Source organism: Centropristis striata, chromosome 16 (assembly GCF_030273125.1).
Source record: "Centropristis striata isolate RG_2023a ecotype Rhode Island chromosome 16, C.striata_1.0, whole genome shotgun sequence".
NCBI classification, from domain to species: Eukaryota; Metazoa; Chordata; class Actinopteri; order Perciformes; family Serranidae; genus Centropristis; species Centropristis striata.
The window spans coordinates 5,238,254-5,310,342 of NC_081532.1; the positions used below are offsets into that span (position 1 = coordinate 5,238,254).

The window sequence follows — 72,089 nt, forward strand, 5'->3', positions numbered from 1 at the left end:
TTGTTTGCAACTCAGGACTTCAGGAAGCTCACTCAAATTACATCTGTTAATGACATTCATCAGACTTTTACGCAGCTGCCTCTGCAGCCGCAAAAGGCTTTATTCAATTTTTTCACAAATGCATTAGTACTCCCCAAGACCCACTTACAAAAACAGAGTTCATCGCAACAACATCACGCAATCAGACAATCATATACGTATATGAAGCAAATGACGTGACAGTTTGTTTTTCTCAGTGTTATTGGAGTCTTTGCTTTCAAATGAATATCAAATGTGTGTTTTGGATGTTTTTCTTTCCACTGGTCTCAAAGAAGACATTCCCTGGACCAAAACTGACCAGTGCATAAAAACAGTCGTTTTGTCCTGTAGTTTCACGCTTTTTTATAGACAGAACTCTTAACTTCATGATCAAAACTTTGCAGTGCTTATAAAAAAACTCATTACAAGAGGCTTTTTCATTTGTCAGTCTATTCAATAAACTATATAAAGCCTTTGCATTCATGCCATTCCAGGTGTTACATTAAATTAATGATGCAACTTGTTTGACAATTGATACACAGAGGTTGTTTCATCAACAGACACGCTTGTTAACACAGTTAAAGAAATACCAACATGACCACGAGAGTCATGACTCAGACTTTGAATAGTAAATTCACTACAATGCAACAGGTTGTACAGGCATGCAAATGTATGCACAGTGTGTAGGAGGCGAGTCAGTTTCTGATATAGAAGGGAGAACATGTGGTTATAAAGTAAGGCAGGGTTTATTTCAGGCTGATTGACATTAAAATATTACAAAACATTGACAGCTACAGGGGGGGGGGGGGTCCTGGTGGCACATCTGGCAGGTGGCAGCCTGGGCTCGAATCCAACTCTGAGCATCCCCCTCCCCCCCAATAATAATAGCAACACCATATCCACAGAAACACAATCCACAAATGTGCACACAGATGGATGTGGAACATCTCACCATTAAAGTGTCAAATTAACACTTTAAACTGTTGCTATTACACAGAAACACAAAGTCTATTTCCATCTATTTTGCAAATTACTTCCATTAGCTTAGTCTGCACCCATCACTTCTGCGAAAAAATAACACAATGTGGTTATGCTGATTAATTATGTCATTGTGTCATTGTTGCCTGAAAGCATTTCTGATCAGACAGTTGATGTATGTCTAAGAATGGCATACAGGAAATTGTGTCTATTATACAACTAGAGTCACTTGCATTAAAAATGTCCACCCATTCCCTCTGGCCTGTTGTCTTGTCTTGTTGTCAACAACAGAAAGTTGATGCATGGCTGTATTTGGTCATTTTTGATGTCTCCATCCCCCACTTTGGCATTGATGTGATTCCCTTGACAAAAATATCACTGGGACATTTCCTGTTAACTGTCATTGCAGAAAATAAGCTTTGTAGCAAACAAATGTTGATGATAGTCAAACTTTCAAACTACACCATGTTGCATGACTTCAGCAACTCAAATTACCTGGGGGCCGCTGGAGGCAGTATGAAAATGACCAAAAAAAGACACAAAATGACAGAAAAAACCCCCAAATTACTTAAAAAAGACACAAAATGACCAAAAAAGACACAGAATTACCAAAAAGGACACACATTTATTTTAAAAAGACACAAAATGCCCCAAAAAAGACACAAATGACCCCAAAAAGACACAAAATGACCCAAAAAGACACAAAATTACCAAAAAAAAGTAATTAAAGGGACCTTCCACACACACAACATGGTAAAGTGCCATTCATATAAAACTCACATTAAATTTTCATATCAAGGTGGGGGCCACAAAATATCGTCACAAGGGACGGAATTGAGTTTGAGACCCATGTTATAAAGCTTTGAAAATTCCCAGATGAGGTACTGTGAACTCTTTAGTTAAACTGAAAGCCTTTAGCTGGTTATTCTGCAGATAAAACACAGCCATGTAGTAGACTGCTGTACTTAATAAACAAATGGTAGGAGGGTTGGATCAGATACGTCAAGCCAATGTAAGAAATTTGGCTCTCACAATTTTGCAAATCAGCTTGATACAGTTTCAGTTTTAATACTTAACAGTCTTGAGCGTGTGGAGTTGGTGTCGAGGCAACACTCTACTGAATACTCAATCCAATACTTTTTTGTTAAGGTGATAGCCTGTAGGGGTATCTGGTTGCAGATACAAATTGCCTCCAGCAGGGGCACCAAAATATTTACAGGTAAAAGCTAATTTATGTCAATTTTGCTATCAGAAATTGACTAAATTAATATTTAACACTTTAAAGTCAACAAATTATCAATTTGGAACATTATAATTATATTCATAATTAATAATCAATCAAATTACCTTATTAATATTTAGTAATGGTTGAAGGAATTTTGGAGTTCTTTTCATAGCAGAGGTTTAGCAAATCACTCATTCATGTGCAACATTAAAGGAGAAGCATATTGATCCAAAAAGATATTTATTCTAAAACAAAGTAAAACAAGCAAAACACACAATAACTAATCTAAAAGACTATTTACAATGTGGGGAAAGATTATGTGTAACAAAATAGCCGACCAAGGGCGGTCATTTAAGTAAATCAAAATGGCGGAAGCCCTTTTGTTCTTGAAGAACAATAGACCATGCGGCCTTGAAAGTCTATGTGTTGTAGGAAGCCAAATTAAAAGTATATTTTATGTGGATTAGTGTGTGAGCAGGTCAAAGGTTAGTTATCGTTAATTTACATGTACAACTTAAAGTCTGTAGAGTAAGATTAATCGTACAACTTCAAATTATCTGGCTACACAAAATATCACAAACATATTTAAACACACAACAGATCAACACCATTGATTAAAGCTTAACAAACTTGTTTTTGCTTGTACTAACTGCCCAGTACTATACCACTGAGTTCAGAGTTGAAAGGGGGAAGCAGAAATCCTTTTGAAGAAGAATCCGGTCCCTTTTGGGTTTGGTGTTTCCAAAGTCATTTGCTGTTGTTGGCTCCAAAAGCTTGGTGAAGGTCTCTGTGATTATAGAGTATAGACCACAGGCAGGAAACTTAAAGCGTGGTGGTGGGCCCAAGCTTGGTTTGGGGCCTAGCAGGCCTTCCCTTAGAGCTGGAGAGAGAGGGAGATTCTCTGGTCTACCATCTGGAGTGCAGACCAGGACAGCAGACGTGCTGACCCTCTGAGGGGCCGAGGAGAAGAGAGTGAAGAGCTGGATGCAGGAGACTTTTCTGTCTCTACCTGGGAGTTATACTTCCTGTTAGAATTAGCCAATGAGACGCCTTTAGGTATATGCAGATGGCTGTGGCCATGGTCATGGTGGGGGTGGGGGTTGTTTGTCTTTGTTTGGAGGGGAACAAAGAGAGACCTCCATCTTGGAAGCATGAAAAGAAATTGTTGACACAATTCTCACTGCATTCAGTCCATAAATCCAAATGAAACTTGTGGAATAGCTGTGACCCCTACAACGATGTATAAATGAATTACTCAAACCTCGCCGGGAGTTTAAAGGGCCGCTACTCTGCTGACAGCACCACTGATTTCCTTCCTTTTCACTTTTTATGCTGCCAAACAAAACCAGGTTGTTGTGGTGCAGCTGTTGGATGTCAGCGTTTCACTTTCTGACTGAGAAATTCCTCTCCTTTTTGTACATTGTTTACCTCCTTCAACCAAAAAGCTGTGGAAACTTGTCCGTTCTCCAAATGTAAAATATTCACTGAACTTGTTTGAGTTTATAACTACAAGTACTTTTATTTCATAAACCTCTGTCGCTGCGTATTTCTATAATATGTCTATATTGTTATTTTTAATGGTGCACTTTGCTAATAAAGTTGACTTTAGGGGGGTAAAAAAAACTCTTTTTGGCCGTATTGCGTCCTTCGGTGTCGCAAACTCTGAAGGCGAGTCATTGGGTATATATTAGGGCGTGACATTTAAATGACGCTCGTTTTGAGCCGCCACATTTATCAACAGCCGAGCATTCTTAAGCTGTGATTGGAGAGATACGAATGTTTGATAAATCCCACTTGAACCCTGTCGTAAGACGAAATATACACTCAGATCTGCGCTTGTTTCTACGCTCGTTTGATAAATAAGGGCCCATGAGTTTTAACACCTATCATCAGTCTTGAGCGTGTGGAGTTGGTGTTGAAGCTCGTTGTCGTGTGAATCCTTGATTTGTTGAAAACTTCCCTAACTTTTGCCCGGAAGTTCTTCCCTACGATGACGTAGAGGATGGGGTTAAGAACACTGTTGAAGAAGGCAAAGTACACGAAGATTTGCTTGCACAATGGCACGATGGTCCTGATGCTACAACCTCTCAGGACATCAAATACTATTAACCATCTTAGTATCTTTACCAGGTAAAACGGCACCCAGCAGATCATGAATGCCAGGAGGACCGCCAGCATCAGAGTGGTGGCCTTCTGCTCCTTCTTCAGGCTTTGAGGTAACCGGTTTTTCAGAGCTTGAATAATCTTGAGAGTGCAGTAGGAAATAATGGAAATGGGGATGATGAAGCCAAACGTTAACAGCATCACATCAAACAGAAGAAATGTTTCATTATTTGGGTAATTAAGAAGGCATCTAGTAACATTTTGGTCAGGTATATATTTTGCTTCCCTGTAGACGAGAGTGGGAACACTCAGGAGTAAACTGAAGCCCCACACCAGAGCACAGCAAAGTTTGGCATATTTTGGCCTTCGCATTCTCTTGTTGGACATCGGGAGTACCAGTGCCACATAACGATCGATGCTAATCAGAACCAGGAAGTAGATGCTGCTGTAGGTGTTCACGTTGATGGAAAGGGGGACCAGTTTGCACAGGGAATGAGGTAAAGTCCAGTTGTATTTATTGGCTGGGTTCACAGCCCAGAAGGGCAAAAAAGCCATGAGGATAAAGTCAGCAGCAGCCATGTTGCTCAAGTAGATCTCAGCCACGGTGCAGGCCTTCTTATGAAGGCAGAAAACCATCAGGACAAACGCATTCAACAAGAATCCCAGCACACTGACCATCAGGATGTACACTGGGATAACAGTGGCTTCCAATTCATTGTCATAAGGAGCACATGTGGAGCCATTCGTGTTGTTTTGGTCTCCATATGTACCTGCAGTGCTGTTGATTGCAGGGATGCTACAGAGAGTCAGAGGAACAAGAAAAACATTAAAACAAAATGTCAGTCTGCTTCAAATTGTTCTTCATATTTAAAGTTAAAATATTGAATATTGAGAAACGATAAACACTAAAAGTCAGTGGTATCTGCTGTGAAATGTGTAGGATTGTGGATCAAGAGCAGACCCGGGCATTGGGCGGCCCACGTGAGGTTACCCAGAAATTAGAAATCATACAACCGCAGTGCTTTTATTTTGAAGGTGGTTTACGTATATCTGCCTGCATGCATACCCACCTGTGAAGAAACGCTTTCCACAAAATACACTGAGTTACCTTGGTACCTTGTCAAAAACACGTATTGTTCTTTGCATACATTTAACAAATTATTGGTTTACTGCATAACATACATGCTCTATATTGTTTTTGTGGTTTGAATGTATGTTTAGTAGCATTCCTGGCTGAATGACGGTCGACTCTTTAACTGATATTTTTATTTTCATGGAGCTACGATTTTAAATAAATGTAGTGAACTAAGATTTTCCTTGGTCACCTTGTGAATCCACAGTAAGAGAAATAACAAACATTAGCATTAGCACTTGAGCAAACAAGCACTTTTACTATAGTTAACAAATATAGCCACTAATATATAGGGCACAAGGTTTGTTAAAGTTTATTTTCTGTCAGCCAGCCACTATAGAAGCCTTTTTCATACTTTATATCAACTTTATATGAATAACGACGCACTCGTTATTGGTTATTATTTACCGTTCGTTTTTCATTTTACCGTTACACACGTTATTTCCTGTCACTACCTTTCAAAATTAAAGCACCCGTTTCAGGATGGCACCTTTTCAAAATAAAAGCATCACAACATTGTAAAACACCTAGAAAACAGGAAAAAAAAGCTGTATAATACAAAAACATCAATAGGAACCTTGCTAAAGGTCATTTACAGTTGTGTTTTTTAATAAATGGGAAAGTGATATAGTGATTGGAGTATTTCCTCATTTTTACTGCTATATTTGATTTACTCCACATTAACAGTCTTGGCATAACATGTATTCTTATCAGTAGTAGCTCAAAAACAGATAATTTACTGTATTTTATGAAGCGATTAAATTAATATTGAGAATTTAGTTCAGAGTTTTGGTCCGACCCCCGCAACCTTCGTGGTATTGGTCATGTGGCCCTTTGGGAAAATCAATTGCCCACCCCTGATCAAAAGGCAACATTCAGGCTCAATACGAATCAGTTTTACAATGGTGTTATCTGGTACACTTCTCTTCAAATAAGACACTAAGTTTATCATCAACACTGAAGACTAAAAAAATGCTGTATTTCAGCAACTATTTAACTCTTTTCTATTTCTTTAAAGATTTTTTTTGTAAAGGTACATTTTTACATTTTTAAAGAGTCTGCATACTGTAATTAACAAACAGTGTTATAAAGCACAACAGTACTGCCTTTGAACACTGTTGGGTTGTTAATATTCTAACTACAGTGACAAATGGTAAAGCGTAGAAAAGTAATATAGAAATCAAATAAATCTTTTTCCATACCCGGGAGATGGAAGACTCATTGTTCCCTGAGGAAGTCAGATGTCCAGATACACGATACTGTTGCAGTCCTCCTTCTACTGCGCTCTGTCTGTCTGGCTCACTCTCTTAAAGGAGGAACCAATCTGGTATTAGTGATGTCAGAATGTGGTGTACAAAACTGGCGACGCTTCAGCTTCAGTTGTCTGCGTCCATCGTAGTGGCAAAAATCGTTATATAAGATCACTGAGTCGTTGGAGTATAAGCAAAAAAGGTTTATTCTGATTGCAACCAGGAGAGCACAAGGTACAGTCAAAAAGTCTGCACAGAGTGAATCTGCAGACAAAGGGAGCCAACAGTTTTTATAGAGTTACAATACATGTGTGTGTGTTGGGAAGGAGGCACAGTCTTACGACCTTGAGGACTTGAGATAGCAGGCACCCTGCACAAAAACGAGAAGAAGCAGCTGTGACCTGTTATCTTACAGGATGAAAAGGGCGGATTGTGTTCACATGAAAATTATATAAAGTTATGTGAAAATGTTCAGAAAGTTATGTGAAAATGCATACGCATGGCACTTTGTCATAACACCATTCTTTGCATTCTGAGGTGAACGTTGAGGATTAAGTTAGATGTTCAGAATAGAAATTATAAGAGTATGTATATAAAAAATTACATTTTGTTTTTACACAATGCACAATGATATTATTTCTGATTCTAAACTAGTTAGGAGCACAGACGTTCTAGTTATTTATTGCTCATATAGTTTCTTGTAAGAGTCTTTTGTATGTCTGTGCCCATTGTCTTATAGTCCATCTTTGCATTACCTTAAAATCAGTCATTAAAAGGCATCAGAATAAAACACAGAATCACAAATAATGTCTTACATTTGATTTTCAATTATTGGTCTCTAAATGAATAATTATGCTTTTAGGAAACTGAATTCCTTTAGAGCCTTCTGTCCATTTCCACCTCACAAAAAGTCCCCGACGCTTCTCTTGAGCTTTCCTAATCTCTCTCACTGATTAAACAGTATATTATAGAATCCAGAGTACTGTTTATGTTCTAGTATGGGTATTCGCTCCTCACACAGGGCTCTGGAGGAGCAAGCTTGCAGCGCCCCCGTGTGGTCAAGCAGCATGACATGGATGGCAAAACCCACAATAAAAAACAGAGGATAAACAGCTGGATACATGAGCTTTTCCACTGAAACGATGACTAACCCTGGATGTGTATGGAAGCTGAGGGCTCTGTGTTGTGTGAGCGATAAGCTCCACAATGCAAATAGGATATGGTTATCATTTCTAGCATGCTATATGCTTTCATTGTTGCTGTCAACACAAGATCACCCTCAAGATTAGACGAGTGAAAGAGCCAACATTGTGTAATGATTTATTCTAATAAACTTTCAGATACCTAGAGAAACTTCCCCTCTAAACCTCTCAGATGTTTTCCTCTTCCTACTATAATAACAAGGGAGAATTATGCAATATTTCATTTAAAAAAACCTTAACTTTATTGAAAATGAGATGACAAATGTCATATTTCATTTTCTTTTCTTGCATGTCACATTAATCATCTCTCAATCTGGCAAATTTGAGCTGAAATTGAGTGAAATGCTGTTTATGTAATTAAACAATCCAATGGTATAATGCAAAATAATAAAATTACTCATGGGGGACATTTTTTCTGCAAAATTACTATATTATTACTTGTTATTATGAGTAAAAAATCTTGCATTCAATCCTATTCAAGTAAATAACAGATATATTAACAGCAAAATACACTTAAATAACAAGGTATTTTTACATTCTGACATTGGTACTTTATACATTGGGCTTTCTATCCTGTATCAGTGTGAATGTGTTGCAGTGGAGGATTCTGTTAGTTCAATTGTGTTAAAATGTGAATTTTGGCAAAGCATTGTGCTCCTGTGGCAAGGCGCAAGGCAGGTTCAGACAGCTCGCCAAGCAGAACCAAAACAAGTCTGGTTTCGGTTTACATTGGAACGAGAATGTGTTGACACTAAGCAACCTTTCAAAAAAAGAGACAAAGACACTTTTGTTTACACTGTGGTGCTTTCAGTCCATTTCAGTGTAACGATTAGGGATCATAGCTCATCAAATACAGCAAATCCTTGTTAAAGGCACTGGAGTTCCAATGTAAAAAGAAAAAAAAACATAACACTGAAATCAGGATGTACATTGTATTTATTATTATCATATCTGGAAATACTGCTGGCCAGTTTTCCTCAAGCTTGGTGAAAGGCTGAGGAAGAATTGTTTAAACTTTAGAGCAGATCTAAATCCCAGGGTGGGTAAACAAATAGTTTTGAATTTTCCTTAACATTGTGAAATAGTGCAGTCCAGGTAGGAACAAGTCTGGGCCTGAACTGTGAAGCCAATGCAGAAGTGCCTTAACCCATTAAGGCCTAAAGTGCCTGGAAAAAAATGCCTGGAAAACCTATGGGCGATTTTCAAATGACCCCCTAAAACCTGAAGTTTTTCTGGAAATTCAACACCTACTAAATAATAGATTTTTCAGCCTCTGTAGCAGATAAAAATGAAATTCAAAAAGTATTTGAGAGCTTATACCCGTGGCTTTCATACAAAGTTGAGTTTATTTGTCCAAACCTTCAATAAAGTTTTTTTTTAAAAATCAACAAACTCAGCAAATGTTACATTTGACTGAATAAAAAATCCTATGCATAATACTAATACATGCCCATTAGCAAGATGCAAACATGATATGACCATTGGAAGAACAAGACATAGTTCTCATTAGCCTACTGTAATGAAAAATAATAATTATCATAATAATAATTATAAAAAATAATAATAATACATTTTATTTATTGCACTTTTCAGGGTACTCAACGACGCATAAAGTAATATAAGACATAAACAGTCATGATTTCTTATATCATCATCACAATCAATTATTATTAATATTAATATATTATTAATAATGTTATTATTATTATCTCCAGATGGCCACAAATCTGTCTGTTCTTGGGTGAAAATATGTCGTCTAAAAACATATTCCTCATCCATAAATGCCGGTCGATTGGTTCCGAGGGTTCAAAGTCCGGATCAGCAATTAAATCATCGGCACTGTTTTCATCAGTCACTTACTGCTGAGCTCCTCCGCTATAGTCGTCTTCCTCCATGATTTAAAGTTCTGGAAAAGTCCGATGTTGCATTGCGACACTCCCACATGTATTCTGAACATGATTCTGATGCATTTCATCGGCCAAGAGACCGAAAATAGGTGGAAAAAAACACAAATACTACAAAATGACATATCGCTGTCCCGGCCTTAATGCTAGAGTGACGCAACAGCGCTCCCGGTCTTAATGGTAGAAATGCGGTAATGCTTTCCCGGCGTCAATGGGTTAAACGTGCATTCTTTCTAATGACCAGAAGGGGGCGACTCCACTGGTTGCAAAAAGAAGTCGAATAGAATTTAGAAGTCAATGAAAAATGATCCCACTTTTCACTTGATTTAACACCTCAAACATTTTCTGATGAGTTTATGGTCTTGCTTCAAGTCTTTCAATACAGCATGATGTTTATTTTGTAATTCATGGCACTTCATGAAAGCTACTTCAGTTGCTTAAAAATGTTGTACTAAAAGACACTTTTGGCAGTTGGTTGTTAATTTTGAATTACGAATGCACCTTGCTTACCAAACTACTGCAAATAACAAAGATGACCACTGCAAAAAAACTTGAAATTTCAAACCATAGTCCACCAACCAATAGATTGGCATCATAATATCTACATCAACTTCTGTTATACAATCCATCTATGTTTATATATTACATACTTCCCCCCACAATGCAACTCAGGACTTCAGGAAGCTCACTCAAATTACGTCTCTTAATTACATTTATCAGACTTTACGGAGCTGCCTCTGCAGCCGGAATAGGCTTCATGCATGTTTTTCACAAATGCATTAGTACTCCCCAAGACCCAGAGTGTTATTGTAGTCTTTGCTCTCCCACTTATCAGCAATCACTGTGAGATGACTGTAAGAGAAAATCAGTAGAAAAAGTATCGCGAACTCTTCATTGGTAATGGTCCATTATAGTTTACAGACTATTGTCCTTTGATCTACTGTACCTGCCATTGTTGTGTGTGCATACAAGTTTCCTGAGCAACAGGGGATTATTGGCAACATTTTCTAGACTTCTATTCTGAAAAAGACAGAACTCTTAACTTCATGGTCAAAACTTTGCTAGGCTTATAAAAAAAACTAAGAGCCTCTTTATACAGTCACATATGTGTAAGTTTATTGAAGTGGTTGACAAAGGATAAAGTCTTTGCATTCATGCCATTCCAGGTGTTACACTACATTGATGCAAATAGTTTGACAATTGAAACACAGAGATTGTTTCAGGATAGGGTTAGGGTTAGAGACTTTTTTGCACACTGTAAAGAAATACCAACATGACCTGAGAGGTTGTTTCAGCAACAGAAACAATCATTCACACTGAGAGAGTCATGACTCTGACTCTCAATAGCACATTTACTACAAAGCAACAGGTTGTACAGACATGCAAATGTAGGAGGCCAAACTCTTATGTTAGCCTTCTGGAGTCAGGGAAAGGATACACAAGATACAGTTTCAGATATAGAAGGAAGAGTATGTGGTTAGATACTGCAGGCTGTTTAACATTAACATTTTCCAAGAGAGTAAGAGCAACACCATGTAACAGTACACGGACACATATCTACAAACCTGCACACAGACAGACATAGAACATCTGACCATTATAGTGTCATATTAACACTTTAAACAGTTGCTATTACGCAGAGACACAAAGCTTAGCTTAGCCAGAGCAGAGTCAAGCACTCTGTCTTAGCCATTAGCTTAGTTTGCACCCATCACTTCTGCGATATAAAGCACAATGTGGTAAAGCTGTTTAATTATGTAGCATTTCCGATCAAACAGTTAGGGTGTAAGTGTTAGACACAATATGAATAGATAATGGATAGAAATATGAAGGACCCACAAGCGATGAGCGTTCAGGAGAGAAGAAGGTCTGACAAGTTTTGAACAGTGTTGCCAACTTAGTGACTTAGTCGCTAGGGGGGGTCTGAAAAGTTGCTAAATTTAACAACAATTTTTCAAAAAAGCGACTACCGACAAATCTAGCGACTTTTTCTGGTATTATTGGAGACTAGTTCTTACTCTTCTTAACGAGTCGTGGGACCACAGTCCTCCTGCAGCAGTCTCTCCCAGCTGCAGTAACAGAGCCGGAGGGGATGTTAACCCCTTAGCGTCCAGTCTGCAAATTGCACATGCACAAAGTTGCCGCAGGCTGGTTTACAGTGTCTCTTTTGGTTGTGAGAGAAGACAGTGGAATTACAGTTCTAAACATATTTAGGGTGTTTTTTACTCACTTTTTGTCTTTCCCACAATGTTATACCTCTCGCCTACAGCGTCAGTTACAAGTACATACACATGGTAAATTATGCAAATTAGGCCATGACGTCATTTAGCGACTTCTAGGACACAATAGTTACATTCCTTACTGAGGAGTTGGCAACACTGGCTTTGAGCTCTGAGCAACATGGTGAAACGGTGAGCATGCAGGATTTGTAAATCAGATACCAGTTACCCTCAGAGTTTAGCAGGTGGAGTTGTTTTTTCCCCTTTTCCAAAACCCAAAAATCAAGAGGAGCTTTTCCGGCTGTGGATTAAATAGCGTGGGAGACCCCCACTCCAACTCAACATCTCGAAAATCAAAAGACAAACACGTCTGCTCCAAGGTAAGCTGCTAGCTAGCAAACATGAGCTTACTTACGATTGTCTAGCTCTTAAATCCTGTCTGTGTTATCTCATCTCAACAGTTGTGGTTCCTGTCAACTAGTATTCTTACCACTACTAGGGCAGAACTAGTCCAACAAAATTATGTTAATGACACAGTCTGTAAAATTAGCAAGCTAAACTAACTAGCAATGTTGCTAGGAGCCTAACATACAGGGCTGTACAGTGCTAATAGCTAGCGTCACTGAACCCCACATCGGCCGGCTATTGGCATTTTTTTTAATCAAAATTTCACATTAACTACTAATATAAATGGTCATGTTATGTTTCATTAGCCTCGGGTTTACCAGCGTCTAAAGGACGCTAACGCTGGAGAATTAGCCTAGCGCTATCGTTTTCATGGATCGCTCACTTTCATCTCCTCGCTGTAAAACTATGGGGGCTGCTGATTTTTTCGGGGGAACTGGATGTTTCTGGGTAAGCCAAATAAATAACGTTATCAACCATCGTTTTCAACACACCTGGTCCGGTTCCGTATTTATTCAGTCCTTCACAATAAGTCACAGTACAGTAAAAATACAGATGTAGCCTAAAGCACATGCTACATCAGTCTGTGCTATGGATGATTTACCACCTGGGCACTAGTGACATCTTATTTTACATGTATACTAGAGTGTAGGCTACAGATGAGGTGTTTGTAACTATCAACTTCTGTAGCACTGTAGTGCTATGAGCAAAATAAGTTAATGTACAGTCCTGTAATGTATATATCAATGTTGAACATAACGTCCCAACAGGCCATTATGAGCCTGATTTATTTTAATCTTTTGTAGCATTTTGTGAATGGGCAACATACCTCTCGGAGGTATTACTCCAAAAACACTTGCAATGTCCAGCAAGCTTCCAGGACTGTCAGCAGCCATGGAGCGGACCGGGTTATATGACTTATTTCTGCAACACTCTACTGAATACTCAATCCAATACTTTTTTGTTAAGCTGAAAGCCTATGGCTGGTTATTCTGCAGATAAAACACAGCCATATAGTGGCAGTGGGTCAGATTCGCCAAGCCAATGAAAGAAATTTGGATTTCACCATTCTGCAAGTCAGCTCAATACATCATGAGTTTTAACACTTATCATCAGTCTTGAGCGTGCGGAGTTGGTGTTGAGGGTCGTTGTCGTGTGAATCCTTGATTTGTTGAAAACTTCCCTAACTTTTGCCCGGAAGTTCTTCCCTACAATGACGTAGAGGATGGGGTTAAGAACACTGTTGAAGAAGGCCAAGTTCATGAAAATTTGCCTGCACAATGGCACGATGGTCCCGATGCTACACCCTCTCAGGACATCAAAATCCATTAACAATGCTAGCATCTTTACCAGATAAAATGGCACCCAGCAGATCATGAATGCCAGGAGGACCGCCAGCACCAGAGTGGTGGCCTTCTGCTCCTTCTTCAGGCTGTGTAATCCTTCAGTTATCCGGTTTTTCAGAGCTTGAATAATCTTGAGAGTGCAGTAGGAAATAATACAAATGGGGATGATGAAGCCCAACATCATCAGTAGCACATCAAACACAAGCCGTGTTTCATTTGTGTAATCCAGAAAGCATACAGTAGTATTACTCTCAAGTTTATATTCTGCTTTCCTGTAGACGAGAGTGGGAACACTCAGGAGTAAACCGAAGCCCCACACCAGAGCACAGCAAAGTTTGGCATATTTTGGCCTGCGCATTCTCTTGTTGGACATCGGGAGTACCAGTGCCACATAACGATCGATGCTAATCAGAACCAGGAAGTAGATGCTGCTGTAGGCATTTATGTTGATGGAAAGGGGGACCAGTGTACACAGGGAATGAGGTAAAGTCCAGTTGAATTTATTGGCTGCGTTCAAAGCCCAGAAGGGCAAAAAAGCCATGAGGATAAAGTCAGCAGCAGCCATGTTGCTCAAGTAGATCTCAGCCACGGTGCAGGCCTTCTTATGAAGGCAGAAAACCATCAGGACAAACGCATTCAACACGAGTCCCAGCACACTGACCATCAGGATGTACACTGGGATAACAGTGAATTGCCATTCATTGTCATAATGGGCACACGTGGAGCCATTCGTGTTGTTTTGGTCTCCATATGTAGCTGCAGTGCTGTTGATTGCAGGGATGCTAAAGAGAGTCAGAGGAGGCAAGAAAAAACAAAACAACAATTTAAAATTTGACTTTGACATTTTCTTTAAATTAATATAAAAATATTGAAGAAAACTGATAGTCACTACTGGTGACTGCTGTGAAATGTTATGCTGAGTGACAGGGCACACTGTACATTGATTCTGTTATAGTTAAGTTATGCAGTTTAATGCAGTGAGCAGAGAAGTGGATTGTGGATGAAGATAGGCAAAATTAAGGCATGAACAGCATCAACATGAATCAGTGTGTTATGTGAAGAGAAGTGTGCCAGATAACACTATTGCAAAACTAAGTTTCAGTTCTCATAAAACTGCAGGTACTAGCCACTAGACACTAGCATGGCTGTTTGTGGTCTGGCCAGGTACCTCCAGGGTATGACAGGGTTGCCGCTGGGTTTTAAAAGGTAGTAAATGAGGCTACGTTTACATGATGACGGTCTGAACAGAAGATGCAAAAGTGGCGTTGCGTCTTCACTTTTTATTCCGCACTTAGACGAGCGTCAGGAGGAAATCTGCTGCATACGGTGACGCAAAAGTGTGTGAATTGGATTGGGTATCATGCCAGGCGGCATCACTTTAAGCAATAAGAGCATCTTTGGGCATGTGGAAGTTTTCACACCACGCATTTTCATCAGCTACTCCTTCCACAAAGTTATCCACCATCGACTAGATCTCCCAAATCTCGCCTCTGACTAATTGGTGTAGCCATAGTGTGATAGAGGTAATTACAGATCCTTCTCTGTTCACTAATACCAACTGTACATGTCCTGTACATTTGGTGGACTCCTGCAAGTTCATTAGAGCTGCCAGAGCAGCTTGAAGGTCCTACGCATGGAAATAATCCCACGTTTGTTTATTTCCCTGTACTGGCACATGTATGTGACGTAAACTCGTACACGTCGTGAGCAGATCTGAGCAGAGTTTTGCGCCTTGGCAGTGTAGACGGACATTCTACGGCGGATTCAACTTTTCCAATTTGGAGGGTGGTTTCAGATTTTTGCAGTTTTTAAGCCCCAAAAACGCTGTCACCGTCTAAACGAAAGGCACTTCCGATAAAATATTTGTCGTTTTTACCCGCAAGTGTCCTCATGTAAACGGGGCCTGAAAGTAGCCAAAAATAAGGCCATTAAAAATTAATAAACGTCATCTGGGATGGTATTAAATTCTTAAACCATCCGCCGCTAAATGCCAGCAGCAGCACCGTCCAAAAGGCCGCAACAGGAGCCACAGACAGCAATCTCTTTGCGTATTAACACTGCGAGCTGAGGTTCCAGAGTTTCCGCTATACTCATTTAGTAGCGGCGCCCCGCCGCCGCTATATTATGCCCGCCACTACTTCAGAATAGGGGATTGTTTTATTTATTTTTAACTCTGTAACAGAGAAGAGACTTCCGCTCTCTCATCGTGGGGACAAATGACTGGAACAGTGCCAGGACGTCAAACACTTGAGATGTCATAACATCCGCAACAGCGCCAGCACTCTGTTAGCATAACTCCAGTTTCTGAGTGATGTTAGACTGCCTGTTAGAGCGAATGGCAGCTAACGCTACTGGAAGACAACAAAGAACACTGCAGACAGTCAGCCTCCACTTGTTTTCCTGGTGCATGTATTTACTAAGCGTTACTGTAAGAATGTGTTAGACCAGCCTTCAAAATAAAGCAAACACATGTAGCTTTCAAAATAAGAGCATGTGGATGTGTGAGCAGAGTTCACCACATAATTTAAAAGAAGACTGTCAAACTATGATGCCTTAAACAAAAAAAAAGAACCCTTATTCTCCTTTTCAATAATTAATTAAAACATGCAATGATTAAGATGGAATAGTGGCATTAGAATAAGCGCAAGATGCCAAATTTAGGCCTTTAGGGCTAAAAATTTCTCCAGGAGATCATGCCCCCGGACCCCCCTATTTTGTTCAGGTACCCCCATCATAGTCTCAGAAAATCCTGTCGGAAGCACTGGTACTAAAGCTCCTCTTGCAGTAGAGTGTCATTATTTATACCTTATAAATTGCTGATTGATGTTTACAACAAGTCCTTTCATTAAACCTTTCTGTTTTTAACTTTTTTAAACCTTTGTCATTTTGTGCCCCTTTATTGAGAAAGAATGAGAGTTTAGCGGTGGACAAGTGGTGTGTGCTCTGCCTACACATTACAATGAAATAACATTTTGTCTTGGGTTAGGGATAAATTGCAAATAATTGTGTATATGTCAGTGCTGCTATTAAAGCAAAATAAATAAATAAATATTAAATTAATCTTAAGTATTTCTGTATATACCCTGTATGACCATGAAAATGTGCAGTATTGCCAATTAATAAGCTGATTTTATTACATGAAAATAACTTATGAACTACTTGTTTAATTTTTTGGAATGCACAAAAAGAAAAAGATTCATGAAAATGAATAAAAATGTAGGTACATCGTTGATTAAATGTTGCAGCTGGTTAATGTAGTTCATTATAACTACTTTATTTACTGGGCAGTAGATAATTTCCTTCCAGGGATCATTAAAGTTTTATCTTTAATTCTCCGTCATGATTTTTTTGTTGACTAGATTTTGTATTATAGTATAGAAGTTTAAATTGGTAAAAAAAAAAAAAAAAAAAAGGAATACCTCAAGCACAATTTTCTGGTACTTGTATTTTAGTAGTAAATGTGCTTTGTTAAATTCCACTACTAATTATTATTCATGCATTTTAATTTAAAACATTTGTTTTAAAGGGGGATTTTCTCCCACTCGTCTTTTTATATTTCTGTTTCTGTCGACTGTCAAACAGTTTTAAATACTTGTCATACCAATCTCACTAAGCATCAAGGCTATCTCATCAACATCGAACAATGAACATGTTGAAGCAAATACAGTGAGAACTGGAAAACCGAGTTGATGCGGTCATGTTAGAACAACTTACATTTTCTGTATTTATAACCTTTCAACCCCATATGTTTTAACCCCTTTCTATTAGTACTCACCTTTTACAGAAAAAGTGTCTCCATACTGCCAACAGTGCTATAAAACACACTATTGAGTTGTTCATATTCTAACTACAGTGACAAATGCTAAAGTGTAGGAAAATGATATAGAAACCAAATATAGCTCATGCATACCTTGTAGTTGGAAGAACCATTTCTCCTGAGGAAGTCCAGATCTTCCTGTCAGGACACACAATGCTGTTGCAGTACTCCCTCAACTGTGCTCTGTGTGTCTCTGGCTCACTCTCTTAAAGGAGAAACCGAGCTGGCTTTAATGATGTCAGAATCATTCCATGGAAACATCAGCTGGGGCCGTTCTTCCTTCTTCCTTCACTTTTAGCTTTTTGTGGAAAAGTTTGTTTTTGTGTCTGCATGACGTAAATTCTTTATGACCTAGATGAGGAAGACTCAGAAGTGAAGTGTTATTATATGTATCATCTCTTTCTCTAAATATGCTGATGTAATGTTAGAGGGTGCCACTGACAGTTATTACAGCAGGTCTTTCAGGTTGACTAATTGTAAAAAACAAACAAACAAAAAAACAGGCAGCGCCTATCGGCCGTTAATCAATCAGTCACGCCACATACAGAAAATAAGAAAGAAGAAGAAATGCATGGGAGCTCTTCATGCAGATGCTGCCAGATGCTGTTCAGCAGCAGCTGGACCTTCAGCACATGGCAGCACTGGCTGTGGCCGAAAGTCACCTAACTAAAATAAACTTGAGACAGTTGGCTTTTCATTTTGAATTACCAGTGCACCTTGCTTTCACTCAGTACATGGGTGTGGCATCTCCAGGCGGTGATCAGACAGAATGAGCAGACACTCCAGGGTTCGTACACTCTTTCAGTGGTCAAATTCAATCAAGTTTCAAGGACTTTCAAGGTCCATTTTCAAGCTTTTCCAGTACATTTCAACGGTTGTAAATGGCATGTTTTAGATGAGTACTTCGATCCTAAAAGGGGTAATTTCACTTAACCATACCACCAGCAATGGTATTACACTTCTAACAACTAAAAGTAGTTTGCTAATCTCATAAAACATACTGGTATGGGAATCTAGGGGCTAGGAGCAAAAGTAAGCTCACAAAAATCATCAACCGGCAGCTGGTGGTACTAAACACGACCCAAACTAGGAGGAAAGACCCAATATAGGCTACTTCAAGAGCCCTCACATCCACTAGGGATTAGAAAAACTCCCTTCAGTAAGAAGATACAGGGTAGAGCAACAAAAAACATCTCAGAAACAAGAAGACGCAGGCGGAGCAGTCTTCATTTCAGATAGGCTATAGGCTATTCAGTTTATATAATTTTTTCCATTAAAAAATGTGGTTATCTGTAGTCAGACTGCAAGAGAAATACAGTAAGAATTTCAAGCATTTACAAGCACTTAATCCAACATCCAAGCACTTTTCAAACCTTGAAATTCAACATTAAAATTCAAGCATTTTCAAGGATTTCAAGCACCCGAACCCTGACACTCCTTATACTGGGGACAATAAAAGGCCACCCCTAAATGTCAAATTCTGTCATAAGTCATCATGCCTCAGATCTCTCAGGTTATGCTGGATGCAGGGATGTCCACCAGAGGTCACTGTGTAGCTGAATGTTAATTATCGGATGATAGGCCGTTTGAGAGTTCGTATTCGCCGGACATGTCGCCCATAGAGCGTCTTTGGGATGTTCGGGATTGACGATTACGTGACCGTGTTCCAGCTCCGTGTGGTTCTCCGGGAAGAAGGGGATAACATTCCACAGGCCACGATAGAAACCTGATCAACTCCATGAAGGAGATGTGTTGCTCTGAGAAATGCAAATGGTCCATCCATCCATTTTCTTCCGCTTATCCTGGGCCGGGTCGCAGGGGCAGCAGGCTAAGCAGGGCATTCCAGGCGCCCCTCTCCCCAGCCACAACGTCCAGCTCCTCCTGGGGGACTCCGAGGCATTCCCAGGCCAGGAGAGAGATATAATCCCCCCACCGTGTTCTGGGTCTTCCCCGGGGCCTCCTACCAGTTTGACGTGCCCGGAACACCTCATATGGGAGGCGCCCGGGAGGTAATTCATTTTGAATTACCAATGCACCTTGCTTGCCAAGGAAGCACTACTGTAGCTGATAACTTGGGTTCCTCTTCCACGCTCCAACCTTGCATCTAAATATGATCACTTCTGGCTCCAAATTACACAGATGGCCCCTGCAAAAAACTTGAGGCTTTCAAACCCTAGTCCACAAACCAATAGTTGGCATCATGGCAGCTACACCCACTTCTTGTACACAATCTATGTTTATATATTACATACTTCCCCCACAATGCAACTCAGGACTTCCGGCATGCTCACTCAAATTACGTCTCTTGATGACATTTATCAGACTTTTACGCAGCTGCCTCTGCAGCCGCAAAAGGCTTTATTCATGTTTTTCACAAATGCATTAGTACTCCCCAAGACAAAACAACATCACGCTATTAGACAATCATATGTATGAAGCACATTTCTCAGTGTAACTCAGTGTTATTGTGGTCATTGCTCTCCCACTCATCAGCAATCACTGGGATGAACTTTGGTATTGTAATGCTATTACTGTAAAAGAAAACCATTACAAAAATGACAATTTTTCATTGGAAACATCCATTATAGTTTACAGACTGTTGTCCTTTGATCTGCTGTACCTACGATTGTTGTGTGTGCATACACGTTTCCTGAGCAAAACGGGATTATTGGCAACAAAGTGGAGTAGAATGAACACCAGAAGTGAGTTTTGGATGTTTTTACCCCTAAAGTCATAAAGAAAACATTTTCTGAAAATAAGAGCCTCTTTATTCAGTCACATATGTACAAGTTTATTGAACAGGTTGACAAAGGATAACGTCTTTGCATTTATGCCATTCCAGGTGTTAAATTACATTGATGATGCAAATAGTTTGACTGCTGCTAATTAAACAGTCATACAACTAGAGTCACATGCATTAAAAAATACATGACTTTGAAAAAGACATGGGTTCAGGATGCCTGATACATTATAGAATAAGAGGTCAGGTTTCAGTGTGAGGCCACATCTTCTCATCAAACATTTGTACATCAACCATCAATGTTTTGATAAAGGTTTAAGACTGGGAACAGATCCCAAAAGAGTAAGAAATGTAGCAAGACCGGTTAGTCAGAACTTTACACTTTCTCCATGCATTTAGACACAAGTACAGAGGCAGTATGTTGGTTTTTTTCCTTCCATGTTAAGTGATCTTTACTTGGTGCTCAAGCCTAAACGAATGAGCTCATCAAAAATGCGGCAGTTTTGTATTTTAAAAAAACAATTAAATGTCTTGTGGTTTATGCAAACCTGAGGGTTAGAAAGCCAAAGATGAGGACGATTTAATAATTCATAGCTCTGACTTAACCAAATCGGACTGACATCACTCCACAACAAAAACAAAGAACAGTTCAGACTTTTATAGAGTATTTTTCGGAAGAATTCAACCTAGATGCTTTTACATTATCAGTCAATCAGACATGTTAATGTAAAGTACACAGTGCTGCAGGGATAACATATTTTTGTAAACCAGCCCAGAAGTTAACTCTGTGGCAAACACAGTAAACATTTTGTTAGCAAGATAATGTTCACAAAAGAACACCTTAAGTGTAAATGCATTGCCACAAATAAAAGGTTGAAAAATTACCAAACTACACTGACTAACTGACTTCAGCATTACCACTGACCCGTACTTCAGTGTGGTGATGATTAATGTCCCCAACAATGTAAAAGACATAAGCTTTACAATTCGCAGATGCACGATGTCATAGAATAAAACATGAAAATATCTATAATATATATATTATATATATAATAATATATACATGTGTGTCAACCACAGACCTTTTTTCAGACATGTAACAAAACCTTGACTTCCCAAATTCCCGGTTATAGGACTACTTTCTGCAGCACTCAACATAAAAGTATCCGATTTAGTATTCAGTAAAGTTGAAAGCTTATGGCCGGTTATTCGGCAGATTAAACACAGCCATATAGTTAATAACCAAAGGGTAAAGGGTTGGGTCGGACATGTCAAGCAGATGAAACAAATTTGGCTTTCACAATTCTGCAAATCAGCTTGATAAGTTCTCAGTTCTCATACTTGTCATCAGTCTTGAGCGTGTGGAGGGTCTGTTGAGGCTCGTTGTTTTGTAAATCCTTGATTGCTTGAAAACTTCCCTAACTTTTTTCTGGAAGTTCTTCCCTACGATGACGTAGAGGATGGGGTTAAGAACACTGTTGAAGAAGGCAAAGTACATGAAGATTTGGTTGCACAATGCCACGATGGTCTTGATGCTACACCCGCTCAGGACATCAAATACTATTAACCATCTTAGCATCTTTACCAGGTAAAATGGCACCCAGCAGATCATGAATGCCAGGAGGACCGCCAGCACCAGAGTGGTGGCCTTCTGCTCCGTCTTCAGGCTGTGTAATCCTTCAGTTATCCGGTTTTTCAGAGTTTGAATAATCCTGAGAGTGTAGAAGGAAATAATGGAAATGGGGATGATGAAGCCAGACGTTAACAGCATCACATCAAACAGAAGAAATGTTTTTTTATCTGGGTAATTAAGACGGCATCTAGTAACATTTTGGTCAGGTATATATTTTGCTTCCCTGTAGACGAGAGTGGGAACACTCAGGAGTAAACTGAAGCCCCACACCAGAGCACAGCAAAGTTTGGCATATTTTGGCCTGCGCATTCTCTTGTTGGACAGCGGGAGTACCAGTGCCACATAACGATCGATGCTAATCAGAACCAGGAAGTAGATGCTGCTGTAGGTGTTCACGTTGATGGAAAGGGGGACCAGTTTGCACAGGGAATGAGGTAAAGTCCAGTTGAATTTATTGGCTTCGTACACAGCCCAGAAGGGCAAAAAAGCCATGAGGATAAAGTCAGCAGCAGCCATGTTGCTCAAGTAGATCTCAGCCACGGTGCAGGCCTTCTTATGAAGGCAGAAAACCATCAGGACAAACGCATTCAACACGAGTCCCAGCACACTGACCATCAGGATGTACACTGGGATAACAGTGAATTGCCATTCATTGTCATAATGGGCACACGTGGAGCCATTTGTGTTGTTTTGGTCTCCATATGTAGCTGCAGTGCTGTTGATAGCAGGGATGCTACAGAGAGTCAGAGGAACAAGAAAAACCATTAAAACAACAATTTAAAATTCAACTTTGACATTTTCTTCAAATTCAAATATACACAACCTTTCCCTGGAATGATTGTGACAATGTGATTTATTCGCGATAGATAGTGTATATCTTCTCAAAACTTTATTAATCAAGGTCTTCCAATCATGAAATGAAAATGAAACCACAATTAACCCTCTGAGGTCTATGATCAGAAAAAACTAAGTCACATGGAGCGCTGCTATCAACTTCACTCCAAAGTACAGACTTGAAACTTTCTCCTAAATTTTGTTTGACATTCCTAGGTCATGTAAAACCAAAGATATGATAGTTTTAATTTGATAGTACAGTAATATTTGAGCGTTTTTGTAGCTCTCTGTGTAATTTCGCACATAGTTTGTTTTGAAGAGTTGCAGCTAATAAGGGGAAAAAAGCCTATAAATATACATGTTTTTATGGGACTTTTTTGTATATAGTTTTATTATATTTAAATTTTACCTTTTTATATGTTCATATTTGTATCCTATGTAAGTTCCAAAACAGTTCATTGAGCATATTTGTGGTTTTTATTGTACTAAATAGTATAATTTTTCAACTCGGATTTTATGATTTTTTGGCCCAATATGTTGGGCCAAAAATTAAAGTTAAAATGAGAAAATAATCATCTTAAAAAAAGATCTAAGAAAAAGATCGTATAGGTGAAGAAAATGGATACCAAATATGGGTATAGTAAAAAAAAATGTATGTAGTACATGAAGGGCAAAATCAAAAGTGGGCCACCATGTACACTGCAAAAAAGCCAACTTGTATTTTTTGGCCTAAAACAGTGATTTAAGTTGGTAAAACTTGGAAATATAAATTATTGACATTTAGGGCAATAATGTAAATTAGCACAACAAAGGAAGCCAGTTGTATGCTCAAAAACAAGTTGGTGAGTTGTTGTTACTTATATCTTTAAGTTTGGGTTCACAACAAGGGACAATAGTTCTGCTAACTCTTATTTCTCTGTTGTGAAATGCGGGAAAGCGGTGAAATTTGGTCATTAGCGAAAGCAAGCGGCTAACTGATGCTAGCGGCTAACTGATGCTAGCGGCCCTGCTTGTTACAGCTACAAGAGTAGCCATTGGTGTATCAATGCTAACTCAAAATTGTGCTCGCAACATTAGCTGACATTTCATAGCGGCATTACAATCGTGCAAATTCAGCACATTGCAGAAGTTAGCAGAAGTAAGGATTAAAAGTTATTTCAATGTACAATTATAAGTTAGTACAACTTACAGTTGAGTTGACAAAGATCTGAATTCAGAGTTGTGCAAACTGAAAAACAAAACTTAAAATATTTAGTTTAATTGTCCAACTTAAAATTTTATCGAAGTATGTTGCCTTGAAATTTTGAGTTCACCCAACTTTTCTTTTTTTTGCAGTGTAGAATATTGAGAGACACTGAACACTGAAAGTCAGTGGTTTCTGTTGAGTGACAGGACACACTGTACATCAGTTCTGTTAGAGTTAAGGTATGCAGTTTGCAGAGAAGTGGATTGTGAATAAAGATAGGCAACATTAAGTCTCAACATGAATCAGTTTTGCAATGGTGTTATCTGGCACACTGCTCTCCAAATTACACACTAGCTGCAGTTTTTTATGAGAACTCAAAGCCATGAGGGTCTTTTACCCTCATGGCTGTTTTCAGTCTGGTCAGGTACCTCCAGGGTATGACCATGAAAATGTGCAGTATTGTCAATTAATGTCCTGTTTCTGCTGCAATTTTATTAATTAATTTTTTGCTTCAAGAGACTATTGGAGTTACATTATAAGGTTGTATGTTACTTATTAAACTGATGTTGGACTGCTTTGATTAGATAAAAATAACAACAAATAATTTATACTTTCTCGAATGCACAAAAGAGAAAAAAAAAATCATGAAAATGAATAAAAATGTAGGTACATGGGCGATTAAATGTTGCAGCAGGTTAATGTGTTGTTTGTTTTAACTACTTTATCTACTGGGCAGCAGATAATTTCCATCCAGGGATCATTAAAGTTGTATCTTTAATTCTCCATCATGATTTATTCATTGATTAGAGTTTTTATGATAGTATATAAGTATTTGATTTTTTCCATTTTTCTACCAATTTAAACAAGTACCAGAAAAATGTGCTTTAGTAGTAAATGTGCTTTGTTACTTTCCACTCCTGACTGTTATTTATGCAATTCAATTCAAAGCATATAATGTGTTAAAGGGTGTTTTCTCTCACTCTTACTGTTGCTGATACAGAAATATAAAAAGAAAACAGGTTTCAATACTGGTCATACCCATCTCACTAAGCAGCAAAGCAATCTCATCGTCTTTAAACACTGAACATGTTGAAACAAATACAATGAGAACTGCAAGACCGGGACACTGTCATTTTATAACAACTTACAATTCCTGAATTTATAACCCTTTAACCCGATATATTTTAACCCTTTTTTATTTGTACTCACCTTTTACAGAAAGTGTCTCCATACTGTAATTCACAAACAGTGCTATAAAGCACACTGTTGAGTTGTTAATATTCTAACTTCAGTGACAAATGGTAAAGCGTAGAAAAGTAATATAGAAACCAAATAAAGCTCATGCATACCTTGTAGTTGGAAGAACCATCGCTCCTGTCCAGATACACAACACTGTTGCAGTACTTCCTCTACTGTGCTCTGTGTGTCTCTGACTCACTCTCTTAAAGGAGAAACCGATTTCATCACATCAGAATCATTCCTTGGAAATATCACCTCGGGCCGTCCTTCTTCGTTCCTTCACTTCAGTCACAGTTCATCTCCAGGCTGTTCATGCTCATTCCTGCAGTTCTTAATCTCCCACTCAACCGCCTCTGATATCTAATCAAACCACTTTTTACACTTCTGCCTCTCAAACACTGGCTGCTAGATCGGTCTTTACATTTTCTGCGCTTTATCTCGATTTCCTGTTGTCGACCCTGCCTGGCTGATTCCCAGTAAACTCAGTGTTCTGTCCCTGACTTTGATTTGTTGCCGACCCTGCCTGTCCCTGATCTACCCGTCTCGTCTGACCCCCAGTTTCAACGCTTACTGGTATCCTCTGCGCTGCAATTGGGTCCTTACACAACCCATTACAACCTGTAGTTGTTTGTATTTGTGTCTACAAAATATATGGATGAGGAAGACTATAAAGTTAAGACAACTTAAGTTGTAAATGTAAAACCAAACTAAACAAAATTGTGTCGAGGGCAAACAAAATAGTGGGACGTCCCCAAAAGTTACTAACAGAAATTTACACAGAGAGGACAATGAGGAAGGCCAGGAAAGTTACAGCAGATCGCTCCCACCCACGAATCAACCAATACGAGCTCCTGAAGTCCGGGAGACGTTACAGGGTCCCACTAGCTAAGGGAGCCTTTAAAAAATCTTTTATCCCCAACGCTACTCGCCTCCTCAACTCATACATCAAGTGAGTGTACTAACTTTGAACTGCTCTTAATTGTCTTTTTCTTTTCTTATTCTATGTTTCTATTTTGTTTGATTCATCTTTGTTCCCCTATTTTTCAGTACTTTTGTGTTTGATTAGTTCGCTCATTTGTTTGATTAATTACCTCATTACTCCTCTTATATTGTGTTTGACCAATTAATTTATTTTAATTGTGATTTGGGTTGATTTGTTAACGACTATACTTTTCATTTCAGTTTTTTTAATGCAATCATTAAAATTAAACAATTCAAATACAAGTTCAAATTCAGCCCATACAAAGCTTCCATGTTAGCCAGGAACATAATTATCTTTTTTTTTTTTTATCCCAGGATTTTGTAACCCATTTTATTTATCACCCAGTTTTCCCTATCATGATCCTGGGCGCCTATTATGATCACGTTATTCCCACCGGTCCCCCCCCCCCCCCCCCTTTTTGATGATTATGTCCATCATCTCTGAGAGCTTCTGCTGCTGCTGCTCCAGACTCTCTTTGGCCTCCTGCAGTCATTTGTTTGACTGCTGATTCTCCAATCGCAGCGATTTTGTTCGGTCACACAGCGGTGACAGCGTCCAAGGCACTCAGGTTCGTTAACCTATAAGCAGAAGACAGTGTTCCAGGTACAAAAATATTATTTTTATTTCACGCTCCCTTAGCTCCTTCAGTTCAGACCCTTGATGTGCATCAGCCACCAACGGAGAACGACTCTGGACTCCATATTGGATGCCGAACACTGCAGGGACAGAGTTACTTCAACCCTTGACTCCCCCTGGCAAACCCTCACGTTCCCACCTGATCGCCTCACCCCTGACCTCAAGCAAAGTAGCAGTCGGCTGCCTGCGCACAAACTGTTTCAACTCACGACGGAGAGCACCGTCAAGAACATGCTCCGTGAACTGGTGTAGATTGTAGCAGGATGATGCCTGCTGCAGTGCATCTCTGAGAGCTTCTGCTGCTGCTGCTCCAGACTCTCTTTGGCCTCCTGCAGTCGTTTGTTTGACTGCTGATTCTCCAATCGCAGCGCCTCCAACTCTGCAATTTGCTTTTGTTCAATCACACTGCGGTGACAGCATCCTGTCTGATCTTCTCCAGGTCTAGATAGACACAATGTGTCGACCGCCACCATACCTGCAGCCGGTAGCAACGGGACGAACGGAAGTGAGACGACCAGGAAGTGGGCGTGTCTCGGTCCTCGGAGTCAGAGGCCGTAACTCTGCCTGCCATCTGCCTTTATAGCAGACTCCTGGCAGTGATTGGCTGCTGAGAGCCAGGTAGTTAAGGGAGAAGGCCACTGCAGCAGGCATCATCCTGCTACAATCGTAAGAGAGGAAAGTTTATGCTGCCTGAAAACTGGACTGTAGACTGCTTTACCCTTCTCACTGGCAGGTCACACTCCACTATGTGTGCACTGATAACTTTGGCACATCCAGACTTTTAATAGAGTTTAACAGTAGTGGGTTGCTGACTACTTTATTGGTTGAAGTTAAGTGACTGGCACCACAATGCACTAGGCTTGGTGTTGTTACTGTTCAGTAATATGTAATTATGAGAAGGCACTAGAATGTGTATTAAACTTATAATGTTGGTCAGTCCTGTAATCGTTGATCAACAACTGATCACATGGCACAGATAACAGCAAATCAGCTGAAGATTTGGAGGTGATAAACGGAGGCCATTTCTGTCTCTGCAGGGTACTTTTCCCCAGCCAAAGGTATCTTTTTCGATATGTAAACATTTGTGTCATGAGCGTTACTAGAACACCATTTAACAGTGAGCAATGGTGTTTCAACTGCACAGTTAATGTGTTTCCTGCAGGCATATTGGCTTGCTTTGCTGTGCTGTGCTCCATGTTATGGCATTTATATGAGTGCAGACCACCAGAAGCTGGAAGTTGAATTTACCGGACTGAATTTAGTGAGTGATGGTTTCAGTCATTTTTATATTTTCTGGTATATCTAAGTTACCCAGGAGCTCTGTTGACATAGGCTTAGTTAACGTTAGCTACAGCTTGATGAATTGAGTCATTGAGCACAGCGAGAGAACATAACGTTAGCTGCTAGCCAGCTAAAGCTCCGGTGGAAAATGATTAGCTAACGCTAAGCTAGATATTGTTACTGAAGTTAGCTTCGAGCTTGTAAAGCTAACGGTAAATCACAGAAAAGAAACACTGGTTATATTGCGTCTTTCTAAAATCTCTACAACTTGTATTTCCAGGACGTGTGGATGCGATTGAGGTGAGAGGACTGGCAAGGCTGAAGGTGAAGTGGTCCAACTTTCTATCAATAAGGCTAAACTAGAGACCTTAGTAGCAGTGGTGTAGTCTATGTGATACGCAGGTATACGCCCTATATACTTGCTAGATTTTTTTTTCATATTTCCACTTGATGCGCAAGCATACGTAACAACGGCTCTCAATCAACTGGCAGTGGTCAGCAGGCCAAGAAACAGACTGCTGAAGGAGAGAAGAGGGCAAGGCTGAGACATGTAGCATCACTGGTGCTCCAGGCAAAAAAAAAGGAAAAAATGATCACTATCCCTTGAAAAGTGTTTTGATTAGGGCTGCAACTAACGACTATTTTAATAGTCGACTAATCACCGACTATTGAAACGATTAGTCGACTAATCGGATACTTATTTTTTTTCTCTTAAATTTAGCATGAAGTTGCTTTAAATATGTGGCAAATGATAATAAACACAAGAAAGATGGGTACTTAAATGAAAAAAGCATCTTTTATTCAACAATTCAGCCACTGATTCATGCAAAAAATAAATAAACCTCTGTCCATTTTTTCTGGACAGGAAAATGTGTTTTATAAAACTGTATTTCTGCTCCATCAAGTGGGTGGAACTGGTTCTGGGTTCTGGATGTAGTCTGGGTTGAACTGGGCTCACCTGTTGGAACCTCATATCACAGACCAGCACCAGTACTGACTCAGTGAGGCGCCTGTTGCTGCTGCACATCTGCTTCTTCTGCAGAAAGGCTCCATGCTGGCTCTCTTCTTCAGACTGCATGCATTTAATCTAAAATACGTTCGTCAGACATAACGTTAAAGCTCTCTTTTAAAGCGAAAAAAATTGCTTATAAACGAAACGTATCGGCTGAATGTTACTTGAATCTTACCGAGGCGAGTCAGACTCTGTTTGGTTCAACTGCCCGACGTGCTTTCTTTGTAACTGCTCGTGCATCGCTGAGGTGCTGCCGTGATACGCAAGGTCTGCTTTGCAAACCTTGCAAGTCATTTTTTTATTGGCCATATCCAGGCTAAAGTGCTCCCAAACTTTCTAAGTTTTGGTACGCGTAGCTGTGTTGGACGCCGCCATCTCTGTGTACGTTACCGCTCGGCAGAGATTGTAATGAAGTGAGATGCCTCACTCTGTTGGAAAAACACATCTGGCGACAATAGTCGACAATGGAATTCATTGTCGACTGTTTGTATTATCGATTTTTGTTGACGAATCGTTGCAGCCCTAGTTTTGATTGTTGTTCTTCACTTTCTTCTTTTTATTATTATTTGTATTATTCTTCCAGGGCATAATTTAGAAACTGTTCAAATTTGTATTTGTATTTCTTTGTACAAATGTTGAGTCTGTTGTTATTGTCATTATTGTGTGCCTTTTTAATTCAATGTTCAACTCAGTACAGTATTTTTTCAGAACCTGTGCTTGGCTTATTATTGCATCCACTCAACTCATTTGGCTACTGTGAAATTGGCAAAGTGAAACTTTGGTTCTAAATCAAACAACATATTTTTTTTCTGGCATGCTCTGTCTGCAATTACAAATTGCATTTCTAATTGATGGTATGTTTCGATAATGGTGGAAAACACTTATTAGGTTGGTTCCCCCCCCCCCCCCCAAAAAAAATGTAACTGTAAATGTTAGACTCAGTGACAGGCTGGCATGAAATGGCTTGCATAATACTTAAACCCCCAAACCCCTCTTCCCCCATGTGCACCCAGTTTGCAAAAAAACAACACAGGAGCAGGGGCCCTAGAGTCCCCCCACCCCAGAGACCACGTTGCCCCTCGCGCATCCTTCTCACCTTTTTCACCCCTGACCCGTTTTCATGCCTGATATTACATAACCCTGATGTTAATAAAAATTCCAAAATTTGACATGGGGCGTTTATTTATTTTTTTCAGTGTAGCAGCACTGTCGTCTATAAATGTGGTGTTACTAAAATAAACTTGAGACAGTTGGCTTTTCATTTTGAATTACCAATGCACCTTGCTTGCCAAGGAAGCACTACTGTAGCTGATAACTTGGGTTCCTCTTCCATGCTCCAACCTTGCATCGAAATATGATCACTTCTGGCTCCAAATTACACAGATGGCCCCTGCAAAAAACTTGAGCCTTTCAAACCCTAGTCCACAAACCAATAGTTGGCATCATGGCAGCTACACCCACTTCTTGTACACAATCTATGTTTATATATTACATACTTCCCCCACAATGCAACTCAGGACTTCCGGCATGCTCACTCAAATTATGTCTCTTGATGACATTTATCAGACTTTTACGCAGCTGCCTCTGCAGCTGCAAAAGGCTTTATTCATGTTTTTCACAAATGCATTAGTACTCCCCAAGACCCACTTGCCAAGAAAACATTTTAATCCATTGCAACAACATCATGCTATTAGACAATCATATGTATGAAGCACATTTCCCAGTGTAACTCAGTGTTATTGGAGTCATTGCTCTCCCACTCATCAGCAATCACTGGGATGAACTTTAGTGATGTAATGCTATTACTGTAAAAGAAATGACAATTTTTCATTGGAAACATCCATTATAGTTTACAGACTGTTGTCCTTTGAGCTGCTGGACCATTGTTGTGTGTGCATAGAAGTTTCCTGAGCAACAGGGGATTATTGGCAACAAAGTGGATTAGAATGAACACCAGAAGTGAGTTTTGGATGTTTTTCCACCAATAGTCATAAAGAAAACATTTTCTGGAAATAAAATTGAACAGTGCATGAAAATAGACGTTTTGTCCTGTAGTTCCACGCCTTTTTATAGACCCTATTCTGAACTAGACAGAACTCTTAACTTCATCGTCAAAACTTTGCATTCCTTATAAAAAATTAAGAGCCTCTTTATACAGTCTCATATGTATAAATTTATTGAACAGGTTGACAAAGGATAACGTCTTTGCATTCATGCCATTCCAGGTGTTAAATTACATTGATGATGCAAATAGTTGACAAATGATACACACAGAGGTTGTTTCAGCAACAGAGACAATCATTCACACTGAGAGAGTCATGACTCTGACTTCCAATAATAAATTTACTACAAAGCAACAGGTTGTAAAGATATGCAAATGTAGGAGGCCAGTCTTTCATGTTAGCCTTCTGAAGTCAAAGCAGGATACACAAGCTACAGTTTTAGATATAGACGGAAGAGTATGTGGTTAAAAATATTGCAGGCTGTTTAACATTAAAATATTACAAGAGAGTAAGAGCAACACCATGTAACAGTACACAGAAACACATATCTACAAACATGCACACAGACAGACATAGAACATCTTACCATTATAGTGTCATATTAACACTTTAAACAGTTGCTATTACAGAGACACAAAGCCTGTTTCCATCTCTTATGGAAATTACTTCCGTTAGTTTAGTTTGCAAGCATCACTAAAGCAAAATGATGTAATGCTGTTTGATCGGAAATTCTACATAATTAAACAGTCATACAACTAGAGTCACATGCATTAAAAAATACATGACTTTGAAAAAGACATGGGTTCAGGATGCCCGATACATTATAGAATAAGAGGTCAGGTTTCAGTGTGAGGCCACATCTTCTCATCAAACATCTGTACATCAACCAGTGTTTTGATAAAGGTTTAAGACTGGGAACAGATCCAAAAGAGTAAGAAATGTAGCAAGACCGGTTAGACAGAACTTTACACTTTCTCCTCTTGGCTAAAGTCCAGTCCAGGGTTTTATGTTCCACCCAGAGCATGCAATCAAAGAAGGAGCTCAAACCTCAAAGTACTGAGAGCTTATCTAAAATGCATTTAGACACAAACATAAATACAGAGGCAGTACTAAACGAATGAGCTCATCAGAAATGCTGCAGTTTTGTATTTTAAAAAAACAATTAAATGTCTTGTGGTTTATGCAAACCTGAGGGTTAGAAAGCCAAAGATGAGGACGATTTAATAATTCATAACTCTGACTTAACCAAATCTGACTGACATCACTCCACTACAAAAACAAAGAACAGTTCAGACTTGCAGGGAAAACATATTTTTGTAAACCAGCCCAGAAGTTAACTCTGTGGCAAACACAGTAAACGTTTTGTTAGCAAGATAATGTTCACAAAAGAACACCATAAATGTAAATGCATTGCCACAAATAAAAGGTTGAAAAATTACCAAACTACACTGACTAACTGACTTCAGCATTACCACTGACCCGTACTTCAGTGTGGTGATGATTAATGTCCCCAACAATGTAAAAGACACGTGAAAGCTTTACAATTCGCAGATGCATGATGTCATAGAATAAAACATGAAAATATCCATTATATATAATATATATAATAATATATATATGTGTCAACCACAGACCTTTTTTCAGACATGTAACAAAACCTAGACTTCCCATATTCCAGGTTATAGGACTACTTTCTGCAGCACTCAACATAAAAGTATCGGATTGAGTTTTCAGTAAAGTTGAAAGCCTATGGCCGGTTATTCGGCAGATTAAACACAGCCATATAGTTAATAACCAAAGGGTAAAGGATTGGGTCGGACATGTCAAGCAGATGAAAGAAATTTGACTTTCACAATTCTGCAAATCAGTTTGATAAGTTCTCAGTTCTCATGCTTGTCATCAGTCTTGAGCGTGTGGAGCTGGTGCTGAGGCTCGTTGTCGTGTGAATCCTTGATTTGTTGAAAACTTCCCTAATTTTTTTCTGGAAGTTCTTCCCTACGATGACGTAGAGGATGGGGTTAAGAACACTGTTGAAGAAGGCAAAGTACACGAAGATTTGCTGGCACAATATCAGGATGGTCATGATGCTACACTCTCTCAGGACATCAAATACTGTGAACAATAATAGTATCTTTACCAGGTGAAATGGCACCCAGCAGATCATGAATGCCAGGAGGACCGCCAGCATCAGAGTGGTGGCCTTTTGCTCCTTCTTCAGGCTTTGAGGTATTCGGTTTTTCAGAGCTTGAATAATCTTGAGAGTGCAGTAGGAAATAATGGAAATGGGGATGATGAAGCCAAACGTTAACAGCATCACATCAAACAGAAGCATTGTTTCTTTATCTGGGTAATTAAGACGGCATCTAGTAACATTTTGGTCAGGTATATATTTTGCTTCCCTGTAGACGAGAGTGGGAACACTCAGGAGTAAACTGAAGCTCCACACCAGAGCACAGCAAAGTTTGGCATATTTTGGCCTGCGCATTCTCTGGTTGGACATCGGGAGTACCAGTGCCACATAACGATCGATGCTAATCAGAACCAGGAAGTAGATGCTCTTGTAGGTGTTCACATTGATGGAAAGGGGGACCAGTGTACACAGGGAATAAGGTAAAGTCCAGTTGAATTTATTGGCTGCGTTCACAGCCCAGAAGGGCAAAACAGCCATGAGGATAAAGTCAGCAGCAGCCATGTTGCTCAAGTAGATCTCAGCCACGGTGCAGGCCTTCTTATGAAGGCAGAAAACCATCAGGACAAACGCATTCAACACGAGTCCCAGCACACTGACCATCAGGATGTACACTGGGATAACAGTGGTTTCCAATTCATTGTCATAAGGAGCACACGTGGAGCCATTCATGTTGTTTTGGTCTCCATATGTAGCTGCAGTGCTGTTGATAGCAGGGATGCTACAGAGAGTCAGAGGAGGCAAGAAAAACCATTAAAACAACAATTTGAAATTCGACTTTGACATTTTCTTTAAATTCAAATATACACAACCTTTCCCTGGAATGATTGTGACAATGTGATTTATTCGCGATAGATAGTGTATATCTTCTCAAAACTTTATTAATCAAGGTCTTCCAATCATGAAATGAAAATGAAACCATAATTAACCCTCTGAGGTCTAGGATCAGAAAAAACTAAGTCACATGGAGCGCTGCTATCAACTTCACTCCAAAATACAGACTTGAAACTTTCTCCCAAATTTTGTTTGACATTCCTAGGTCATGTAAAACCAAAGATATGATAGTTTTAATTTGATAGTACAGTAATATTTGAGCGTTGGTGTAGCTCTCTGTTTAATTTCGCACATAGTTTGTTTTGAAGAGTTGCAGCTAATAAGGGGAAAAAAGCCTATAAATATAAAATTTTTACCTTTTTATATGTTCATATTTGTATCCTATGTAAGTTCCAAAACAGTTCATTGAGCATATTTGTGGTTTTTATTGTAGTAAATAGTATAATTTTTCAACTCGGATTTCAATGATGTTGATAAAGTAGGTTAAAATGAGAAAATAATCATCTTAAAAAAAGATCTAAGAAAAAGATCGTATAGGTGAAGAAAATGGATACCAAATATGGGTATAGTAAAAAAAAAAAAGTATGTAGTACATGAAGGGCAAAATCAAAAGTATTCAAAAACGGCCAAAATAGGCTCAGACCCCAGATCCCCTAACCCTAACCCTAACAGGGGTTTGTGTCTGAAAACAAAATTATCCCAACTTTATGGGCGACCGTGTACACTGCAAAAAAGCCAACTTGTATTTTTTGGCCTAAAACAGTGATTTAAGTTGGTAAAACTTGGAAATATAAATTATTGACATTTGGGGCAATAATGTAAATTAGCACAACAAAGGAAGCCAGTTGTATGCTCAAAAACAAGTTGGTGAGTTGTTGTTACTTATATCTTTAAGTTGGGGTTCACAACAAGAGACAATAGTTCTGATAACTCTTATTTCTCTGTTATGAAATGCGGGAAAGCGGTGAAATTTGGTCATTAGCGAAAGCTAGCTGCTAACTGATGCTAGCGGCTAACTGATGCTAGCGGCCCTGCTTGTTACAGCTACAAGAGTAGCCATTAGCGTATCAATGCTAACTCAAAATTGTGGTAGCAACATTAGCTGACATTTCATAGCGCCGTTACAATCGTGCCAATTCAGCAAATAGCAGAAGTAAGGATTAAAAGTTATTTCAATGTACAATTATAAGTTAGTACAACTTACAGTTGAGTTGACAAAAATCTGAATTCAGAGTTGTGCAAACTCAAAAACAAAACTTAAAATATTTTGTTTAATTGTCCAACTTAAAATTTTATCGAAGTTTGTTGCCTTGAAATTTTGAGTTCACCCAACTTTTCCTTTTTTTGCAGTGTAGAATATTGAGAGACACTGAACACTGAAAGTCAGTGGTTTCTGTTGAATGACAGGACACACTATACATCAGTTCTGTTAGAGTTAAGGTATGCAGTTTGCAGAGAAGTGGATTGTGAATAAAGATAGGCAACATTAAGTCTCAACATGAATCAGTTTTGCAATGGTGTTATCTGGCACACTGCTCTCCAAATTACACACTACCTGCAGTTTTTTATGAGAACTCAAAGCCATGAGGGTCTTTTACCCTCATGGCTGTTTTCAGTCTGGTCAGGTACCTCCAGGGTAGGACCATGAAAATGTGCAGTATTGTCAATTAATGTCCTGTTTCTGCTGCAATTTAATTTATCAATTTTTTGCTTCAAGAGACTATTGGAGTTACATTATAAGGTTGTATGTTACTTATTAAACTGGTGTTGGACTGCTTTGATTAGATAAAAATAACAACAAATAATTTATACTTTCTGGAATGCACAAAAGAGAAAAAAAAATCATGAAAATGAATAAAAATGTAGGTACATGGGCGATTAAATGTTGCAGCAGGTTAATGTGTTGTTTGTTTTAACTACTTTATCTACTGGGCAGCAGATAATTTCCATCCAGGGATCATTAAAATTGTATCTTTAATTCTCCATCATGATTTATTCATTGATTAGATTTTTTATGATAGTATATAAGTATTTGATTTTTTCCATTTTTCTACCAATTTAAACAAGTACCAGAAAAATGTGCTTTAGTAGTAAATGTGCTTTGCTACTTTCCACTCCTGACTATTATTTAAGCAAATCAATTCAAAGAATATTGTTAAAGGGTGTTTTCTCTCACTCTTACTGTTGCTGATACAGAAATAGAAAAAGAAAACAGGTTTCAATGCTGGTCATACCAATCTCACTAAGCAGCAAAGCAATCTCATTGTCTTTAAACACTGAACATGTTGAAACAAATACAGTGAGAACTGCAAGACCGGGACACTGTCATCTTATAACAACTTACAATTCGAGAATTTATAACCCTTTAACCCGATATATTTCAACCCTTTTTATTTGTACTCACCTTTTACAGAAAGTGTATCCATACTGTAATTCACAAACAGTGCTATAAAGCACACTGTTGAGTTGTTAATATTCTAACTTCAGTGACAAATGGTAAAGCGTAGAAAAGTAGTATAGAAACCAAATAAAGCTCATGCATACCTTGTAGTTGGAAGAACCATCGCTCCTGTCCAGATACACGACACTGTTGCAGTACTTCGTCTACTGTGCTCTGTGTGTCTCTGGCTCACTCTCTTAAAGGAGAAACCGATTTTATCACGTCAGAATCATTCCTTGGAAATATCAACTCGGCCCGTCCTTCTTTGTTCCTTCACTTCTGTCACTTCATCTCCAGGCTGTTCATGCTCATTCCTGCAGTTCTTAATTTCCCACTCAACCGCCTCTGATATCTAATCAAACCACTTTTTACACTTCTGCCTCTCAAACACTGGCTGCTAGATTGGTCTTTACTTTTTGATGCCAGACCTATGGATGTTTTATCTCTGATTGATATCCTGCTGTCGACCCTACCTGGCTGATTCCTGGTAAACTCACCAGTCTTCTGTCCCTGACTTTGATTTGTTGCCTGGCGTGACTCTTGACAACCAACTGTCCCTCTCCACAAACATCACCGCCACCACCAGATTCTTGCTGCATAACATCAGGAGAATCCGCCCGTTTCTCACCCAGAAGGCAGCTCAGGTTCTGGTCCAGACACTGGTCATCTCACGCCTGGGAGACTGCTCGATTGGTCTTCAATCTTCCTAAATTTTCACACACAACACCCCTCCTCCGCTCCCTCCACTGGCTACCAGTGGCTGCGCGGATACGCTTCAAGACTCTAGCTCTGTCGTACTCTGCTGCTAACGGTTCAGGTCCTACTTACATCCAGGACCTGGTCAAACTCTACACCCCTGCCCGTCCTCTACGCTCTGCATCAGCCAAACAGCTGGCGACTCCCACCCTGCGTGGGTCAACTCGCCTCAGAACCACTTCCAGACTTTTCTCTGTCTTGGCTCCCAAATGGTGGAACGAGCTCCCCACCGACATCAGGACCTCAGACAGCCTGTACATCTTCCGCCGCAGGCTGAAGACCTATCTCTTCCAACAATACCTCGGTTAAGTCATGGTAACCTAACATATATATATTTTTTAAAAAATGGTCTTCTTCTTTTCTCTTCTTCTCTTCTTTAACATATGGCACTCCTGTAGCAATGACAGTTGGCTCTTAAAGTTATGTACTTACTTGATTCATGTGGTCTAAGTCTAATACCCACAGTCCAATTATGGTCTGCTCCGCGTATCGGAAACAAGTTGGCGACGCAAGATGGCGACGAGTATAACGCTGAACTCGAGGCTTCCAACGGGCAGTCCACAAACCAATGGGTGACATCACGGTGACTACGTCCATTATTTATATACAGTCTATGGGTGAACACTCTGAGCGTCATGTCTGACCTTCTCCAGATCTAGATAGACACAATGTGGCGACCGCCACCATACCTGCAGCCGGTAGGAACGGGATGAACGGAAGTGAGACGACCAGGAAGTGGGCATGTCTCGGTCCTCGGAGTCAGAGGCCGTAACTCTGCCTGCCATCTGCTTTTATAGCAGACTCCTGGCAGTGATTGGCTGCTGAGAGCCAGGTAGTTAAGGGAGAAGGCCACTGCAGCAGGCATCATCCTGCTACAATCGTAAGAGAGGAAAGTTTATGCTGCCTGAAAACTGGACTGTGGACTGCTTTACCCTTCTCACTGGCAGGTCACACTCCACTATGTGTGCACTGATAACTTTGGCACATCCAGACTTTTAATAGAGTTTAACAGTAGTGGGTTGCTGACTACTTTATTGGTTGAAGTTAAGTGGCACCACAATGCACTAGGCTTGGTGTTGTTACTGTTCAGTAATATGTAATTATGAGAAGGCACTAGAATGTGTATTAAACTGGTAATGTTGGTCAGTCCTGTCATCGTTGATCAACAACTGATCACATGGCACAGATAACAACAAATCAGCTGAAGATTTGGAGGTGATAAACGGAGGCCATTTCTGTCTCTGTCTCTCTGTATCTTTTTCGATATGTAAACATTTGTGTCATGAGCGTTACTAGAACACCATTTAACAGTGAGCAATGGTGTTTCCACTGCACAGTTAATGTGTTTCCTGCAGGCATATTGGCTTGCTTTGCTGTGCTGTGCTCCATGTTATGGCATTTACAGGAAGTCCGGATGGATAACTTTTACTCTTTCATATGTTTTGATTAACACTGTGGTATGAGGGCCATCTTATTTAGCCTTCATGTAGTGTGGAGTGATGTGGTCATTATCTCTAAATGTTGTGTGCATACATGTGTCGAAACCAAACTAAACATGGTCTACGCTCACAAAATATTGTACAGATGCTGGTGCCAAGAGTGAGAACTGAGTTAGGTAAGAAAGCTTTTAGTTACGCCGTCCCTTTGTCATGGAGCAATCTGCAAAATGAATTGAAATTGTCATCACAATCACAATTAAATTAAATCGATTCTAAAGGATAAAGAAATAATTTCTCTTGGTCAGTGTGACTACTTCAGTGTTGTTGTGATGGCTGTATTTGTATTTAATTGTATTTAATTGTTTATGTTAACTGTGTTTAAATGTTGTAACTTGTCACTTTTTATGCTGCTTTTGAGATTTTTTAAATCTCAACAAGACTTTTACCTGGTTAAATAAGGAATATATTTTCAGGAGCCAACTCTCAAGGAGTCTTTATAAATCTATGAGAACTTTCCAATGTACTTACTTACTTTCTTTCATATCAGCAAAGCCACTTTGCTGGAGATGCATTGCAAATGAAAGGATACTGCAGTTTAGTTTAAGACATTGTTTACCAGTCAACAAGGCAGTTAGAAGCTTATAAAGACCTGCAGGTACGCTGAGGAGAGAGACGGACATGCTATCACAATCTCTTAGCAATGTACGCACAGACAACTATCACTATATGACTCTGTTAACAATTACCTGAATTTAAAAAAACCAAAATGCTTTAAAAAATAAATAAAATACAATACCTGTAGCTGACATTACAACAGCCCATTAATAAGCTTTTACAGGTCTTGCTCTAATGATATAATTTTTTTGTCATCATACTGGTTCTCAAACATGCCATCAAATTGAGCTGATTTAAAAAAAATAAATTAATAAATGAATGATGAAGAATGCTAATTAGGTAGAGACAAGATGGCTCCAGAGATTTTGCAACCCCACCCACGCTACTGACTCCTTCTCGTCAATCAGGAATAGACAGTATATTTGCTTAGTTCTTATAGATTTATAATGACTCCTTATCTACTTACTTACTTTCTTTCATATCAGCAAAGCCACTTCACTGGAGATGCAATGCAAATGAAAGGATACTGCAGTTTAGTTTAAGACATTGTTTACCAGTCAACAAGGCAGTTAGAAGCTTATAAAGACCTGCAGGTACCCTGAGGAGAGAGACGGACATGCTATCACAATCTCTTAGCAATGTATGCACAGACAACTATCACTATATGACTGTGTTAACAATTTCCTGAATTTAAAAAAACAAAATGCTTTAAAAAAAAAAAAAAAAAATACAATACCTGTAGCTGACATTACAACAGCCCATGAATAAGCTTTTACAAGTCTTGCTCTAATGATTTTATTATTTTTTTGTCATCATACAGGTTCACAAACATGCCATCAAATTGAGCTGATTTAAAAAAAATAAATAAATAAATGAATGATGAAGAATGCTAATTAGGTAGAGACAAGATGGCTCCAGAGATTTTGCAACCCCACCCACGCTACTGACTCCTTCTCGTCAATCAGGAATAGACAGTATATTTGCCTGGAGAGCACAAAAAACCCTTCTAGTTTTCAAAATATCTCCAATCTGGACTGGAAGGCGTAGCAAGCTATGGAAACTGAGTAATCACAACAATACAAGGGAATAAATCTGATTAAACCAAGCAAAAACAAAGGCACACAGTGATTAGCTGTAATTGCATGTCCATGTTATTAGATTGTGATAATAAGATTCGGATGTCAAGCCAAATGGCTGGCAGTTAATGGGTTACACATGTGAACACTTTTTTCTATTACTACTGTTGAATGTCAAACCTCAGTAAACTGATGATCATGATGTAGTGCTGTGTGGCGGTGCTTCACGAAAACTTAGGGAATCACCAAAACGACTAAATAAATTGTTTTCAGCCATTTCTTCTCCATTTAGCCAATATAATGGCATTAAGGTAGGAGGTAAAATAAATTACATTTTGATTACCTCTGTAGCCTGTTTATCTTATTTCAGTGTCATCAAAAGCAGCGTTTTAATACATAAATTGTTTTACATGATCATAATATGTTCATTTAGTTTTTTTTAATCAGCAGTTGGAAAAAAACTAACGTCAGAAGGCTTTTCCAGAGAATCACCTTGGGCCACAGACGTTAAGATCAGCTTGAAGCCTCTTGTGGAGCCTGTACATGGTTCTATTGATGGCATGATTCATACTTGGTTCATCCCAGACAAAGGTAGCCTTGTTAAACATGCTTTGACAAAACTGAATTCATAATTGCCAAAAATGCCACCTTTAATAGGTGTGCCAGTTTACATGGTGCTATGATACTGAATAGAATTCAAGGTTAGGTTAATTCAAAAACAAGTTACAACAGATGATGACAGTTCAGTCAGACAACTCACGTTATGCACTATATGTTTATTGCAATAGCAGAACATACAATGGCTCAAATTACATCAAAAGTGTGACCACTAACTGGACTTGAGACTACTTGAACATTACTTTTTATTGCATAGTTATATCCTGTCTGGTATGTGTTGTGTTGTGTGTGTGTGTGTGTGTGTGTTGTCTCCTCTATTTGTATCTTACCTATGTACTTGCTGTCTTTTATATTTGTATTTCTTTTTATGTTTTTTTAGGGACTACGGATGCAAACTAGCAGCTTTGCTACACTGTAAAAAAAATCTGTTTAATTTACGGTAAAATATCGGCAGCTGTGGTTGCCAGAACATCACCGTAAAAAAAACAGTGAGCGTATGTAAATGTAAATATCAGCAAAAACTGTAATTTATACTAAATAATCCCATAACTTTTAGGATAATTGTGTCATCGTGGTATTTCTCCATTAACTTTACATGAAAAATTTATATTTTTACAGCAAAACTGTGTGTTTTCTACAGTTTATGGTGGTAGAATTTAAAGTTTTTTACTATTCTTTGATTGACAGTAATCTGCTACGGTGATGTACAATGTTTAATTTTACAACCTATTTCCGATGCAAATTGACAGTGTTTTACTGTTATTTCTACAAACATTTTTTACAGTGTATAATCCGGCATATTTACAAAGATGTTTTTCGATGTTCATTAATGTGCACCGTCCCTATCCAAAAATAAAGTATTAAAGTAAAGTAACATATTAGATTAGGCGTCTAGGCTCCAACCTCATCACTCCTCAGCAGTTACATGAGGTATTGAGGAGTGTAGTGGTAAAATCCCCCCATCGCAGCCTACAGGTGGATCCAGGGGGGATGTTGTGGTGGGGCTGAGAAAGCAATACGGCAATACAGATGCACACTGTAAAACCCGATGAGTTAAGTCAACTCAAATAGTTTGAGGAAACCAATTGCCTTGAGCCATTTAAGTTTAATAACTCAAATCCTTTTAGTGGAAAAAAGTGCTTAAATTGAGTATTAATAACTCAAGTATTTATTGTTAGACATACTTAATTTAATAAATTAACAGTACTAACTCCATTCTTTATATTGAACTTAAACCATAATCATTATTTATTCGACGGCTATTCAAAAATAGCCGTCGTCATAGCAACAGTAAACTTTCTCCATTAAATCTATCTATCCTCAAAAGAAAAAAAAACTTCAGGCAGCAGTTAAAATATGAGACATGGAGTTGATAAAAAAAACATGTTTCGCAATACTGTCTATAAAATCAATTTAGATCAAACGAGTTAATATAACTCATTGGGATCGTTACCCGTAACTTGAAAATCTACCAATAGTTGAACAAACTCCACATAACTGAGTCATTATGGCAGCAATTCAATTTTGAGTTAATTTTAGTTTATCACTTGAGTAACTAAAACTTTCTATGTCATATAAGTCCTGTTAACTTACTTCTTTTATTAAGATGTACTGTTAGGTTTTACAGTGCAGCAGCAGCAGCAGCATTAGCAGGCAGAAGGAGAGCATGATTACTCTCATCTTAAATAGACTCCCACAATTGGATACACTGTAATAAATTATTCTGTAGTCATTTCATTTTACTTAATATATTTGATAAAATTTATTAAATATAAATGCATCCTTGATTTTGAGGCAGTTGTTTAAGTAACTTTAATATGAAAATGTTTGAGATAGAATCTACTTATTTTGATCACATTAAATATAATCTTTATGTGTTTGTAATTCTAAATCAAGAGAATTTTGACTGAATCCAACACAATAGAATTAGTCCGTTTTTAAATGACAGACACTTCCTGTTAAGTTGTTATTAACTAAACTTGTAATGTAGTTAGATTTAATTAATAATATTGCGTGCAATCTGTTGCCTGAATTTTATTGACAAACTATTGTGTCTTTTTTTTTTTACAGTGTAGAGAGTGTGTTTTGGAGGAGGATGTATGAAGAGTGTGGCAGCACAGCTCAAGTTTCCTGCCTGAACTAGCTTGCAAGTGCCACTCCATTTATTATTTGTGGGAGGGGTTTGGCAGTGATCAAACATACCAGAGGCTTGTGAACAACACATGTGTCTAAGTAAACAAGTTAGCTGCTCTGTGTGGTTGATGCTCTGTGGCACGCACACCCACCAGTAATAACACTCTACATCAGGGATGGGCAACTGGAGGCCCGGGGGCCGCATACGGCCCGCACCCTCACTTGAAGTGGCCCTCAGTACGACTACATGCATTTGAGCATGAAATCTTAAAAGTGCAGTGTAAAAATGCACAAAATTGCAATTAATGTTGGTCTGCTGTTCTTGCACTGGAAAAAATAGAAATCACAGTAAGTAGTTATTTTTTATTTGCTTCAAACCTTTTTTTATTCCCATTTATACTGTTATATATGCATCTGAACATGAAATATGTTAAGTTACTGCACTGTAAACATATTCAAAATTGCAGTTTCATCATATCTGGTTAAGTACACAGTCCTATATGTGGCCCTGTGGTAGTGTCAATGAAAAATTTTGGCCCCCTCCAGCATTTAAGTTGCCCATCCCTGCTCTATATGGACACACCCTGGACTATATCTGTGCAGTGGTGAGAAATGAAACCACCGGAGGTCAACATGGACAAGATTTTTAGCAGCTGTTAAGTTGCTCTCCAAACTCATAAGCCCAAGGGGTTTATTTAAGTGCTATATCCAAGATTCATATCGATTGAAGATAATGGTGCTAAGATTAGGCCATTAGGCTTCTTACCGCAGGTCGGAAAGGCAACTTTCACGCTTTTAAAAGGACGCCATTAGCCTGGCTATACCCATGCTGCCTTTCACGCTCGATTTCGTTCTGAACTGCAAGGCGGCATGGTGTCCATGGCCGATTCTTAGCCCTGTTTTAGGGATCCAATCACAGAACGGGGAGGGACGGCGAGACGATGAAGCGTACTATTCGACAGACTGTAGCTTGTAGTTTGCTTACGGATAGAGAAAATGACATCACCTTTATTACAAACCTGTTCATTTTGCATGGCAAATTTCACATACACAAATGCAAATACTCCAAAACTCCACCCAACTTTAGGAGTTTCTTGCATGAGTTTAAAGAGTACATGAAATCCCTTATATAACTGACACTAAACAAAGCACTACATCAACAGATATATACGAGAGGGTTTTCAAAGAACAATAATGTATTTACACTCTGTTCCCTTTTCCCCCCCCCTGTCATTTTATTTATATTCTCTACTTTTTTAAGTCTACTGGAATTACTAATGATAACCCTGATTTACTATGATTTATTTATTATTTAAGTATTTGTCATGATACATATATGTTGGAGCACTTGTCTGCTGTTCGATATACAATTGTTTGTATGTGCAACATTTTTCAATAAAGTTCTTTAAATGAAAAAAAAAATAGTTTGCTTACGGATCCAACATGGCTGCAACAAATGTGAAGCTCTCTTTGGATCTAGCTGTAGACAGTGTTCTAGATAGTTTAGAGCCTAAAAGAAGAACAACGTCTGGCTTTACACTCCTTTATCACCACCAAAAAGGATGTTTTAGCTTTGCTTCCAACAGGTTTTGGCAAAAGCCTAATCTACCAACTAGCCCTGCTAGTGGCTAAGCTAATGGGGTTAAGCGAGACGTGGTATAATTGATACGATTGACTTAGAGCTTATGATAGACATTCGTAGCGCCCAATAAAGGGCTCTGGACAATCGTAAACCACGCCTCCTCCACAGAAAAATAATTAGGTGGTCTCCAGATTATATTTGTGATATAGTCTGGCTTTAGCCAGGCTAGGATGCCATTGCTCCACTAGATCATTAACCCATCAGAACCCAGACCTATTTATCCTTGAAGGAAAATTATGGAGGATATACCACAGACCAAGTGGACCACATAGAACACATTTATGTTTTTTTTTTTTTTTTTTAAATACTACCCCTAAATGTCAAAGATCTGAGATGTGACATAAACATTATATTGGGAGTTAATGGAATTATTGTTTATGATATTTCTTATTTTAAAATAAATAAACTAGACACCATTTCTGCTTACAGAAACACAAATTTGCACAATGGGCCATTACCGGATTAGAATTGTAAAATGGGTTTTAAGTCAAAGGGACTTAATTATTATTAACTTAAGTTAAGGTGAAGCATAAAACTGTATATGGGAGATTCTAGAACGTTTAAAGTGTTTGTTACAACGATGTAACACGACGTCACCATGGGTTCTTATGGGTTAAATAGCAAATATTTGTTTGCTGCTATATTAATATTCTGAATGCAGTGTACAGCACCTTTAAATATATAATGTCATTTTCTGCCACTAAAAGCCTCTCAGGCAAAGTAATGATAGAAGATGGAGTTTGATGACGTGGTAAACTAGCGAGGGATTATGGGAGGTGTTGTCCTCACCACTACTGTCTTCAGTTGGTTTGCCTTCAATGTTTTGCATAGGTCTCCTTGTAATCAAATGGACTACAGGTGCATCTCAATAAATTAGAATATGATAGAAAAGTAAATTTCCAGTAGTTCAAGTCAAATAGCCCCAACCAAGTATTGAGTCATATAGATGACATACTTTTCAGAGGCCAACATTTCCATATAAAACATACTTTTTAAAATTGGTATTTTGTAATATTATTTTTTTTAGACACTGAATTTGAGGTCTTCATTAACTGTAAGCCATAATCATTATAATTAGAAGAAATTAAATAAATTAAGACATGAAGTGTTTCATTCTGTGTGTAATGAATCTATATAATGTGTTATTTCCACTTTTTGAAGTGAATTACTGACATAAATAAACTTTTCTATGTTATTCTAATTTATTGAGATGCACCTGTAGATGATTACAAACTGGTAAAAACACAGAATAAAGAGTACAGGTACCAACAGTTTAAGCCTTACATTAATATACTTGTTTATTATAGTACTAGTACTACTACTATAGTAATACAAGGTATGCAGTTGAGTTGATTACACACATTATTCCCAAAACACACAAAAATAGCCTGAGTAATAAGTGTTTTGATACTCAAGAGAAGCTGCCATAACTGTATGTCTGAATAAACGTTTTGCTTACATGTCAGGATATACAGTACAGGGAACTATGACTTTGAATGTACACAAAGTTCATGGCTGAGTGTAAACTGCTCTGTGGAAACAGTTCAGTGAAACTGTTCACATACAGAGCAGGACACAAATGTCTTCATGGAGATTGTAAACATAAAATCTCCCTCCATTCCTCCTACTAATTAATGCCATTATGTCTGGTTGTGTCCATTATTTCTGCAAAGAAAAGTATTAAACATCATCTGAAAGTGCTGTTTAACCATATAACAGCATTATTATTGTGTTAAGTCCCATAACACGAAATGAGAACTGAAAACTCACATCCTGTATATTGCATAGCTTTTTCCATAAGTAGCAAAGGAAATGGAGGAGGCCATGAAGAGTCACATGTGATCCTTGGCATTAAAAATGACTACTGCCTTAATTTGCTCCGTTCTGTTAATGTAAGTGGACACAACAGATCGTTGAAATGTGGTCATGTCTGATCCCCTGCGATGGTGTCTAGTCCTCCTGTAGATGGCGCTAACCTTCCTTCTAAAGTACTGCCCTGAGAAGACATACAGCAGAGGGTTTATGGTGCTGTTGAGAAAGGCCAGATACACTGAAACCTGCAGTCCTATATCCAGAGTGTGGAACCACAGCTTCTCATCCAACACCTGGACATCACAGAGTGTGTCCAGGAAGGTGAAGACCTGGAAGGGACCCCAACACAGAAAAAATAGCAGCGTAACAGCATACACCAGCACTGTGGCCTTTGTGTCATGTGTGTCATGAAAAGCAATGCTCTCCCTCTGTACTAAAGCCTTGATTATGTTCCCACTACTGAAAACAATGACCAGAAGAGGGAGGACAAAGCCCACAACGTTCATCAGGATCTGATGGGCCAGCTTCCAAGAGCTGTTGTGACTGTAATCCAGTATACAGGACATTGTCTCAAACTCCTCAATGAACTTTACCTTCCTATGAACCATTGTTGGCGTACTCAGTAAGACCGCAAATATCCACAGGAAGAAGCAGATCACCTTGGCGTAGAGCGTCCGCCTCAGCCACCGGGCCGTCATGGTCTTCACCAGCGCCAAGTAGCGGTCAACGCTTATCATGACCAGCGTGTAGATGCTGGTGTAGAAGTTGATGATAATGATGGAGTTGACCAGTTTGCATAATGCGTCCCCGTACGGCCAGTTGAAGTCATTGAGGATGTTCATGGCCCAGAAGGGGAGACCACAGAGGAGGACCAAGTCAGCCAGTGCCAGGTTACTCAGGTAGATCTCCGCAACAGTCAGACGATCCTTGTGGGCGAAGAACACGGCCAGGACGAAGCTGTTGAAGAGGAGGCCCAGCAGGGATAGCGTGAAGATGTACGGAGGGATGATGGCGTGGACCAGCTCCCATTCTACAGAGACCGGAGACTCTGACGGAGCAGAAGGAAGGGACGCACTGCTGTTTTCAGACCACGGTGATGCCAAAGATGCAAGCGTCATCGGCTCCATGGGCTAAAAAACAAAATGGATTTACACAACTCATCAGTGGAATACTTATTAGTTGAGTTAAAACATGTGATGCTGTGATATTCCTGCAAAGATAATTTTAAAAATCGCAGAACAGATAAAACATATCTGAATATCAATCAAATAAAACATGACATGCATGTTTGTTCAGTTAGGCAGATTAAGTACCAAGGACAACAGGCAGCAAAATATTAAACTGATTTAATAACAAGTAACTTGTTGAAATTTGTTTTCATGTGGTAGGGGAGACTAACTATGGTTGTAACAGCACCGCTCTGACCTCTGAGCTGTGTACAGATTTTACAGCCAAAACACTGATAGTTACAAATGTGCAACTTGTATTAGATTAGAAAGTTCTCTCTGCAATATATATATATATATATATATATATATATATATATATTTTTTTTTATATATATATATTTTTTTTTTCCAAGAGAGACATGACCAAGAAAGCAGCACAAAAAGTGACAAGTTACAACATTTAAACACAGTTATCGTAAACAATTAAATACAAATCCAGCCATCACAACAACACTGAAGGAGCCTCAGTAGAGACTTATATGGAACAGTCACACGGACCAAGAGAAATTATTTCTCTATCCTTTAGAATTGATTTAAATTCACCAATTGTAATCAACTAAGACAATTTCAATAAAACAAAATGAGGTGTTTCATCTATGCTAACGTCCAACCACCATGCTACTACAGCTAGCTAAACATCCATCCATCCATCCATCCAATTTTTTCCGCTTATCCGGGGCCGGGTCGCGGGGGCAGCAGGCTAAGCAGGGCATTCCAGACGTCCCTCTCCCCAGCCACAACGTCCAGCTCCTCCTGGGGGACCCCGAGGCGTTCCCAGGCCAGGAGAGAGATATAATCCCTCCACCGTGTTCTGGGTCTTCCCCGGGGCCTCCTACCAGTTGGACGTGCCCGGAACACCTCTAAAGGGAGGCGCCCGGGAGGCATCCTTACCAGATGCCCAAACCACCTCAGCTGACTCCTTTCGACGCGAAGGAGCAGCGACTCTACTCCGAGCTCCCTCCGGATGTCTGAGCTCCTCACCCTATCTCTAAGGCTGAGCCCAGCCACCCTACGGAGGAAGCTCATTTCAGCCGCTTGTATCCGCGATCTTGCTCTTTCGGTCACTACCCAAAGTTCGTGACCATAGGTGAGGGTTGGAACGTAGATGGACCGGTAAATCGAGAGCTTTGCCTTCCGGCTCAGCTCCTTCTTCACCACGACGGTCCGGTACAACGCCCGCATCACTGCTGACGCTGCACCAAACCGCCTGTCCATCTCACGCTCCGTTCTACCCTCACTCGTGAACAAGACCCCGAGATACTTGAACTCCTTCGCTTGAGGCAGTACCTCTCTCCCCACCCAGAGGGGGCAGTCCACCGTTTTCCAGCAGAGAACCATGGCCTCAGACTTGGAGGTGCTAACTCTCATCCCAACCGCTTCGCACTCGGCTGCAAACCGCCCCAATGAGTGCTGGAGGTCCCGGCTTGATGAAGCCAAAAGAACCACATCATCTGCAAAAAGCAGAGATGCAATTCTTAGGTCACCAAACCGAATCCCTTCCTCCCCCCGGCTGCGCCTTGAGATCCTGTCCATGAAAACCACAAACAGAATCGGAGACAAGGGGCAACCCTGGCGGAGGCCAACACCCACCGGGAACGTGTTTGACGTTGTGCCGAGTATGCGGACACAGCTCTCACTTTGGTTATATAGGGACCGGATAGCTCGTAGCAACGAGCCCGGTGCCCCATATTCCCGCAGTACCCCCCACAAGACTCCCCGAGGGACACGGTCGTAGGCCTTCTCCAAGTCTACAAAACACATGTAGACTGGATGGGCAAACTCCCATGCCCCCTCCAGAAGTCTCGCAAGGGTAAAGAGCTGGTCCGTTGTTCCATGGCCAGGACGGAAGCCGCATTGTTCCTCCTGAATCCGAGGTTCGACAATCGGCCGGAGCCTCCTTTCCAGCACCCTGGAGTAGACTTTTCCAGGGAGGCTGAGGAGTGTGATTCCACGGTAATTGGAACACACCCTCCGGTCCCCCTTTTTGAAAATGGGAACCACCACCCCAGTCTGCCACTCCACTGGCACTGTCCCAGACCTCCACGCGACACTGAAAAGGCGTGTCAACCATGACAGCCCAACAGTGTCCAGAGCCTTCAGCATCTCAGGGCGAATCTCATCCAACCCTGGCGCCTTGCCGCCGGGTAGCTTTTTGACTACCTCGGCGACCTCTGCCAGGGTTATTGGTGAGTCTTCCCCTGAGTCTTCAGACTCTGCCTCCTCTAGAGAGGACGTGTTGGCTGGATTAAGGAGTTCCTCAAAGTGTTCTTTCCACCGTCCGACGACATCCACAGGTCGGGTCAGCAGGTCTCCGCCCCCGCTGAACACAGCTTGGGCCAAGCCCTGCTTTCCCTTCCTGAGACGCCCGACGGTTTTCCAGAACCTCTTTGAGGCCGACCGAAAGTCCTCCTCCATGGCCTCCCCGAATTCCTCCCATACCCGAGTTTTTGCTTCCGCGACTGCCGCAGCTGCAGCCCTTCTGGCCGAACGGTACCTGTCTGCTGATTCCAGAGACCCCTCGGCCAGCCAAGACCGAAAGGCCTCCTTCTTCAGCTTGACGGCCTCCCTCACCGCTGGTGTCCACCAGCGGGTTCTTGGGTTGCCGCCACGACAGGCACCGACGACCTTCAGGCCACAGCTCCTACCAGCCGCATCAACAATTGAGGCTTTGAACATGGCCCATTCGGACTCCATGTTCCCAACCTCACCCGGGATGTTGGAGGAATTCTTCCAGAGGTGTGAGTTGAAGACCCTGCGGACAGGGGCCTCCGCTAGACGTTCCCAGTTCACCCTCACTACCCGTTTGGGTTTGCCAGGTCTGTCCAGCATCCTCCCCCGCCACCTGATCCAACTCACCACCAGGTGGTGATCAGTTGACAGCTCTGCTCCTCTCTTCACCCGAGTGTCCAGAACATGCGGCCGCAGATCTGACGATACGATAATGAAATCGATCATCGATCTTTGGCCTAGAGTGCTCTGGTACCAGGTACACTTATGAGCAACTCTATGTTCGAACATGGTGTTCGTTATGGACAATCCATGACTAGCACAGAAGTCCAATAACAAAACACCGCTCGGGTTCAGATCGGGCAGGCCGTTCCTCCCAATCACCCCCCTCCAGGTACCGTCATCGTTGCCCACGTGAGCGTTGAAGTCTCCCAGAAGAACTACAGAGTCTCCAGGCGGTACCCCTTCCAGGACACCACCCAGAGACTCCAAGAAGGCCGGGTACTCCGAGCTGCTGTTCGGTGCGTAGGCACAGACAACAGTCAGAGACCTTCTCCTCGCGACTTGCAGCCGCAAGGAGACGACCCTTTCGTTCCTCGGGGAGAACTCCAACACAGCGGCGCTCAGCCGGGGGCTTGTGAGTATCCCCACACCCGCCCGGCGCCTCTCACCCTGGGCAACTCCGGAAAAGGAGAGAGTCCAGCCTCTCTCCAGGAGTTTGGTTCCAGAGCCCAAGCTATGTGTGGAGGTGAGCCCAACTATTTCTAGCTGGTAACGCTCCACCTCCTGCACAAGCTCGGGCTCCTTCCCCGCCAGCGAGGTGACGTTCCACGTCCCCAGAGCTAGCCGCTGGAGCCGGGGGTCAGCACGCCCAGGTACCCGCCTTCGCCTGCCGCCCGACTCCCACTGCACCCGACCCCTATGCCCTACTCTGCGGGGGGTGGGCCCACAGGTCGGCGGATCCACGTTGCTTCTTCGGGCTGAGCCCGGCCGGGCCCCGTGGACAAAAGCCCGGCCACCAGACGCTCGCCTGCGTGCTCCCCTCCCGGGTCTGGCTCCAGGAGGGGGCCCCGGTTTACCCGTGCCGGGCGAGGTACACAGATTTTTCGTGATCCGCTTCATAGAGGTCTTTTGAATCGCTCTTAGTCTGGCCCCTCCCCTGGGACCACTTTGCCATGGGAAACCCTACCAGGAGCTATTGCTCCCGACAACACAGCTCCAGATCACTGGAGCACACAAACCCCTCCACCACGATAAGGTGGCGATTCTTTGGAGGAGAAAATTATAAAAAAAAAAATAAAAAAAAAAAGGGGTAAAAAGTCTGGCAGCAAAAGTTGGCACACACTTAACGTCAAATACTTGTTAAAAAAATAAAAACTGTATGTTATTTTACAGATAATTTCTTAAAAAAAAAAAAAAAAAGATAATGTGCACTTAAGCTAGCTAAACAATGTCACACAAATGTTCCTAAGCCCATTGACAACTAAGTGAGTAAAGCTGATAGCGGTGTGGTTTTTAATACACAAAAATCAACATCAGACAGGGAAAGACTGTAAGTTGTGTTAGTCATGTGACACATGTGGACCCCAGGAAGAATAGTCTTCATCTCTATGAAGAGTAATGGGGATCCAAAGGACACAATAAACAATAAACACTGACAAGATAACTCAAGAAATTACAAAAAGTCTTTAATGCAAAGCAAGAGTAATGGTGGGCAAAGAGTTCTTTTCAGTGTATCGAATCATTAGAATCAGTTCACTGAAAAGATTTGTTCACTGAATCGTTCAGAGCGATGACTGCATATCACAACTCACTGAGCTGAAACGCGGCAGATCGTTCAGTTCTGCTCACTAGTGAACTGAGAATGTCCGTTCATGAATGATAAGCCAATGAGTTAGATTGTTATAACAGTCACATCTATTTAACACCTAATATATCACAACACCTCATTATTTAATACAATAGTTGGCACTACTTCCTTCTTTGAGAGTTCTTTCTGTTTACATCCGACCACATTTGGCCTATGTTAGGACTTCTCTATTGTTTCTATAATATATACTGTATGTTATATACCACTTATACTATACTGTGTATATGTCTGCATATATATAATATATATTTATTCATTTATGTTCATACTACTACATGGAACAGCTTATTTAACCTATTTAACATGTTAAATATATTTTATCCAATGTGCAATATCTGTAAAAATGTAAGGTACTTTTAGGAAAACAAACAAACAAACAAAAAATGTATAATAAATGCCAAATAGCAGAAATGTATGTATAGAATGTGTAATGAATGTATGTATACATCTTATTTTTTATATTCTGTTTTCTACATCCATCTGTCTGTTTTTTGAGCTGCTGTCACAACTAAATTTCCCAACTGCGGGCTAAAAAGTCTTATCTTATCTTATCTTATCTTATCTTATCTTATCTTATCTTATCTTATCTTATCTTATCTTTATCTTTATCTTTATCTTTATCTTTATCTTTATCTTATTCTTATCTTATCTTAAAACACAAAAGAGGGGGAGAGCTTGAGCGACTGGGCTCCCTTTAGTTGTACATCCAGTTGCTCTTTTGAGCAAATCGTCCATGAAAGACCCATCACTGATGACCCCAATGCACCTCAATGCACTTAGCATTCTTTATTTTTATTGTTACAGCCTACCAAAGTAGTTGGGCAGGTTGTGAGAGTGGAATTTGACCTCAACCCTGTGATATAGTCGGAGAAGTTAGAAACATTGTCATGTGTAGCAGACAAAAAATGGCTACTTTGTGCCAAAATTTGAGAGCTTTTAAAATATAAATTTGTAACACTTTACAATAACCAACTAAGTGATGTTTATAGATGGTTTATAAACCAATTATTAACCATTTCAAATTGCTATACATATTTAATCGTTAAATGTTTTAAACCAATTTCTTAAAGGTATATGAATCATTTCAAAATCATTAACATACTTAATATGGTGTTAAAAAATAATGCAACTAAACTATTAATTATAATTTAATTGTTTGTTAATGGTAAAGTTACTATAAACTTACATTAATATACCATCTAGTTGACATTTATAAATGATTTAGTAAGTTAAACTTTAATAAAGTATGTATTTACCATTCTAAATGGCCTATATATGGTTTATAAATGATGATTAAACACTAATAAGTTATCTGTTTACCATTTATAAATGATGGTTATTATAAAGTGTTACCTATAAATTCTGTAGGTTATAGGTGCTGAGCCAAAAAGCGTTAAATCCATACGCTGCCTCCCTGAGCTGAAATGGAAGAGGCCAAACAAATGACTACAAATTTCTTGTGAAGCTGATAATTAAGACTCTTTGTATTTTAAAAGCATGCTCAAAACACAAAACCAGACAGAACATTGATAGTTCTTACCATAAATTTTCTCCAAAATGTTCCTGTTATGGTGAAAATGCTTTTAATCAGAGACACGTCTGGAACAGGACTTGTGAACACTGAGCTCCTGGTACAAGTACACAGAAAGTCAGAGGGGAGATCTGCGTGGAGAGATTGTGTATATAGTTGCATTCTTCCACACCCTTTGCCAAAGATGTTCAATATATCAACTTGTTTATAAGAGAGTCAAAATTGTGCATGTGTTAGAGACAAGCTGCGAGTGTTTATCAGCACTGGTGCAGACTATCCAAGTTAAGAGGATCAAGGATTAACAGAGATTGAGTTATTATGATATATTTTTATATAATGGTTGTAACTGTTGCCAATTTATTGCAACAGATAAAGGAATTCATTTATGTTGCATTTGTTTCTTTAAATGTTATTTTATTTGGTATACATTATAATGCTTTTATTTTGAAGGTGAACTAAGTCACCCAAGTCTTGTTTGGCTGCTCTCGGGTATGTGTGTGGTCGATTACTTAAAAAGTAGAAATATGTAGTAATTATAATAATTCAGTGTTTTTCATGACAATATGGCAAAAGGCAAAAGGGAAGATGAGGTGTAGTTGATAGAAATGTGCTATCAATTCCTCTGATTTAACCGATTAGCAGGATTACTGCCTGTTTATGCAGTCTGTAGCTCCCCTTTGTGTGCTTTGATGTTAAGATATCTGTAATTAATTCTTTGCTTCCCAATTTATGAACATTATACTGTTTGTCTACAGTTTATTCATATCCCTATTTATCTTGTGTAATCATATCCTGATGTGTTCTAAATTTCATGCCGACTCAAGCTGACGACATGGCAACAATAACAAACTTGATACAGCTTTTACGCAAATAATCAAATTGGACAGAATGCAAAATATAAACAGTGATTTTGTCAGAATGCAGTGGGAAATGTTATCTAAAAATGAGGCTGTGGTTTCCCTTTTATGGTCAAAATAATAACGGCACACTTAATGAGCCACATTCCTTTCAGGGCTGTATGATTTATTTTGTTTAGAAACGGTTATTTCTTCAATGACAAAGTCAAGTAGAAGATAAGAAACAATCCAACAGTGTTGAGTCGTTTTTAAAAACATTACAATTATCTTAAGCCCTCACAGACAAAGGGATTCAAATGCTATGTGGTTGATAAAGTTCAATCGTTTTATTATTATATTGATAGTTCAGAAACAAAAGTTATATTTTACTTTTCACAAACAGTACACTGGCAGAGTAATACACAAATATTCAATTATTTGTGTTACATCAAAAACAACTTCTGCACGAAACAGTTTCCTGATACAAGAAAGCACAGCTGTGAGAAACCACCACCAAATGAAACTTTGTAAAGACTTGAAGAAACTTAAGCCTAGCTTGACACAAAAACAACAGAAGTGGAACTGCTCTGAAAGGAAACTACAATAATCATAATCATATTACATCTAGGATTAATTTTACACTTTATCACAGAAGTATCATTCCAATATCTAAGTAAAGAAAGGCTGGAATTATTTTACATCACGACAGATTACTTCCAGAGGTTTTATACCACTTTCTCGTCTGTATGGTAAACATGAAGCTGGCTAGCTTAGCTTAGCATAAAGACATTGGATGATGAAAATGGAGGCAAACAGCCAGCCTGGCTCTGTCCAAAGGTGAAAAAAATCCACTTATCAGAACCTCTAAGATCACCTCTCAACACACTTAATGTCATGTATTTAATTTATACAAATGTAGAAAAACAGCATAGTATTTAACCCCCTGAAATCTTCGGCTATTATGTTCTTTAAAAAAATCAGTTTTTTCAGCGTTATCTCACCTATATGTCCTGATAATACATTTTTTAACTCTGACTTACTTGATCAAAATGTTGAACCCAAAAGAAACAAAGGAAAACATAAAATCTGATCATGAAAATTATGTTTCAAAACATAGAATTTTAAATATTGCAAATATGAATACAGGTTGCAAATATAACATAACAACATATAACAGGTAAAATGAGGATAATATCTAGTTCAATACTTTACACTTAATATATTATTTCCAGTTTTACTTACTACTATCATCAAAAAAAAATCTGACGTGTAGTTTCAAGCCAGAACTTTAGAGGGAAGCTGATGGCAAGACTCAATGTTGCTTCATTTTTATGTCTTCACATCATGAAGAAGTAATGTGCAGGTGTTTTCATGGACTCTAGAGGGTTAAGGGGAGGTTGTGAGTCTGACAATTTCTTGATTTTTGTACAGAGGAACAAATAAGATGTGGATTAGGTGCTGGTAGGCAGGGGGCGCTGCACCCCCAGAACCTAAAGCTGCAACTCTTTCAATTCAATACTTGGTGTGCAATGTTTACTGAAGGGAAGCTGAAAAACTATAACACTGCACAGACATGCATGCAACATTCTGCACACAGTGAAAGTCACTATTTGTTGTAAGACTGATGCCCTCTATAAGAAATGTGTTAAAGGCCATCTTTTACAGTTTAAATGGTAAGAGAATTTTCCATTCACAAATGTATTGTAACTCATTGAAATACTTGCAAATTCCAAATTTTTCAGAGAATATTGGAGGATATTACATACAGAATGTGTAAAAAAAAAAAAAAAAAAACATAGGGGGGAAGGGGTAATATTTTGAGAAAAACATTTACAAGATTGCGCAGATTTATGAGATTTAAAGTGGTGAATATGCGAGAAAAAAGTCTAGTAAATTTGCAACTTTTTTCTTGAAATATTAAGGTCAAGGTCAAATATATTATGTGTCTTTTTTTAGTCATTTTGTGTCTTTTTAAATAATTTTGTGTCTTTTTTGGTCATTTTGTGTCTTTTTTTGGTCATTATGTGTCTTTTTTGGTCATTTTGTGTCTTTTTAAATAATTTTGTGTCTATTTTTGTCATTTTGTGTCTTTTTTTTTTTTAGTCATTTTGTGTCTTTTTTTTGTCATTTTGTGTCTTTTTTAGTCCTTTAGTCCAACATAAAATGTGATTTTGATTTTTTTTTTTTACACTAAACACTATCATGCAAAAGGTTGCAAATATAACATATAAGAGGGTTACATCCAGTTCTATCATTTTATACTAAATATATTTGTCTCCAGTTTTACTTGGTATATCATCATCAAACTGAAACTGGCCTCATGGAGTTTACAGCCAGAACTTCAGAGGTAAATTTACAGTAGGGCTCCACGCTGCTTTGTTTTTTTAGTCTGGATGTCATGAAGAAGTCTGGATTTGGCGCTTTTGGAGACTCCAGAGAGTTAAGATATAGATGTGTGTAATGAGTGACTCAATGAGAGTAAACCCAATAAGAAATATCTCTTACAGGTGTGTGGGCAAATTTAGAATTTAGTGCTCTCTGTTTGTTTTGTTGAGTTGAGGTTAGCAATAGAATGACCGGACTTCCCCCATTGCCTTTTCCTCCTGCACAGCACTAATCTAAACACTTCCCTTGCCCTTTGCTTAAAGTGCTTCCCGACAATCACATACAGGAAAGGATTCAATGAGCTGTTGCTATAGCCAAGGTAAGTTGCCAACTGGTTTCCAATGTCCAAAACGTAGGCCCAAGTACATCCGGAGACAACTCCGTAATGATCCAGGGTGTCCAAGAAGATCAGGACCTGGTAGGGCAGCCAGCAGAGAACAAAAACAACCAGAACGACGAGAACGAGGCGCGCGGCCTTCCTCTCCGCGCTGCCGCTGCTGCCTTTTTTAATCTTCTGGCTGCGCTGGAGGACCTTAGCGATGTGGTAGCTACAGAAGGACACAGTGGGAACAGGGATGAGGAAGCCTACGATGCTGACAGTCAAGTTGTAGCGCAGTTTCCAGCCGTCATGTGGATACGCTATGAAGCACGCATCAATGCCCAGATCAGGGAAGAACTGGACGGAGCGGAAGAGGAAAGCGGGGAAGCTGAGAAAGATCCCAACAACCCAGATACCGAAGCAGATCCTCCGAGCCCAGCAGGCCCGTCTCTCCCTCCCCTGGGTAAGAGGTCTAGTGAGGGCCAGGTATCGGTCCACGCTCACAAGAGTAAGGAACAACACACTGCAATAATAATTCATCCCAATGACGATGTTGATAAGCTGGCACATGGGCTCCCCGAACCTCCAGTGGAACTTGTTGATAATGGTTGCTACCCAGAACGGCAGGCAGGAAACCATGAGGAGATCAGCCGCCGCCAGGTTGCTCAGGTAGATGTCGGCCACCGAGCTGCGCTTCTTCTGGAGACAGAACACACAAAGAACGAAGGAGTTGCCCACCACGCCGAGGAGGAATATGACGGACATGTACGCAGGCTGCATGGTGTGAACCCACTCCCAGGCATCTGTGTGGTTGCAGACAGGCTCAGCTCTTGCGGCGCTCTCCATGTGGATCACTGTGAAAGCTGCTGCAGAGTTCCACTGGTTTTAAAGAATAAAGAGCGTGTGACGTTCACCAGTAAAACCTCTTAACTGTGTCAACACAGGTTTGTGTTGCTACCTTGACTTCATGAATTAAGTTCCAAAGTGAGAAGGGACAATTGATTTAATGGACTGTTAGTGATTTAATGGTAGTTTATCAGTCAGAGCACACAACACACACATGCTGCCATCACAGAGGGGGATCTTAGCAACAGATACTGACTGTATGAAACATGTCTGTGGTTGTTAGTCCATACTGGCCCTGCATTTCAAACACATGCAGTCATGGATGGATTACTGAAGGAGCCGACTGGGCACAGGCCCATGGGCTCAAAGCACCAAGGGCCCTCCTGGCTGTCACCTGCAAAATGTCAAGACAAGTACCAACCACAGAGAGATGCACAATGACCATGAATCAACATAAAAGTACTACAAAGAGATACAAAGCAACTGCAAGGAGACACAAAGTAATCACAAAGTGAATTATGATGCACAAAATTACTACAAAAAGGTGCAAAACCACAGAAAGTTGCATAATGACTACAGATGGCAACATAAAAAAGACACAAAGGCATCACACAGTTAGCTGCCTTTTGCATTTCTGTGCTCAGGAGCCCATGCATACAGTATGATGCATACACAAACAATTATATAATATATAATAATTCATATATTAAAGTCCAACTGAAATTTGAATTCTGCTCACATTTCAAAGAAACAAACTGCAGCTGTGCACATTTTTTTCAGAGAGAATAAAAATGTTTTAGACTGACTGTTCAGATTCATACTGTAAAAAACGTATGGAGAAATTACAGTAAAACAACGTCAAATTGCATCAGAAATAAGGCGTAAAATAAAAAATGTAATATCACTGTAGAAAATGTTTTTGATTACCGTAAATCAAGAAATGATACAAAACTTTTAAAATGTAAAAAACACATTTTTTTCATGTAAATTAAAGGAGAAATACCATAATGTCACAGGGACACAATTACTAACCTGAAAATAAAGGGACTACTCAGTCTATATTACAGTTTTTGCTGATATTTATATTTAAATTTACAGTAGAATACCCACTCACTGTATTTTTATGGTGAAGTTCTGGCAACCAAAGCTGCCCGTATTTTACCGTAAATTCTTATTATTTATTTTTTACAGTGTATTTGAGTGCTGGCTTCACTAGAGACACGTTTCCAACTGGTGCCAGTGACAGTCATCATTCAAGCTTTGATACAATACGATTTCAACCCTTTTCAATATTTGACCATTATACAGCTGTGTTTATATTCATTCCAGAAAGTGAAACATAGCAAGCTAGGCTAACTAGCATAACGCTAAAAGGCAGACAAAAATACATTGAACGGGGTCAGCCTGTGTATTTCATGGGCATGCATTTTACCCTTTGAGGTAAATGTGTCTGCCTGCATATTTTTTTTTTTTTTTGTTCCACAACAATTTCCAGCTCTGGCAATGGCGGTAAAATCTGACTCCTAACAAAGATTTCCTGTTTGGCTCAACAGGCGCTCATTTCAGGGACAACTAGGGGTGTACCCTCTCCCACAACCCACAATGAGTCAACACAGGGCCATTAAATGGTGGTTCGGAGAGAAATGTAAAAGGAGACAACTGATGTCCACACAGCCAACAAAAAGGAACATGTTTGTGTGTCACCACTGGAAACTCTTTGACACAATCCCGTTTTTAACTCTGCAGACAATGACTCAGAAACACCAATAAAAAAAACACTTAGCAAGCAGTTGTTTAGGCTCTCTGACTTTCTAGTTTATTTGCTCTAAACTAAGCATTTAAATGCATAATAAAGACTCAACATGACATCCATAAAATCATATGTATGTTTTATTTGACCAGTTATATTCAGACAGAAAAAAATACTGTCACTTTATACAATCTGAGTTATTTGACAAGTTATATTCAGAGAAAAACAATCATGGCATTATATACAATCTGAGTTATCAGCAATACATGACAGGGTATTAAAACTGTATTTACATAAACTATTTTACAGCAACCAGGCTGATTTAGACACACCATCTAGGTACATTCAAGAAGCTTTGCAAATATGTGCAACAAGAGGCCAGCTGTTATAAAAGTGAGAAAAACAATCTTAAGCCGCTACACATTTCATTAAAGATTGGGGTAACACTTTACAATAAGCAACTAAGTGATGTTTATAGATATTTTATAGAACAATTATTAACCATTTACAAAGTGCTATAAAAATGTAATCTTTAAATGTTTTCAACCAATTTCTTAAAAGTAAATGAATCATTTCAAAATCATTAACATACTTAATATGGTGTTCAAAATGTTAAAATGAGTGCAACTAAAACTATTAATGAACTATTAATTATAATTTAATTGTTTGTTAATGGTAAAGTAACTATAAACTTACATTAATATACCATCTATTTGTCATTCATAAATGATGTAGTTAGTTAAACATTAATAAGTGATATATTTTCCATTCTAAATGGTCTGTGTACGGTTTATAAATGATGATTTAACATTAATAAACCTGTTTACCATTTATAAATGATGGTTATTGTAAAGTGTTACCAAGATTGCTTTAACGAAGGGTAATTTGGTTCCAATACTACAAAATGACATCCACCACAAATCTAATAATATAATTAGCTCATCATTGCAGTCATTTACTTTTGCATAAGAGTAATAAATGACTGCAGAAAGATCACTGTGGTGGACAAAGTCTTTTTTTCTAAGGGGAACAGGATTTTATACCAAAGTCTTCAGTGTAGAGGACAGGTTTGATGAGCGTAAGGAGTCAGAGGTGGGTGTTTTTCTAATTTTCCACTGCACGAAAAGTTCCCGAACTTTTTTCCGGAAGTTCTTTCCTACAATGACGTAGAGGATGGGGTTGAGAATGCTGTTGAAGAAGGCAAAGTAGGTGAAGATCTGATTGAAGATCTCCAGGACGGACTCAAAGTCACACCCTCCCAGGACTTCAGCCCGTACCAGCACATCCAGAGCGGTGACGATGTGGAATGGCACCCAACAAACAAGGAACGCCACGAGGACCGCCAGCATCAGAGTGGTGGCCTTCTGCTCCGTTTTATCTGCATTGAACCGATCTATCGTCTGGATCTTCAAAGCCTGAATGATCCGGACGGTGCAGAAGGAGATGATGGAAATGGGGATGAAGAAGCAAAAAATGATCAACATCCCATCAAAGAGCAGCTCCACAGTGGTGTTTGGGTAGTCCAGGTAGCACGCATTTACACCAAGCTCAGGGAAATATTTAATTCTCCTGAAGACAAGCGTGGGGACATTCATGACCAAGGCGAAACTCCACATCAGGAAACAGCCCAGTTTGGCATATTTTGGCCTACGCATCCTGGCATGGGACATCGTATGCACCAGTGCCACATAGCGATCTATGCTAACCAGAACAAGGAAGTAGATGCTGCTGTAGGCGTTTATCTTAATGCCTAAGTTGACGATTTTGCACAGGAACAGACCAAAAGGCCATTCGAAGCCATTGGACACGTTGACCGCCCAGAAAGGTAAACAGGACACCAGGATGAGGTCAGCAGCAGCCAGGTTGCTCAGGTAGATCTCAGCCACGGTGCAGGCGTTTTTGTGGAAGCAGAAAACCATCAGGACGAACACATTGAATGCTATTCCCAGCACAGCGATGGTCAGGATGTACACCGGCTGGCCCACGTGGAGCCAATCCCAGTCATACGCATCACAATAGGTGCCATTGGTGTTGTTTTGGTCTCCATTTAAAGCTGTGGCGCTGAGGTCCGGGAGGCTGTGGAGAAAACAGCGACAATTTATTAATTAATTTATTTATTGGATCTCCATTAGCACCAGCACATTAGCATAGCTATTCTTCCTGGAGTCCAAACATTAACCCTTTATCGGGCGAAGAACTATATTTGGTAACTTCAGTGGATATCTAAATGAGGTCCCCATGTCTCTCTGTTTGGTCGTAGAACATCATGGATTTCTTCCAGCTAATCAGCAAAGATCAGGCTACGTCACAGACAGTGACACCATGAAATCTGACCAATCAGTAAGAAAAATTTGGAAAAAAAATCTGCTGTCGTACAAACAGTCGTGTTATTCTTATTGTGACTTGTACGAGGAGAACTTGACTATGACGGCATATTAGAGCCAAGTCTGAATAAAATGAAAATACGAACCGGGTGGGGTAATAGTTCAAGAAAAAAGTTGCAAATTTACTAGATTAAAGTGGCAAATCTACGTGAAAAAAGTCACAGATTTACAAGAAAAAAATGAGAGAAAAAGCAACTTTTCTAACAACAACAACCGTCAATACAGTCACAACACATATACAATCACAAACGCTAACAAACATGAACCACAAGACATGACGCAACACTTATACAGTAAAATTAAGAGTCCATACACAACATACAAACACCAAAGCATAACATACAAACAGATACCAAAAAAATTAATAAAAATAGATATAAGCGATAAAGAATAAGCGGTCTCACAGGATAGGAAGATTGTTTATACGAAGACCCTTGTGGACCCCTACAGTTTAACTACTGCAGCTGCAACATTAAAAGAAACTGTTTAGGCAAAAATGTCTATCTCTCTTTGGAATCGACTAATACGATGTAAAGTGGCCAGGAGTTCCACTCCAGAATGGCTCTGAACAGGACAGATGTCTTTAACACGTTAGTGTTTGCTCTGGGAAAAGTAAACCTCCCTTCAGTAGCATGTCTTGTCAGATAATTATGTCGACTCCACTGTTGTGAGAAAAGACGATATAAAAAATTTGGAGACTTATTTACAATAATATTCCTGAGCAAATTCAACAAAACATAAGCTTCTTCGAGTGATGGTTAGCCAACCAAGTTGCTCATGCATATATGTCACATTTGTTAAGACAATTAAACACTAACATTAAAAAAAGACAATAATAAACATACTAGAGAATTATGCATAGTTGCATGGGCTTACAAGACCACATTATAAGGAAAATGTATGTCAACGTATCATATTTGGCACTTTATTGTCAATTATTTGACTGACATGCTTTAATTACAATAATAACTACTCAATGTGCACGTTATGCACATTTACACTGTTGCATTGTATAACTCAAATTAGGGCTTGGCGATATGGACCAAAAGTCATATCCAGATATATTTAGGCTGACTATCGATATACGATATATATCCTGATATTTTTATTGCAAAGTGAGAGCAAATGTTCAGTCAAAGTCAAATATGACATGTCACAGGTAATTTTATTGAAACTGTTTATTTAAATGAACATAAATACTGTATAACAACAGGAGTACCTTTAAAAAAAAAAAAAATCAAAGCTCCATAAAGTGCCCCATTAAATAAATAAATAAAAATCTTAAATAAAAATAGCCTATGAAATAAATAAAATAGGCCAATCTTTTTCTGAAATAACTATATTTATATGAGAAAAGAATAACGAACATGGCAAAAGAACTAAATATGACAAACCCTATTAAGGGCTGCATTTATATATAAAAGAAAAAAGTAAACTATATTGATATATGCGATATGGTCTAATTCCATATCACATTAAAAAATATAACTATACATTTTTTATATCGCCCAGCCCTAACTCAAATGAAACTTGTAGTGTAGTATTATCATAATTTAACTATTGGAGTTATAATGGTTTATCAGTGAATCTCCTTTGTTTTTGTCTTTGTAATTGCTGGGTTTAACTGGGTGATTGCTTGTGGGGCAAATGTTCATTATTAGGATCATCCCTATGCCAACTACAGCACAATCATAAAACAGAGCAGAATAATAAATATCCTCACTGAAACTTCTAATCTCTGCATTGCATCCTTAACATGCACCACCGGCCCTGTCGTCACCCATAAATCAGTTAGTTTATCAATTTCCCCGTGTCTGCGTAGTGGTCACCATGTTCCAGTAATGAGCAACATGTTTGGCTCTGTTCAGTCTAATTGCCCTGGAGGCTATTTGACTTTGCTCTGCACAATATAAGATATCATCATCTTAATCACAGGGATCTGTTTTTCACTGAGCCATGAAGTCAAAATCAGCAATATGTTTAAATGATAAACATGATAAATGTTTCTGAATGTAATAAGAATCAATAACAAGCTATAGAGCTGCAATTTGAGAGCAGGCGTCACAGAAGAGTTTATTTTTTATAAGTGTAAGTAGAAGATGACAGCTTCGTAGCGGTGGGCAGTTTAAAAAAAGTTTAACATGAACTTTACAATAACGACGTTTGTTATAAAACACAGTTTTATTGTGTGTATCTTGTTATAGTTTTTGCCAAAGATGAAGCACTTTCACATCATTTTAATCCTATTTTCCATTTATCAAGATATCTATTACAACCCTGATTCCAACGAAGTTTGGATGCTGTGGAAAACTTTATTTTAAGATATAGTGTCTTTGTTCTTTCTATTAAGCTGTACAATCTGTTTTATATATATCCTTTATTTAACTAGGTAAAACAAACTATTTTCCAAGAGAGACCGTAAAAAGAGACAGTTACAACATTTAAACAGTTATCATATACAATTAAATACAAATACAGCTATCACAACAACACTGAAGGAGCCTCAGTAGCCGACTTATATATATATAAATTTACATTTTAGTCCCATTTTTTTGGAACCAGGGTTGTACTGCTATGTTTTCTGGATCAGCATAATTAAAATAAAAACACTTAATCACACTTTATATTAAAAGTAAAAAGAGAGAGGGCTACTGCTCACTGCTTTGTAACATTTATCATGTTTGGAGGAATGAACGAGATGCTAACAGGCATGTCTCCACCGGTGCAGGCAATTCCAGGTCTTCATTTCCTAGTTTGTTTTAGCTGTATTTCAATTTTATGTATCAGGGTATTCTGTTAGCCAAGACATCTTAATCTTTGAACACATGGTAATACATTTTATTACATCTTTCTGTACATAGTTACAGACATACAATAATTATATTGTACAAGAGAGAAAGTATCAATGCTAATATGAAATATTTCACAATATTAAAAGCAGATGATGTTCATGCATACCTTGTAGGTTGAAGCGACATTCCTCCTGAGTAAATCCAGATGTAAAAGTTGTCCAGATGCCTGCTCCAGTGACTCTCCCTCACTCCTCTCAGTCTCACTCTGACTCGCCCTCTTATAGGAAACCATAATTAAAAGGATGTTAGCCAACTTCAGTCTGCATGCTCTCTTTCTCTCTCTCTCTCCTGTTTCTCCTGGGCCCTCCTCCTTTGAGCATTGGACAGCATTAGATACTGCATGTTAGTTTTAAAGTGTGCAAGGAATGTTCATCTTTTTGTGACTAGACTGTAAGTATGAGGGAGAATTTCAGCAAAAACAACACAAAAAGTCACATATTTGAGGAATACTTGGATTTTTCTAGGGAATTATAAAGATAACAATCATGCAGGCATGGTAATGATATCTGTTCAACATTAAAGTATTTTAAAAAAAAATATATATATATATTTTAAATAATTTGTTTATTTGTTATTTTCAAAATAATGTTAGATTAGATTAGATTTATTTGTCATTGCACAGAAATACAACGAAATTCAATGCACTCACGTACTGGACTCATATAAAAAAAGCATAATAAATAGTAAATAACAAGATACATTCTCATCATCTCATCTCAATAAATAGTAAATAGAAAAGATACATTCTCACCATCTCAGCACTTAGTATATTCATGTCATTAATTCACTGTACCATCAATTTAGTGCCATTGTATGCATTAAAACAATAGTGTAAATATATACATTTTAAGTGCAGAGCATAATGTATAGCACATTGTTGATATACTCAATGCCAACCAGTACAAACAACAAAGGCATGAATATGAAATGTATGACAGCAAAAATAAAAACCCTCAACCCTCTCCCCCTCCCCACATCACCCCGCCCCAAACAAAACAAAACAAAACAAAACAAAAAAAATAACAAACAAGTATTTTAAACTTGTGCTTGGACGATGTTGAAAGCCTTTCCAAACTTCCCTTTCTGTCCAAAATACTTGAACGAGCTGTGGCCACCCAACTCAAAGCTCACTTCAATGCCAACGACCTGATTTCAAGTCACTACGCCCTCTTCCTCTCCTCTGACACCTGTCATCTTAACATCCTCATCCTCCTCCTCCCTGCAGCCTTCGACACCATCAACCACAACATCCTTCTCTCACTGGTTCCGCCCTGTCCTTTTTAAGATCCTATCTCAGTAACAGTCAACAGTTCATTAATATCAACAACTGCACTTCCTCCACCGCTCCTACAATTCTACAATTCTACAATGTCATTTAGCAGACGCTTTTATCCAAGGTGACATACAAATGAGAGAATACAACACAAGCAAGGATGAAGTCAACAAACGGAAAGAGCAAGTGCCGTGGGTTAAGTTTGAGTCCATTAGGACACAAGTGCTTTATAGGTCGCAAGGTCGGTCAGTGCGATACTTGTCGTAGTCGTCAGTGTAGATCAAGAATGAAGGTGTTCAGTAAAGAGTTGGTCTTCAGTCTCTTCTTAAAGATTGAGAAGGACTCAGTGGAACGGATGGAGTTTGGAAGTTGGTTCCACCACCTATAGGGGCTCTACAGAGGAGAAGAGTCTGGCTCCTCCACCGCTGAAGGCCTCCGCATCTCAAACCAGACATCTTTCACTTGAGGAGCGAAGTGGATGGGAGGGTTTGTGAATCTGAACCAAGGAGTTTAGATAAGAAGGGGCTGTGCCCGTTGCGATTTTGTAGGCAAGAGACAAGGCTTTGAATTGAGCCAGTGCAGAGAGAAGAGAAGTGGAGTGACATGTGCTCTCCTGGGCTGGTTGAAGACCAGATGTGCAGCCGCGTTCTCTGTCCCAAGGCGTCCCCCAGGGTTCAGTGCTTGGTCCTCTCTTTTTCATCCTCTACATGCTCACCCTTTGTAACCTCATCCGTCACCACAGTCTCCGTTTCCACTGCTTCGCTGATGACGTCCAGCTCTACTTCACTACCAAAGCCATCACCACTGCCACTCTCTCCACGCTCGCCAACTGTCTCACCAACATTAAATCTTGGATGAAAGCAAACTTTATGAACTGTGACAAATCAGACGGAAATTAATAACTATCTGTCCTAAATCCCTCACCAAAACCACAGACAACTTCAGCCTCACCATTAACAATTCCACTCTGTCCCCTCTGCCCCCACATCCACAACCTCGGAGTCACTTTTTTTTTCTTTTACTTTTTTTTTTTTCAAGTTTAATACATTGATCTCAAAAATAGGTGACTAAAATGGCATTACAAAAGATACACCCGTTGCCAATAGCAGTATGCAAAACTGACATTAAAAATAATAACAACTGTAAAAGAGAGAACAAGAACAGGTGGGTACGAATAGATTAATACAGGATATGATAGTGTTGTTGCTATAATCATTTAACAAAGTGTTTCAAATACAAGACAGGTTGTTTCCTCTTTGCATATAATTGTCCCAAATTCTCCAGAAAGCATCTCCTCTGTCCTTTTGCAGTCTTAAACTGAAGGTCAACCATCCCATACATTGAATGTTGGTAACTATGTTTGACCATTCCTTGACAGTGGGAGGTTCCTTCCGAAGCCAATGCCTCGTTATGGCCTTTTTGCTTAACCTCGGAGTCGCTTTTGACAGCAGCTTCTCCTTAAAGCACCACATAACCCAAATCAACAGAACTGCCTTCTTTCACCTGATAAGCATTACCCGTCTCTGTCCGTCACTCTCCTTCCATGCCGTAGAAACATTGATCCACACCTTTGTCACCTCCAGACTGGACAACTGCAACAGCAGCATCCAGACTGCTCAATAAACTCCAGTCCGTGGCCTAGAGGTTAGGAATCAGGCTTGCAACCAGAAGGTTCGAATCCAAGGACTGACAAGTCAAGGGCTGAAGTGCCCCTGAACACGGCACCTAACCCCTCCACAAAACCCATCGGGCGCACAGAAATGTGCTGCATGGTGTGTTCACTGGTGTGTAAAAAAAGATGGGTTCAATGCAGAGTTTGAATTTCCCATTGTGGGACTTATTGGGGAATCTTAATCTTACATTCAGAACTCTCCCTCCTGTGACCCCATAACCCCTGTCCTCCAGAACCATAATTAAAAGGATGTTAGCCAACTTCAGTCTACATGCTCTCTTTCTCTCTTTCTCCTGTTTCTCCTGGGCCCTCCTCCTTTAAGCGTTGGACAGCATTGGATACTGCATGTTAGTTTCAAAGTGGGCAGGGAATGTTCATCTTTTTGTGACTAGACTGTAAGTATTAGGGAGAATTTTAGCAACAACAACACAAAAAGTCACATATTTGAGGAACTCTTGAATCCCATAACCCCTGTCCTCCAGAACCTCCACTGGCTACCTCCTTCTCACCCACAAAGCCCTCCATCACCAGGCCCCCTCCTACCTCACGGACCTCCTCCATCACCCCACCCCTTCCTACATGCTCCATTCCTCTGAAGCTAATCAAGCAGATGTTTTTCCATAGACGCCCTCTGCTCTCCCTAAAAACATCACGTGTGCTCAGACTCACCTCTTCAGAACTGCTTTTAATTTGTGACCAATGTTGTTGATTTTGATTGTTTGCTTGACTTTATTTTAACCCTGACAAGCACTCTATAAATAAAACATATTGATTTTATTATTATCATTAATATATGTAATACACTGCTCACTATGAATTACAGACAAATTAATCACTTTGGTTTACTGGACTTGTTTATTGCCAGGTCTTAAGTACATGTAATGTCTCAACGAGTGCGTTATAATAGCGTGAGTGTAAGCCAGTGATACGTTTGGCTACTGTGCAAAACCTGAAGCCAAATCTGCCTGTTGGAAATAATATAAAAAATATGTGCACACATTCCTGACATATTTTTCCGCATTTTGCATCGGGTTCACTATGATGGAAAATGATTGTCACTGTTTCACAAAAACACAAGCACTGCATCTTGTATTATATTTAGGCCTAGTCCAAATGTGCATTGGTATTTTTGAAAACATGCTTTTTCCTATAAATAAAAAAGTGCTGTCAGCACAATCACGGTTTCTGACATTGTTTTCTGGGGTTGTTCCAACAGGCCACAATACCATGATTTTTCTTGCAATAAAATGTGATTTTGCCTACTGTATTTGACTATTTCTGCATACTAGGAGTAGGGACTTAGACTCAATAGTCTGTGAATTTCATAAATTGGACATCACTAGAAAGCTCAGCTTCTGGATTCAATGAGCCTAATGTTATTCATATGTGATGATGTTCGTCCCCATAGTAGCATTTCACTGCAGTCAGAGTACTTTTATAATTCTAACTACTATTCCAAAAAATTGGCTTTTATTTTTTTGTTTTTATGTTCATGTTCACATTGGCATGCTGGGTGCAAAAGCAATCAGAGGTCAAGATTCTTATGTGCAAAGAATAATCTAATATAAAGCCATAAAATTGCCAAATATCCAATGATCTTCCTGGACAAACTGTTTTGGCTGGATATCATATCATATCAACCAAAAAGGTTTATGTATGAAAAAAGTTGACAAAGACGAAAACTAAGGACATTTTCACTATAATTTTAGTTAGTTTTAGTTAGTTTTGTAACCGCAAAATACAGTTCCAGCTAGTTATTGTTTTTTTTAAAACCTCTCGTTTTTATTTTTATTTAAGTTAACGAAAATGTTTTTTCAATTCTAGTTTTCGTTATTTATAATAACTTTGGACTGAAGTGTCCCTGAACACAGCACCTAACCCCTCCACAAAACCCATCGAGCGCACAGAAATGTGCTGCATGGTGTGTTCACTGGTGTGTAAAAAAGGATGGGTTAAATGCAGAGTTTGAATTTCCCATTGTGGGACTCATTGGGGAATCTTAATCATACATTCAGAACTCTGCCGCTCACCTGCTCTCCCTCCTGTGACCCCATAACTCCTGTCCTCCAGAACCATAATTAAAAGTATGTTAGCCAACTTCAGTCTGCTCTCTTTCTCTCTCTCTCCTGTTCCTCCTGGGCCCTCCTTCCTGGACAAACTGTTTTGGCTGGACAACTTAGGAAAACTTTATAGGGATTTTTCTCAGTTCTGCACTATAGTTACAGCCTTTTGGCTTTGTAGGGCAGAGAAACCGTGCTTCTTTGGAAACATGAAAGCTAATGACACACTAGAGGATTTTCTGCAGGATTTTTCCCATGATTACCAGTTGGTAAATGTCTGCACTAGTTGGGAACAGTTGGCATGGCTAGTTTGCAAAAAAAATCTGTTAGTGTGTGCACGACCTCAGTCGCAGTCAATCAAACATGTTTGAATTTTTTTGCCAATTCTGGACACAATCGGGTATTATAAACTGATTACCGACCCAACTGCAAACATGCATTACCAACAGCCAATGAAACAGAGAGGGGGGGACACAGGAAATAGCATCAGAAGATAGCTGCTCAGACAACAGTAGCAGTAAGCCGATTGTCGTCCACGTTTACTTCTTCCACCTCTTCTTCCTTATTGGCGGTTGACCAACAACAAATTGTTTACCCTTTAAACCAGGGGTCTCAAACTCAAATTACCTGGGGGCCACTGGAGGCGCTATCAAAATGACCAAAAAAAGACACAAAATGACAGAAAAAAACTTTATTACTTAAAAGGACACAAAATGACCAAAAAAGACAAAATTACTAAAAAAAAAAGACGCAAAATGACCACAAAAAGACACAAAATTACAAAAAAAGACAAAATTACAAAAAAGACACAAAATGACCAGAAGAGACACAGGATTACCAAAAAGACACACAAAATTATTAGAAAAAGACACAAAATGACCAAAAAAAGACACAAAATGACCAAAAAAAGACACAAAATTATTTAAAAAAGACACAAATTTACCAAAAAAAGACACAGAATTACCAAAAAAGACACACAATTACCGAAAAAGACACAAAATTACAAAAAAAAAAGACAAAATTATTTAAAAAAGACACAAAATCATTAAAAAAATACACAATTATTTAAAAGAGGGACCTTCCACACAACACGGTAAAGTGCCATTCATATAAAACTCACATTAAACTTTCATATCAAGGTGGGGGGCCTCAAAATATCTCACCTCAAAATTATAATAATAATAATAATAATAATTATATAGCACCTTCCAAAAACGAGTAACAAGGTGCTGTACAACAGAAATAAAACGTATCAAATACAATTAACTGACAACAACAAAATAAAACCACAAAAAGAAGTGACATTGGACTTAAAAAAAAAATCAAATTCAAAATCACAATTCTCAACAAGGTTATCATTCAACGATAATAAAAGGAAATTAAGAGAAGGCCAACGTCAACAAATGACGCTCCATCTCTTCCTAATTTCCCGAATTAAGATTTAAAATGGATCCATTACACTTATTATCAGATTATCAGAGCTGTTCACAAATACATGTGTGTCATTGTGTGTGTGTTTGTGTGACTAACAATGTTGGAAGATGGACTGGTGACTCAATCATCAGCCCTAACCTGACATTTAGATGAACCATATGGCAATTTCAGAGACATTAAGATCTCACAGTGCAGCTAAATAGGGAGAGTGCTCTTTAAACCA

At 39.2% G+C, this 72,089-nt stretch overlaps 7 protein-coding genes across 7 annotated transcripts; all 7 read right to left on the reverse strand.

Annotated features, from left to right (window-relative positions):
- Positions 1-3,862: 3,862 nt before the first annotated feature.
- LOC131988568 (B2 bradykinin receptor-like) lies at positions 3,863-7,192 on the reverse strand. The gene is made up of 2 exons (XM_059353706.1): positions 6,659-7,192; positions 3,863-5,120 (listed from the first exon to the last, which is right to left on the reverse strand). Exons 1-2 carry the CDS (start codon positions 6,676-6,678, stop codon positions 4,064-4,066), a joined length of 1,077 nt encoding a protein of 358 aa, XP_059209689.1. The 5' UTR covers positions 6,679-7,192; the 3' UTR covers positions 3,863-4,063.
- Positions 7,193-13,376: 6,184 nt separating this feature from the next.
- LOC131988354 (B2 bradykinin receptor-like) lies at positions 13,377-14,587 on the reverse strand (the record flags this gene model as incomplete). Its single annotated transcript, XM_059353478.1, has 1 exon — positions 13,377-14,587. A coding segment is annotated over one exon (1,074 nt), but the record flags the coding sequence as incomplete, so codon positions are not given.
- Positions 14,588-21,651: 7,064 nt separating this feature from the next.
- LOC131987704 (B2 bradykinin receptor-like) lies at positions 21,652-25,397 on the reverse strand. Its single transcript, XM_059352553.1, has 2 exons — positions 25,342-25,397; positions 21,652-22,705 (listed from the first exon to the last, which is right to left on the reverse strand). The coding sequence occupies exons 1-2, from the start codon at positions 25,359-25,361 to the stop codon at positions 21,652-21,654; spliced, it is 1,074 nt and encodes a 357-aa protein (XP_059208536.1). The 5' UTR covers positions 25,362-25,397.
- A 7,612-nt stretch (positions 25,398-33,009) lies between these two features.
- On the reverse strand, positions 33,010-34,077 carry LOC131988356 (B2 bradykinin receptor-like; the record flags this gene model as incomplete). The annotated part of the gene is made up of 1 exon (XM_059353481.1): positions 33,010-34,077. A coding segment is annotated over one exon (1,068 nt), but the record flags the coding sequence as incomplete, so codon positions are not given.
- A 12,641-nt stretch (positions 34,078-46,718) lies between these two features.
- On the reverse strand, positions 46,719-47,825 carry bdkrb1 (bradykinin receptor B1). The gene has a single exon (XM_059354016.1). It carries the CDS (start codon positions 47,823-47,825, stop codon positions 46,719-46,721), a length of 1,107 nt encoding a protein of 368 aa, XP_059209999.1.
- A 9,587-nt stretch (positions 47,826-57,412) lies between these two features.
- LOC131988357 (B2 bradykinin receptor-like) lies at positions 57,413-58,454 on the reverse strand. The gene has a single exon (XM_059353482.1). The coding sequence runs from the start codon at positions 58,439-58,441 to the stop codon at positions 57,413-57,415; it is 1,029 nt and encodes a 342-aa protein (XP_059209465.1). The 5' UTR covers positions 58,442-58,454.
- Positions 58,455-61,050: 2,596 nt separating this feature from the next.
- Positions 61,051-65,631, reverse strand: LOC131988539 (B2 bradykinin receptor-like). The gene is made up of 2 exons (XM_059353675.1): positions 65,534-65,631; positions 61,051-62,267 (listed from the first exon to the last, which is right to left on the reverse strand). The coding sequence occupies exons 1-2, from the start codon at positions 65,551-65,553 to the stop codon at positions 61,229-61,231; spliced, it is 1,059 nt and encodes a 352-aa protein (XP_059209658.1). The 5' UTR covers positions 65,554-65,631; the 3' UTR covers positions 61,051-61,228.
- Positions 65,632-72,089: the final 6,458 nt, after the last annotated feature.

Excerpts from the sequence above, each read along its gene's own strand:
- LOC131988568 (XM_059353706.1), bottom strand. The coding sequence starts at position 6,678 with ATGAGTCTTCCATCTCCCGG. Across the intron at positions 5,121-6,658 it reads ATGAGTCTTCCATCTCCCGG|CATCCCTGCAATCAACAGCA; the intron begins GTATGGAAAAAG and ends GACTCTCTGTAG.
- LOC131987704 (XM_059352553.1), bottom strand. The coding sequence starts at position 25,361 with ATGGTTCTTCCAACTACAAG. Across the intron at positions 22,706-25,341 it reads ATGGTTCTTCCAACTACAAG|CATCCCTGCTATCAACAGCA; the intron begins GTATGCATGAGC and ends GACTCTCTGTAG.
- bdkrb1 (XM_059354016.1), bottom strand. The coding sequence starts at position 47,825 with ATGGAGCCGATGACGCTTGCATCTTTGGCATCACCGTGGTCTGAAAAC.
- LOC131988357 (XM_059353482.1), bottom strand. The coding sequence starts at position 58,441 with ATGGAGAGCGCCGCAAGAGCTGAGCCTGTCTGCAACCACACAGATGCC.
- LOC131988539 (XM_059353675.1), bottom strand. The coding sequence starts at position 65,553 with ATGTCGCTTCAACCTACAAG. Across the intron at positions 62,268-65,533 it reads ATGTCGCTTCAACCTACAAG|CCTCCCGGACCTCAGCGCCA; the intron begins GTATGCATGAAC and ends TTTTCTCCACAG.